The sequence below is a fragment of the Apium graveolens genome, unplaced genomic scaffold (genome assembly GCF_009905375.1).
Source record: "Apium graveolens cultivar Ventura unplaced genomic scaffold, ASM990537v1 ctg1394, whole genome shotgun sequence".
In the NCBI taxonomy this organism is placed as follows: domain Eukaryota; kingdom Viridiplantae; phylum Streptophyta; class Magnoliopsida; order Apiales; family Apiaceae; genus Apium; species Apium graveolens.
In genome coordinates, this window is record NW_027417217.1 from 1 (window position 1) to 59,346 (window position 59,346).

At 33.1% G+C, this 59,346-nt stretch overlaps 2 protein-coding genes and 1 pseudogene across 2 annotated transcripts; 2 read left to right on the forward strand and 1 right to left on the reverse strand.

The window, feature by feature from the left end:
* Positions 1 to 14,403: 14,403 nt before the first annotated feature.
* Positions 14,404 to 19,354, reverse strand: LOC141699828 (uncharacterized). Its single transcript, XM_074503648.1, has 6 exons — positions 19,142 to 19,354; positions 17,066 to 17,155; positions 15,789 to 15,893; positions 15,156 to 15,346; positions 14,874 to 14,946; positions 14,404 to 14,520 (listed from the first exon to the last, which is right to left on the reverse strand). The coding sequence occupies exons 1-6, from the start codon at positions 19,352 to 19,354 to the stop codon at positions 14,404 to 14,406; spliced, it is 789 nt and encodes a 262-aa protein (XP_074359749.1).
* Positions 19,355 to 19,438: 84 nt separating this feature from the next.
* Positions 19,439 to 31,036, forward strand: LOC141699829 (sorting nexin 2A-like). Its single transcript, XM_074503649.1, has 12 exons — positions 19,439 to 19,558; positions 25,679 to 26,006; positions 26,320 to 26,455; positions 28,167 to 28,233; positions 28,364 to 28,624; positions 29,493 to 29,588; positions 29,884 to 29,967; positions 30,073 to 30,144; positions 30,243 to 30,302; positions 30,398 to 30,442; positions 30,548 to 30,640; positions 30,923 to 31,036. The coding sequence occupies exons 1-12, from the start codon at positions 19,439 to 19,441 to the stop codon at positions 31,034 to 31,036; spliced, it is 1,476 nt and encodes a 491-aa protein (XP_074359750.1).
* A 13,141-nt stretch (positions 31,037 to 44,177) lies between these two features.
* LOC141699830 (sorting nexin 2A-like) lies at positions 44,178 to 52,074 on the forward strand (annotated as a pseudogene).
* The last annotated feature ends 7,272 nt before the right edge of the window (positions 52,075 to 59,346 follow it).

Here is a 59,346-nt window from a genome sequence, read left to right on the forward strand (position 1 = left end):
CATCATTGCCCTTTGCATAGAAGCAGTTGTGTGCACGAAGTTGAGAATTCTCTCAGAAGCCACATTGTCCTGTTCAGCTAGAACTTGATAAGCTGGAACATGGTGAGTAAATGCCTCAGCTTTAAAAGAAACAGAGTCTAAGACAGCTTGATAATCTTGCTGAAATAGCTATTTCTTTTCAGCCTATTGACATCCCTTAACTCACTAACAATGGGATCTTCCCATTCTTCGTACCGCTTTCTATCATAATCTCTCTTTTCTAATCAAGGCTCCCTTGGCTTCCCACCCTCACACCTTCACCTTCACCTACTAAGGTGGGACTCCACTCACTCACTTTTGCCAACTAGAAGAAATACCTTGCATATTTTCACTCTTTTCCTCTCCTTTTGCCTGAGAGCAATTCAGCCTCTCACTATGTTCACTCCCTTTCCTCAATCCTAAGAGTGATTGTACAACTACTAAATCATCTGCACTTGTGACAACAGTTGAGATTTCAATTTGTGCAGTGATTGTCAACGGATGAGAAACATCCGTCGAAGTAGTAGTTGAAAGTGTCAATGGATAATTGCTGTTAAGCACATCCGTCGAGATACAATCACTGGTCAACGGATGAACAATATTCATCGAGATAGTAAAATGAAGAGTTTGGAGTAGAAACTACTGTAGAATCTGTGGTGATTGGTGAGATTTTGCATAGTATTCTTAGTAGAATCAGAAAGAAATGGAACAAATCATCTAACAAATCTTTGACTTGTGTGTTATTCAATAATAAGTTCTTTTTATTTTAGTAATTGGCAGTTCGTAATCCACTTTTATTTTTATTTTTGCGATTTCAGTCTACATTATTTTCTCTCTCAACTTGCACCCCATAAAATTAATTTCTCTTCTATTTGCACCCCGTTAATGACTTTCCATCCAAGATAACCGTTAACTTTAACGGAAGTAGGGACATTTCAGTAATTACTAACGAAAATAGAAGAAAATAAAGTAAATGAAAAGTCTCTTGGTGTTGGAATTTAGTGGCTTGAAGAGCTGTCTGAGTTTGTTGAATGATGTGAAAGAGAGTTGATTTGAAATGGTGCTCATCACAGTCTTTGCTAAACATCCAAGATGGAGTGTTTGTACTTGAGCTATGGCCTGCTTCTCCCCCTGTGTGCATGAAATCTTCTTCATCATCATCTTCATCCCCAAACTCCTCAGAACCACCAGCTAGATAGTCAAATTCATCACCAGCTGTGAAGGGCATGGTAGTGATTGCATCCTTGGCCCTTTGCATAGAAGCAGTTGTGTGCACCAAGTTGAGAATTCTCTCAGAAGCCACATTGTCCTGTTCAGCTAGAACTTGATAAGCTGGAATATGGTGAGTAAATGCCTCAGCTTTAAAAGAAACAGAGTCTAAGACAGCTTGATAATCTTGCTGAAATAGCTATTTCTTTTCAGCCTCATTGACATCCCTTAATTGTGTTCTAGAACAATGTTGATAATTTTATTATTTGGCCATATTAGTTCTTGAAGTTTCAGTAACTATTTTTTCTTCAGGAATTCAATTTTACCTGGTTTATTAACAGGTATTTAAAGTGCTTGCATAACGGGGAAGGATCTGTCATCGATATTCCACTTCAGTGCCTTTTTTACTTTTTGAAAACCCGTTATAAACATTAATGAACGAGAGACTTAAAGTTGTAGTTCATGTGCAATTTTTGATATTATTCCACCAATTATCGTATCATAATCTTTAATTTTTTTGGATTGTTATCTCTTGTGTAAGGTGTGCTCTCATGGATCTACAACATTAATGAACGATGAGCTTTTTTGAGTTTCAAGTGGAGGTGAACATATCTCTCATGCCATCCATCTCAAGGATTAATGATTTTCTCCCTTTATTTCTTCCTATTACTTTTATATTTGTCGTATTTTTCTCCTTTCATCTTCTCTTTTCATGGAATTTAGATTTTAGCCTTTACAATATGTTCTCCTGAAGGCATGTACATAATTTTAACTAAGATGAGCTTTTCTGAGTCTTTTGCACGCTAGGAACCAGGTGATTGATTTATATCTTGGATCAGAGTTACAAAATATGTAAAGTACAAAGTGATTATTAAAGTAGGGTCTATTTATCAAGCTTCAGGTTGGATAGCGATCGCATTCTTAGCTAATCCTCCCATAGGTAAAAAAGTTTTAGGCATCATCATCTTATCGGTCATGAACATTCACTACGCCATAAGTGCACATAGGCAACGATTTTTATCCAGCGTTGCACAAAAAGCGTTGCATTATCTACAAAATTTTCAGTTTATTGCAACATAGTGGTGAAAGCGTTTCATTACATTGAAGCTACCATTGCTAATAACTGTTAGTGTTGTGCAGCATGCAACAGTAGAGGTCATAGCGTTGCATTAGATATTTTTTTTATTTAATAAATGCTGACGTGGAAAATAAATCTGAGGTGGCGTGCTGGGGACCCACGGGTGCTAACGTGGCATGTTAACGTGTCATGCCACGTCAGCATTTTGGGCCCCACATATGGGGCCCATTGGTGACGTGGAATGCTGACATGGGATTAGTGGGACCCACATGGGGGCCCAAAATGCTGACGTGGCATGCTGACGTGGCACACAGTGGGGCCCACTTGCTGATGTGGCACTTCAGGCGTTGTATTTGCTTTATGGTGTTGCAGTAGGTTATTTAGTGTTGCATTAGTTATTGTACTATTCTTAAAATTTATTTGTTTATATTTATGTTATAATTTTTTTTAAAATATTTTTAATTGATCCAACCGTACAAATTTTGTTTTCCTACTAGTTTTAGAGATGTGTAATTTTTTTTAAAAAAAATAAATATTATATCACATGCTGGTTTTTAATAGTCAAACCCCGTGCACACGGGTTCACATTAAGTAGTCTTGTTCCGGGTGGTGATTCTATTTTTTTAAAATTTTTGTTCAACGATCCAACCGTACGGATGATGACCTACTAATTTTAAAAATGTCTAAATATTTTTTAAAAAAATTAAATTTTATATCGTATGTTTTTATAATAGTCAAATTACGGTCAACACGGGTTCCTATAACCAAGACTTGTCCCGAGTGGTGATTCTATTTTCTTCAAATTCTTGTTCAATGATCCAACCGTACAGATGATTTTACCTTCTAATTTTAGATATGTTTAATTTTTTTTTTTAAAATTTAGATTTTATATCACGTGCTTTTTTAATAGTCAAATTACGGTCAACACGGGTTGCTGTTACCTAGTATTGTCCAGAGTTATTATTCTATTTCTTTAAAATTCTTGTTCAACGATCCAACCGTATGGATGATGATACCTACTTATTTTAAAAATGTGTAATTTTTTTTTTAAAATTTAGATTTTATAGCATGTGTTTTTATATAGTCAAATTACAGTAACACGAGTTCCTATAACCAAGTCTGTCCCGAGTGGTGATTCTATTTTTTTTAAAATTCTTGTTCAACGATCCAACCATACGGATGATATTACCTACTAATTTTTAAGTTGTGTAATTTTTTTAAAAAAAATTAAATTTTGTATTATGTGTTTTTATAATAGTCAAATTACGGTCAACACGGGTTCCATGTAGATTCTTGTCCCCGAATGATTTCTATTTTTTTTTTTAAATTCTTGTTCGACAATTCAATTATACAAATAATTGTTCCGATTAATTTATCATTGTCGTGTTATTTTGAACATATATTTTACATTAGTTATACAATTTCTTATAATATTTAAAATTGTAAATATTTAATAAAAAACTAAAAAAATAATTAAATGATGTTGAGACACAGATCTGCACACTTTCCCAGGCCAAAAAATTGGGTGGGTATTTCCCCCTTAACAAAAATTCACTCTTTCTCTCTAAATCTGAGCTGATACTCGAAAATTAAATAATATTAAAATAATTTACAGAAAAGCAACAAGATATTTATCAAAATAATTAAGAAATTATGATTGTAAAGACTTATTAAGTCAAGGCCCAGCCCGTTAACAGACAAGCCCTAAAAATTTATCATTTTATATAAAACCCTAACAAACATAAATCATTAGCAGTGGCCGCCTCGTCTTCAACCCCTCTCTTTCACTCAGATCTTCAGACACCCTTCTCACCTCCACCATCCTCTCCTCCGCTCACCTTCTTATTATATTCTCCTACACATCTCGATCCGAGATGTGTAGAAACAATCGAGAATCAACAACCTAATCCATACAATACGTTTCTCGAACCGCCTTCGTATGCTGAAAGCAATATTTCGATCATTCGATGGAGAAGATAGCAACGGAGGAAGGTGGAGTCAAACGGTCATGATTTGTTCACAACTTCGACTTCACATTCCGGAGCGAAGTAATGTGCGAATCACGGTTTCGGATCCTCAGGAAGGAGCAAGACGTGTTGAATGGGAAGTTGCCGTTGGTGAGGACCACGGATGTGGCGTCGAGAATGTTGAAATGGGGCGGTGAAGTTGCCTTGGCAGTTGTTTGGGAGGGAGAGTTTGCAAGGGAGTGCATTGGATGTGAATGAGGTTGCGTTGCCTGCGAAAGGAGGGAGGGATTTGTTGAGGATTTTTAGGAGTTGAAGCAGTCGGTTACGAATGATTGGGGTGCGGTTAAGCCACCGGTTGTGGAGGAAGATAAGGAATTTTCAAGAGGGAAGGGTAAGTTGCAGGATTTCGAGAATCAGATTGGTATTGCTTCTCAGCAGGTCTATTGAACTCTTTTGATGTAAATTATAAATTTTGAGTGCTATGTTTGTCGGTTTATATAATTAGTAATGTTTCTCGATTCAAATATGTATTGATATTTGTCTGATAATGCTGATCTAGCGAGACCATTTTGAGTTGCGACATCTCAGACTTGATTAAGCTTAAATGTATGTTAATCAATTTCCTAGCTCCATACAATAAAGGAAATATCGATATTTGCCTCGGTGTTATATGTAAATTTGTAATATTTATTACTGTCATGTAGTTGATTTAGGTACTAATAATATGTATAATGAAATGGGACGTATGCTATTGACATGAAATTAAAGCTCAGCAAGAAATTGGGGAGATGATGGGGCAACCGGGGTTGGCTTTTGTCAAGCTAACGAAGTTTGAGGCGGATGAGGCAATGTTCAACTCTCAAAGGGTGAGATCTGCAGACATGAAAAATGTGGCTACTGAAGGGTTTTTAGCACATAAACACAGCGAAAATGTAAATTTACTCTTAAAAAGAACCGAAACCCTCCGCAGGATCCATGCGAAAAAATAATATTTAATTCGTAGTTCAGTATGTTTACCTTAAGAAGCTTTACGTTAATGGAAAGATGGAGGTCTTTAATAGCGATCCAAGAACGATGAACGGAGATCCTTAGTAGATGCTCCTCAAGTGTGAAGCACTCCACCGGTATCCACCAAGAAAACGATGTAATGAAGGAGGAGGAGATGGAGAGAATTAGGGTTTTGTCAATCTTTTTGGTTAAGGCCAAAAATAGGGTTTATAATAGTATATTTATAGGCAAAATTTTCAGCTGAAATTTTTCCATAAAATATTATTATTATTAACCCTTTATTATTCTCACTAATAATTAAAACACCTTTTAATTATTAATCCTTTTTCTAAATTCTTTAGAAATAATTCTCTCACTTGATTTAATTTCCAAAAATTAAATTCTTAATTAATAATATTAAGAATCTTTTCTTAATTAATTTATAATCAATTAAATCTTATTTAATCAATTATTAAATTTGCCAATTAATTATTTATTTTATAAATAATAATTATCAGCCATTATTAATTAATTCCTCCACCATTAAATCATTATCTTTTATGGTGTGACCCTATAGGTTCAATATTAAGCGTAGTAGAAATAAATAATAATAAAATTATTTTATCATTATTAATATAGATTCTCTAATTCATTAAATATGATTAATAAATTAATCATATTTATTCTACATCGTGAGGGATACTTCTCAGCATATCGCGACTATCCGGATAATACGAATTCACTGCTTAGAATACCAAGAACCTATTCAGTGAGTAGTTACCGTACAATTAATTCCTTCTACCTGCAATATCACGATTAAATACAAGGCATAAAACTTGTGTCAAGCCTATCTTATTTAATCACTTGCTTTCCCATTCACTATGCTTAGTTCTATTTAATGTAAATTAGAAACTCCTTTCTAATTTCATTCACTCTGGCCAGAGATTCCTGGATTAACATAAGTGGATCAGCATTGAACATTCTCTTCCTACACTGGAAGGGGTAGATCCTTTATTGATCATACCCTATCTTCATGTACAAATTCCTATACCCAGTAGAGCCCTTATAATTGTCCCTTGAGACTAAGAACTAAACCAAAGCATAGTTCAGTGTACACAAGATGACTATGATGACCTCAAGTCTAAGGATACTTGTACAACTATCACTATGTGAACAACTGCTGACACGTGAGTGAACTCCATTAGTTGTTCAGCTGTGTGAGTCATGTTCAGTGAACTTATTCTATAATAAGCACCTACATACTAGCTATAGTGTCACCAATAAATGTCTATGAGAACAGACATCCTTCATAATGAAGCAAGCATAGTATGTACCGCATCTTGGCGGATTATTAATTACCAGTTATAATTCTACGACCAGGAACTATTTAAGTTTAGAGTTATCATCTTTTAGGTCTCATTATTATGATCTCATCACAATCCATAAAAAGCTTTACTCTAAACTGTGGTATATCTTATTTAAACATTTAAATAGATAGAGCTCGCAATAAAAACAAAACAAGCCTTTTATTAATATCAATGAAATCAAAACATATTACATAAAAGTTATTCCTAAATCCTCATACAAGATTGGACTTAGGACATATATCTTTCAGCTACTGCTGCTGTCAAAGCTAACAGACTCTATCGGGAGTTGAATGCACAAACTGTCAAGCATCTGGTAAGTTACTGGATTGTTGTACTTTCCCAGACTTGAATTGCTAACTTTAATCATGATCCTTTATCTTTTCAAGCATCTTGTTCCACTCGAAGTGCTAGATATTTACAGATGCTCTATTCTTATACTGCAGGATAAGCTTCATGACTATCTTGGGGTGATGTTGGCAATTAACAATGCATTTTCTGACCGCGCGAATGCTTTGTTGACGGTGCAAACTCTTTTATCCGAACTGGCCTCCTTGAATGTAAGGATTGAAAATCTTGAAGCTGCTTCATCAAAGAATTTTTGTGGTGACAGGTCTAGAATTCGCAAAATAGATGAGTTGAAAGAAACTGTAAGAGTAACAGAGGAAGCTAAAACCTGTGCAGTCAGAGAATATGAACGGATCAAGGTAACATGTTCTTTCTTCTAGTGCATGTATTACCCGAACACTTCAGAAATTTTAGTGACACCAGTTATTCATAAATTCTTTAACTAGTTTTTGAGCTGAGATAATATATTCTTTAAGTAGTTTTTTCTTCATCCAATAACAATCATTATGAAAAACTGAATACAATAGGAGGGTCTTGCACTAAGAAAAATAGTTAATTGTGTGTGTCCTTAAGTGGATATTAGAACTTTTTCTTCAATTGCTTTATAAAGTAAATTTGCATAAGCTTTGCCCTTGCTTGAGTTATGCTGACAAATTAAACATAGAATAATTATTCATTCTGTTGAATTGGATCTTGATATTCTTATAATTGAGGACTTAATTTTTTACCAAATAAAATATAGTTAGCAGTACATAGTCACTCAGACTTATTGCTTAGTATGTAGCATAATAAGCAACGAAGAGTTAAGCACCTCAGATTTTTAGAAGCAAGCAAGAAAACATAATAGGATGAAGTATTTAGCAAAAATATACAAAGTAATTAACACAGAAGGAGCATAAATGTGCAACACTGAGTATATAATAGAAGCGAAGTCGGTCATGAGCAATGGGGTCACCAAAATCAATCCCAGTAATCATTATTTAGAAACACTGAATATAAGTTCTAGGGTCTTTTATTTGATTGTGGCTACCAGACTGTGGTGGTATGTTATGGATGTTACTGCTAGCGACATGGGAACGTAGAGTATATCCGTGCTGTCCCCTTAACCACTTTTCATGGTTCTATTCAATTAGATAACAAGGCAACCTGGGTTACATGAAGCTTCCTATCTATACTATGACATTATTGTTAATTCTTATTCTAAACTGTATATTTGTGTTGTATTTGCAGTGCTTACCTATTACCATCGACGTCGGCACAAATAACCAAAAGTTGTTGGATGATGAGTTCATTATTGGTCTCAAACAAAAGAGGGCAACTGGGCAGGTACTTTTTATCTTCCTTTCTGTAATTCATAGATATAATTACTTGCGGTCTACAACTAAAAACTAATTTTGTATGCATTTACCTGCATCAAGGAATTTGCCGAGCTTCTGGCGGAGTTTATGTCTACTGTTAAGCAGAACTATGGAGAGAAAATCATCATACAGGCTTGTTTGCAGTTTCAAACATTTAAGTAGATAATGGATTTTTATATGTTATAAATTCTAATCATTTGACATTGATTCTCAGTTTGAAGATCAATCTTATGGTTGATTAATAGTGATTTATAACTTTTCAGGGTCAACCTCACAGTTATCACGAGTTGATCGGGAATCCGCACCATATTGAACGCCTAGCACCAGATGAAGTGGCCATGCAGATGAAGTGGCCATGCTTGTGGTAGGTTGAGTGTTTTTGTAAAGTATATGCACTAAAATGTGTAAACTTTATGTCCTCTTATTACTTCTGTAAAGGCTTACCTAATGTTGTTTTATAATTTAAAAGACAAGTTTGAAAGCCCTGTCTGGAGCAGTTTCTTACATAGATTCTGATCACCACAAAATGCTTCTTTCTTCTATAAGTAATAGTGCATTAATATTTTTGCTCATTTCTTTTTCCATTATTTTTTTCGGATTTTAGTTTTTTGGTTGTTAAAGAAAGTTTGTTACCTTCAGATAAGTGGCATGAGCTTGTGGAACTATGGTCCAGATGTGATGGATGTATTGGTTGAGTTGGTTGTTGCTTTGATATGTAATGCTACTCACTATACAATAATGATTATCATTGCTTGTTCTTATCAAGGATTAGTTTTGCTTTTACTACATTGTAGGCTGCAGTGAGCGGAAAATACCTCCATCTATGCTTAGATATGCTTGTAAGAAATTTTGTGCCGCCTTTATCTTTCCTTAGGCTATTACAGTAGCCACGTGGTCTTGCAAAAAAAGAGCAAATTCTTTGTCCTGTGCATGCTGCTTTAAAGGAAATTGCTGATTTAGTTCCCCTCGCACCACTGAGATTGGAAAAAGTAATCAAGGAGAGGATGCCCTACAGATCCTCAAAGCAACCTTGGATTGTAAGTTTACTTCATCTGCTTCTCGTCTTTTTGGGGACATGCTTCTCTGTAACCTTGGCTGGAAGTACATTTTTTATGCATGTCTATGTAGACTATATAGCACATTATCGATTTGTTAAATATAAATTTAGAATGAATTTTTTTTGGTCTAGTTGCAAGTTGTTTCAAGTAATTTCGTTAAAGGAAATGTCGGGGCCTATATTGACTCCAAAAAAAATTACCTTTTGAGTCCAGTTGCTTTTATGGTTGTATTTAGCTCTTTGTTTTAGTCTCTCTTGGCAGATAAATCATAAATCTTTTACGCTTTGTACACTATCTGTTTTGCGTTTTTTTTGGGGCAAATGCTCAATCTGTTCCTAGGCAGAAGTACATTTTTTTATGCATGTATTTACAGCCCATAGCTCGTAATAAATTCTAAAAATGAAATTATTGACTTTATTGGTTGGGTTTAATTGCGTTGTGTTAAATAAGTAGTAAATTAATAATGGAAAGTTTAAGGCCCAAATCAATACCATAATATTGAGTGATTGACCTCTTAAGTCCAACTGCTTTCATTACTTAAGTTTAAGGCCCAAATCTTGTTATTCTTATTCTATTAATTTTTATTTTCTAGGCTAAAGCTCCATTTAGCTTCCTTGCATCAACATCGCCTTAGGGTCTATTTTTAAAAGGTTTTTATTCGAAGATGTACCACGGTTTCCAGTGATCAAGAGGAAAACGGTACTACAGTCATTCAAGGCACTCAAGGCGCAACTTCTTAGTGACTTAGTTCTTTGGTATCTTTGTTCATTTTGGTATCTTTGTTCATTTGAAGAAAGATTTGATGTACTTTTGGTGTTTTAAATTTAGAATTGGGCGTATGTATTTTAGTATTTTTTGTATATTTAAAACTTGTTGAATTCCTGATATGGTTGTTTTTGTTCGATGCCACTTATGGCAGGTATCATGTAAAAACAGACAAATTATAGCCAAATTTTTATGTTTTCTAGTGTTGCATATTCCATAGTATGATGTTGCATATTGCTTTTCACTGTATTACATTTGATTATAATATTGTTGCAATTTAAAAATGGTGTTGCATAATGTGGTATATACTGTTGCAATTGAATGAAAATAGTGTTGCATATGCATCAAAATGGTGTTGCATAAATAATATGGGCCCCCACATATGATGTGGAAAAAGGGGCCCACTGGTGACGTGACATTGCGGGCCCCCACATGCTGACGTGGCAGGATGAGACCCAGCTGACGTGGCGTGCTGACGTGGCATGCTGATGTGACTCTGGGGACCCCCTGTTGCTGACATGGCATCTGATGTGTCAGTTGCCACGTAGGACCAAGTGTACTATCCTGTCAGGTCTAATGCAACACATTCTGTTGTTGCCAATAGGTGATTTACTGTTGCAAAATCCACCTGATGCATTACTTTCAAGTTTTGCACAAAATATTGCATTAGGTGTCTACGACCACTTCCACATTGGCAACCCCCCTCTGGTGTTGCCTATTACCTTATGCAACACCATTTGGGCCTTATGCAACTGTATAGTAGGGGTTGCCTATGTGAACTTATGGCGTAGTGATTACTCTAATGACTAAAATTCAGGTATGTACAAATAAGTTATAGAATAACGTGAAAATCTTTTATGTACGGTAGAAATACGAGTAATAACCTTTTAACATAATGAGTATAACTTTTGTTTGAATGTACTTGAATTGGCCAATACTTTCATTCTTGAATGCTATAAAATGCTAATGAATTTGTTTTCCTACCTGCTAATGGAGAGTTTGAACTTGTGTACATTGTATGTGACTTTCTCTTATTTACAAAGCCTTTTTTGCTAATCCGGTTTACTTTATGAGATTAAATTGTAACAAAAGTGTAGGGTTAAATTCACACTGTAATCATACGTTTTTACAAGTTAGCAACCATTTTCCTATGACCAAATCTTTAAAAAATAAAAAATTTACATAATTAATTATCTTTTACTTTGACATTAATTTGTTGCTTTGCAAAAGCTCCCATTATGAAACAAGGTTCGATTTTCAATTTGGATAACAGTGAGAATAAATGAGTTGTGTTACCCACTTCTCTTCTAGCAGATCTGCATAACATCCCAAATTATGTACATGTTGCAACAAAGAAGGCAATGTCTTATGTTCCCTAACCCCTTACAAATACGCCTATATTCTAATTATTTATGATTTATTGCAGGACTTTCATTTTGGGTTGGAGAAATTTAAACAGGTTTGCTATCCATTCGAGCATCTCAAGGATAATGAGACACCAGAATTTTGGAAAATAACGAGATCGCAAGTTGGTAGAGTTCTTTTCTAAAAAAAATGATGAAGTCAGAAAGTATGAGCTTTTAGGTCTGAAATGCTTCTTTGGCGTAGGTACTCATAATAATCCATCTAATAATCCATCTAGCCCTTAAGTGCATTGGTTTTTGAGTTGCTGATTGATATGGTTGTGTACATTGACCATGATAATTTTGACAAAGAAATGCGGTGTATATTTTTATGATGTTTATGAGTTTCTTTCAAGATTTAATTTGATAGTATATATAAAATTGTAGCCTGGGCATTAAAGAGGAGATGTAAGTCCCCATCTATAACTACTTTTTAATTTCACAAGTTATTGATGTACATGGTTGTTCCAATATATTCTAGATAATTGAATTACATGGATGACTTACATGGATGACTTACATGGATGACTGACTAAATTTCAAATTAATTGTTTTATGCTAAAAAAAACTGGGAAGTAATATTAGTCATCTCAATTTCAATATAAGATTTTTATATATTAAATAATTTTTTTTAGCAAAACACATGCTCAGATCCAGTCATTTTTTATTATTTTAATATTAAAGTATGATCAATTTTTTCTTTGTCTACAATCATGTTGGTATTGCTATTTGCAAAACAAAATTAATTCTAAAAATGTGCACATATGGATTATATATGGAGTTCTAGCTTCTCTTATTACACCTGGATGATGCAAAATGTTTATTGTAATTTAAGTACTAAATTTATTCAACATTTATTTAGATAGGTTAAATTATACGTGCTTGATAAATTATATTTAGAGTAATGAAAGAGTAAACATATATATGAAAATGATGTATGCATAATCTTATTATAAGTAGTATTTTTTTTGAAAGGATAAAGAAATGTTAGTTGGAAAAAAGATGTCACATTGGAACATCTGACAAAAAAAAGTATAAAATTAAAATATAAAGTACCATTGTACCACTTCTAATGTGTATAACTCCTTAAAATTTTAGGTACACTCATCAACTCTCCAATTATATGTTATATTTTTATAACATTATTTTTAGCGACTCTTTTAGTTTTAGGAATCTTAATTTTCAACAAAATTGCTGTAAATAATATTTTTTATTTTTATTTTTATTTTTAAATAGTTTCTGTGAACTGGGCGGGTATATTTACCTAGTTACATTATGAACAATTTGTACATTCTCGTCTTTTTTCTATATTCTTCCCTCTTACAATTACAAGTTACAACCTTTCTTTTGTATTGAAGTTTGTTAACAAATATATTGTTTGTATTCCCTTCAACCAAATAGAACAATAGTGTATGAACTGTGTGGTGTCTAGCAGTTATACAATAGCCGTTTCGGTTCAGGGAATGTTGAGTTATTTTCAAAGAGAATTCACGTTTAGGACTTTATTTCATAAGACAAGCAAGCTATATTCTAAGACAGTTGAGAGCTTCTCATTTTCATTCATGACAGAAATAGTGGCATTTTGCTTTTGCCTACAATGTCAAAGGGAAGATAGCTTTAACCTGTCCCGGCCAAAATAAACGAAATGTAGTGTTATATATTTAAACACACAGACCACACAGACATGGAGAGGGAGGGAGGGAGGGAGAATAGTTTGTACTTTGTGATAACTCAGATGCCTAAATTAGGTTATTTTTAAACTGTTGGCTAGACAGTTGTCTACCAGCTCTGTAAAAACTTCTTGCCCTATGTACTGTATGTTAACATAATGTAAAATATATTATACATATGTCATACATTAAATAACTTTATGCAGCAATTTTTAGCATTATAACAGTTTAATATGCAATTTTTTTGGTTGTTATATATGCCATTTTAACTTCAATTTTCAATGTTTTCAGTCTAGTACCAAGCACACAGATAGTTTCTTCGAGCATATAGACAATTGTACCGGTATGTATGATCAGTGTTAAAATTTTATGCAGAGCCTGCTGCATAATAAACAATCAACAGCTCAATGTCTTTCTTTTTAGCTTCCAGTTGTAGAAACTTGAAGTTCATATCAACAAATTGCACAATTTAAACTAGAGATTTTTCTTCCCATCTACTCGTTAGCCGCCAATTTTGTTTTTATAAGGTTGATGATGCGCACACAGCAATATGTGAATGAAGATTCTAGTGTATTTGCGCAAACTGGAAAAATAGAAGACAGAGATAGGTAGGAAAAGATGCACAGGTCTTGATGTCTCAAATGTAACTGCTATTTTACATGCTTGAGACCGAAAGTTTGATGCAAATAAACGAATTTTTGTTTCTTGACATCTCAAGTCCTCAATAGATGGTTTTAGTTTAGAAAATCTCAACATATTGTTTATAAATCATAAAGAAATTTAATAATGGTAATAATATTTTATGTACTATATCTAATCTTTTTAATCTTTGAACATAACAATATTTTTTCAAGATCTCAATCATCAGAGTTCACAGAGAGCGTTGATCAATAGTGACATTCAATGAGTTCATGCCTGTAATTCAAGAAGATGAGTAAAGAAAATAAAAAAATACGTAAAAGGAGAAAACTAAACACCAAAATATCATCAGCTAACCACATGAATCTGGATAGGGCATTTTATGATTGTTTATCATGTATTATTTTGCAACTTGGAGATATAATTGTTCTACAAAAAATATTGTTAACATCATAGCTAAAATTAAAAGGTTTCTGAGATCTATAAGAGAATTCTTAATTTCCCTTGTATAAAGAAAGGAAAGAGCTAGCAAATATCAGCTAACGATCAAGATGTGAGGAACCTGCAACATCACCAACGGCTTCTGCATTTGGCCCGCATCCCATCGATAGCTTTTGAAACAAATCTTGTAAATTTTTTAAGGTTATTGGGCGTGCCTGCATAATATGTATAGAAAATTAGATATTAGATAAGAACATTTAAGATACATTAGTGTGCGTACTTGTGACTCTGTCCTCGCGACAAAAACTCATGTAAAAAATTATGTAATATTCAAAACGAGGAGTCGTGTATCTAGAAGTATTGATGTCGGTTTTGTTGTGCAACTAGAGATGCCCATAGAAGTTGCTGAGGCATACAAAATTGCAAATACTGTGTGCCTCCAGTATTTATGCGTAATATAGATACTTTTTTTTATAAACTTGGATTTTGGTAGTGAAATTTGCTGTTTTGTGCCACAATAGAGTCCACATTTTTACATGTATATAAGAGATCATCTGGATGGACTTACACGAAGGGCTTCAATGTATGGGGCAGTCGTCAGTATTGGCGGAATGAAGCTTCTCAAGAGGAGACTACCCCTGCTGCATTCGAATCACATCAAATTATGTTTGTTAAGTACAACAACCAGACCGCCCCAAGGGACATAAAACCACTCTCAAGCTATCCGGTGCTTGGTCAGAGACATTTTTTACACAAGTTCTAAATCAATAATACAATAACTATAGGAACGATATAAGAATAGAAACACACAACAGCTTGGAAGATATGCTTACAAAGGTTGCTGGCTAACCTTGGATCATCGGACAGTATGACATAACATTGAATAATATTCTTCAAAACTGTAGTAGACGGTTCATCCTGCATCTTTTCAATTACGTCATTAAAAACCTTCATGATTGCACACAACCGGTTTGCAGGCTCACAGCAATACTGTAGTCCCTGCTCTTGCATCATTATTCTTGACATTATCCAAGATGCAGTCTGTATAGCCATATACAAGTGTTCAGAGTGAGTTTAAAGAGCCAATTAACTATGGGTGTCGATCTATTTATATTTTGATGGTGTACCGGAATTGTTTCAGAATTATTTGCTCAGGTTCTTACTAGGACGATCAAGTCTATGCCATGCAATATAAACCTTATGATTTATATATGGCTGGGTAAGAATGTTCATCTAACACCAAAATATTAGATGTTCATCAAGTCGACTTGATATGTATTAATACGAAACATGGAGTATTAACTAAAAATCCCTTTTTCAATAAACACCTAGCAGAAACACTAGAAAGGGATATTAATTTGAAATTTTTAGTAACCAGATTTTATACTCTGTACTGTCTTACATTACATGTAAGGTGATATATAGCAGTAAAAAATACTTGGAAGCCAAAGAATGTTGAGTTCAAATTTTAATGGACACTTACTGATTGTGAAAGTTCGTTTCCATATTCTATGGATTTTAGACACAAAGGGAAGAGTCCTGATTCAAGCAAACAGTGAACAGCAACCTTTGTCGAAGGGTCGCCTACCTGCATAGTAGAGAAGATTCAGATGATATTTGGAGTAGAACCTTATAGGCATATCAGATCATATTAAAGCAAATTGATATGCAATCTGGTAAGAAATAATGGACATTTTCTTCAACTATTGTTCTGATTAAGCTAATTCATCTCAACATTGCATTCAATTCAGAGCTGAAACTTGAAAGGGCGGGTAGCAACTAGCAATGAGAAAATACTTCCATGCAAGGTTACTGGTGCTTAGCTGTTTTAATAATTCAAATGGCTAAATGTATAAAAAATTGAAGGTATCATGTATTGATTTAGAGTGGAATTCTACCTCCTTCAGAAGACCACCAATGACCCCCAAGCTCATTAGCCTTAGGTACTGGAATGGCTTGCTCGTTTCTTCAGTCTCCAAGAAAGGGTACAAGTAACAATGTATCTGAACTGCAAGGACAGAAGTAAGTTAATACAAGTCTGTCTACGATTAACCTTATCTAGCTCCTTAATTATCCTATTAAAATCAGTTAATAACAATATTTGAATAAGTTATGCAAAATCCTCATCCCAGAATTTATGTAACAAACTTGTAACTTCAACTGAATCCTTGATTTCACCTCAGTGTCCTGTTTCTTTGGTGTTCACATAAACAAATCATACCAGCTTGAAATAAAAAGTGAATGCATTTATATATCAAAACACGTCAAGTTCGACAATATCTTGTGTGGTCTTTAAGTAGCAATATCAGACATCAAGAAATCAGCAAAAGTTATAGAATGAAATTAGCTTATATCATTTGGTGAGAAGAAGCTATAACTGTGGATACATCCAACTATGTTGAAGAAGACTAATGTAAATACTGAATACATTAGCAGAAACAAGTCACATAGCTTTCAGAAAGTTCAGAAAAATACCATTAAGGAATTGCATCTTGGTTTGAGGGTGAGTGGCCAAGCACTGCATTCAATAGAAAATACACTTTGATATTAGAGTTGCATACATAATTTTTAAGTACATAGAGGACCAGCTATGGCTCCTGCATAAGTAAAAATAAATTTGATGTATATAGATAATAAATTTGATAAATAAAAATAAATTTGATAAGAAAAAAGTTTGAAAATTAGGAAATCGAACATATAAAGCAAATACATTACAAAGTTAATACCACTAGAAAAGGAAATTAAAGGAGCGGAAATGACCTCAAACAAAACAAGTACATCACAAACTTTACTTGAATCTTTCATAGTAAGTTTCTCAGGTGTTAATGACTTGTATATAGATAATACTTCCTGCAATAAAGAAGATAATTCCATTAATCACCATCTGTAAAGCACAACATTCTTATTTGAATAGATAGAATAGCCAATACAAACCACAAGGCTGAGCTTGTCAAACAAAGTAGTAAATCATTTAAATGATTCCAATGACCATCATGTGCGGATTTCATAAATTTTATCAAGTTCTGATTCAGATGTGATGCAACTTGATCTTAAGGGTAGGACTTCTCTAAGACGTGTGACATAAAAGTTGCAGAACTTCCTTACAATGCCTATTTTCCAGATTTTTGGGTTTCAAAATTTCAAATTTCCAAAATATTTGAGATCTCCGCAAATCTTCTCATTAGTTCAATGAAAGATTTCTTCGGCAACTGACAAGCAAAGATACGGGTGCAGAAGTGCTGGGGTGCGTGGACAAAAATCTAATAAATAAATATAATAATATGGGAATTCGGGTGCGGGGGACACGACATATAGAAATATAGATTTTCTCTAGATTTGATGTTACATATATTCAATCTGGTTAAAAAACCACAAACTATAAGCAAATTTAATCAAATGCATAACTTATTGATCTAAAACACAAAATACAGGTAAAATATTTTGATTTATGCAAAAATGAACACTAGCATAATACGTTTGTATTTACTAACAAAAACTGATACTTAATTTTACGAAAATAGGCGGTTAACAGAAATTTTGATTACAAATTGTGGGGAAAGAATCAAAATTAGGATTCAGGATGAATCCCCTATCCGATGAGGGGACGTGCATGTCATAGTATCGGACACAAGGATCAAGGGATTCACAAACAAGTATAATCATTTCAAAAGACAAGAAAGAATAAGGATCATTAATCACGAAATATTGATTAAATACTATATAACTGGGGGACACTCGACTTGAGAAGATCAAATATAACAATGTAACCTAGATACTGCCATTTTGGTTTAGTAGTCCACTTCACTATTAAGATGTGAGGAAGAAACTCAAATCAAAACAGGGAACTTTTATTGTTAATGTTAACCAAAATTAGAAGTTAATAAAAGAATTCACGACATGATATAAATTTAAGCAAGCTATTAAAACAAATACATTTAGTTTGATCAATGCAAAGCATTTGGTAGACCCAAGTCATTGTGCATACCGATAGGAGTAAGAAAACCGTACTGATTGACCCCCAAATGTGGAGGGCCAAATCTTGAATTCTTCCCTGTTTCTGTATTGATAAATCACATGTTAGAAATGAAATATACTATATCACCCAATAGACATTAGAACATAGATTGTAAATAATTTGACTCTGCAGGCTGGACTGCACTTTAAACTTCTAACAAACAAACTTAAATGATACTATACAGTCATTTAGGCGAGTCAAGATCATCATTTCTCTGCACATACTTATTGTTCTAAATAAAATATAAAACTACAAAATATCGAAAGAATCCACGTAAAAGTGACATTTGGTGCATACAAAGATATATATTTGCACATTCCGATTGAAGAGATACTTTCATAAATCAGACTGATTACAAATAAATATCGATCTATGTTTGTGTATGAACCACATAAAGAATGAAATCAAACGAATGAGTATATCTGGTTTACATAATCCCTGGTCGATTAAACCACACTTTATGAAAATGAAATGACCAGCATAGACATCATAAAATCATGACAAGGCCACAATTTAACTTGTATTTCAACATATGAATGCATAATTTAAACTCTTTAAAAACTCAGATCTATTGTCAATTACTTCTAATCAAGACACACAAATATAAAAGTTAACTCTAATCATAATTAATCATCAATCATTTCTAACCAGCCACGTTAAACAAGCTTAAACACAAAAAATGCATCCAATCATGTATTAAAAACATCATTTATGAATTTACAATTACAGATCAATTTATTTCCACCTAACAACATACAAAAACAAACAAAAATGTACATAAAACAAACAAAAATCTTCATAAATGAAGAAAAATAATGGACCTTAATCTGAGTAAGAGATGAAATGGCCTTTTCGCGATGCTCAGGTTCTCGAAGCAACACAACCAAGTCCTCTACACTAGCAGAAGGCCAATCAATAGCTTTGCTAGCACCATCACAGGGACCATTGTTGTTAGCAGGTGCACCACCATTCGACATAACACTGTTGTCACCTTGTATCGGATCAGGATAAAGAGAGTCAGGGAGATTCAACATTGTTTCAGACAAAAACCCTAGATATGAACTGAACAAGATGGCTGCTGCTGTTATGTTGTGTAGGAAAAGAACACTGAACTAAAGATGCGGCAATATATTGGAGGCTGTAGGAATGAATATTTTTTCGGTATTTATAAGATTTTTCATTTTGCTGGAGTCACTGCTGTGTACCTAGGATTGGGTGCTGGACGTATCCTTTTTGCGGTTATTTGGAAAAACAATTTCTAGGGGACGTTAGAGGTTCATGGTTTTGGGCCTAAACCCACACTTTACATACCTCATCCTTACCTTTTACCTGTAAATTTGTGATTAAATATTTGTAAGATTTTTCATGTTTTGCATCAAATAATTTGGGATAGTTTGGGAAAAGAAAATTGTTATGGTATATAAATAAGGTTGCACAAAAATTTTAAAATCTAGGAGCAATCTTATACATGTATAAATTTATACCAATTATTGTTTGTACCATCACGGTAATTAATAAACAATAATTGGAAAATATGATTTTTTAAATAACTTATATTAGTTAAATCGTACATGATGGTAATAATGTAATTTCAACATACATATATTTCAAGATACGTAATGATATTTGATCGTATTCGTGACTTAAATAAACTACAGTATTTTGCAGTTAATTTAACGTTAAAATCAAATTTATTCCAACCAACTTGTAACAATCAATTAATAACTTTAGAAACGGCTATAAAGTTTATACATGGTATAAATATTTAAAAAATGAAGTTTTTTTAAAATTTGAAACCTAAATGATATGTTGTTTTAAAAATTTGCAGATTTTAATGAGAATTTCTAATTCAAGATCTCCAAGTAATACTAATATATGGAAAAAATTTGAAAATTGTAGTAATTATTATTTATTCAAACAAAGTAATTAATAAATTATAATGTTCTTAATCACCTATGGAAGTAAAGTCGTTAATGATAATATTTACGTTAATTTTTCAAAATACATAAAAGTGAGATTTCAATGACATTTTGATTGTATTTCATGACATAAATGGAATCTATTATTTTGCCTTAAAATTTATGTAAAAGATAAATTTATTTTCAGCTATCAATAGTTACAATAATTTTGGAAACAACTGTAAAAAATTTAGGTTTAACGGATATAAATTTTGAACTATACTAACATGTTTAATAAATTCGCAGATTCGAACCAGAGTTTCCAATCAAAATTTGATGAATCCAACACATTATGTGAGGATTCTATTCAAATATTTCAAAAATCAATTAGTGTAGTACTTTGTATAGGATTAATGGTGGATTGATGGGTCTAATCGAGAATTTTAGAATATTACTTTTTATCATTAATTTATAATTTTTTTAACCTTCGTACTCAAACCACATGTAAATAATTGGGTAGGACGGGGGTACTCGTCAATGTTATTTTTCAATTTTTTTTTGCTTTTGAAATGCACTTTTTTTAATTTGTTTGCTAATATAGATCTAGTGATAGATGGTTAAACCCAGACTAGAAAACCCATGTGGTCACAAGGCCTAAAATTAACGAGAACTCAACAGCCCAGTCTCACGAAAATTTTAACCGCTACCAATTCATTTAAAATCATGGATTATAATATTTTAAAGCAAGCTGTTAAAGTCAAATATATTGATATAAATGGATCGACATATTTAATTTGGATTTCAATTTTAAAAATCTTTGACTTGTGTGTTATTCAATAATAAGTTCTTTTTATTTTAGTAATTGGCAGTTCGTAATCCACTTTTATTTTTATTTTTGCGATTTCAATCTACATTATTTTCTCTGCCAACTTGCACCCCATAAAATTGATTTCTCTTCTATTTGCACCCCGTTAATGACTTTCCATCCAAGATAACCGTTAACTTTAACGGAAGTAGGGACATTTCAGTAAATTACTAACGAAAATAGAAGAAAATAAAGTAAATGAAAAAGTCTCTTGGTGTTGGAATTTGTAGTGGCTTGAAGAGCTGTCTGAGTTTGTTGAATGATGTGAAAGAGAGTTGATTTGAAATGGTGCACATCACAATCTTTGCTAAACATCCAAGATGGAGTGTTTGTACTTGAGCTATGGCCTGCTTCTCCCCCTGTGTGCATGAAATCTTCTTCATCATCATCTTCATCCCCAAACTCCTCCGAACCACCAGCTGGATAGTCAAATTCATCACCAGCTGTGAAGGACATGGTAGTGATTGCATCATTGGCCCTTTGCATAGAAGCAGTTGTGTGCACGAAGTTGAGAATTCTCTCAGAAGCCACATTGTCCTGTTCAGCTAGAACTTGATAAGCTGGAACATGGTGAGTAAATGCCTCAGCTTTAAAAGAAACAGAGTCTAAGACAGCTTGATAATCTTGCTGAAATAGCTATTTCTTTTCAGCCTCATTGACATCCCTTAACTCACTAACAATGGGATCTTCCCATTCTTCTGTACCTGCTTTTCTATCATAATCTCTCTTTTCTTACATCAAGGGCTCCCCTTGGCTTCCCACCCTCACACCTTCACCTTCACCTACTAAGGTGGGACTCCACTCACTCACTTTTGCCAACTAGAAGAAATACCTTGCATATTTTCACTCTTTTCCTCTCCTTTTGCCTGAGAGCAATTCAGCCTCTCACTATGTTCACTCCCTTTCCTCAATCCTAAGAGTGATTGTACAACTACTAAATCATCTGCACTTGTGACAACAGTTGAGATTTCAATTTGTGCAGTGATTGTCAACGGATGAGAAACATCCGTCGAAGTAGTAGTTGAAAGTGTCAATGGATAATTGTTGTTAAGCACATCCGTCGAGATACAATCACTGGTCAACGGATGAACAATATTCATCGAAATAGTGGAAATAACAGAGTTTGGAGTAGAAACTACTGTAGAATCTGTGGTGATTGGTGAGATTTTGCATAGTATTCTTAGTAGAATCAGAAAGAAATGGCAACAAATCATCTAACAAATCTTTGACTTGTGTGTTATTCAATAATAAGTTCTTTTTATTTTAGTAATTGGCAGTTCGTAATCCACTTTTATTTTTATTTTTGCGATTTCAGTCTACATTATTTTCTCTGTCAACTTGCACCCCATAAAATTAATTTCTCTTCTATTTGCACCCCGTTAATGACTTTCCATCCAAGATAACCGTTAACTTTAACGGAAGTAGGGACATTTCAGTAAATTACTAACGAAAATAGAAGAAAATAAAGTAAATGAAAAAGTCTCTTGGTGTTGGAATTTGTAGTGGCTTGAAGAGCTGTCTGAGTTTGTTGAATGATGTGAAAGAGAGTTGATTTGAAATGGTGCTCATCACAGTCTTTGCTAAACATCCAAGATGGAGTGTTTGTACTTGAGCTATGGCCTGCTTCTCCCCCTGTGTGCATGAAATCTTCTTCATCATCATCTTCATCCCCAAACTCCTCAGAACCACCAGCTAGATAGTCAAATTCATCACCAGCTGTGAAGGGCATGGTAGTGATTGCATCCTTGGCCCTTTGCATAGAAGCAGTTGTGTGCACCAAGTTGAGAATTCTCTCAGAAGCCACATTGTCCTGTTCAGCTAGAACTTGATAAGCTGGAATATGGTGAGTAAATGCCTCAGCTTTAAAAGAAACAGAGTCTAAGACAGCTTGATAAACGAGAGACTTAAAGTTGTAGTTCATGTGCAATTTTTGATATTATTCCACCAATTACCGTATCATAATCTTTAATTTTTTTGGATTATTATCTCTTGTGTAAGGTGTGCTCTCATGGATCTACAACATTAATGAACGATGAGCTTTTTTGAGTTTCAAGTGGAGGTGAACATATCTCTCATGCCATCCATCTCAAGGATTAATGATTTTCTCCCTTTATTTCTTCCTATTACTTTTATATTTGTCGTATTTTTTCTCCTTTCATGGAATTTAGATTTTAGCCTTCACAATATGTTCTCCTGAAGGCATGTACATAATTTTAACTAAGATGAGCTTTTCTGAGTCTTTTGCACGCTAGGAACCAGGTGATTGATTTATATCTTGGATCAGAGTTACAAAATATGTAAAGTACAAAGTGATTATTAAAGTAGGGTCTATTTATCAAGCTTCAGGTTGGATAGCGATCGCATTCTTAGCTAATCCTCCCATAGGTAAAAAAGTTTTAGGCATCATCATCTTATCGGTCATGAACATTTACTACGCCATAAGTGCACATAGGCAACGATTTTTATCCAGCGTTGCACAAAAAGCGTTGCATTATCTACAAAATTTTTAGTTTATTGCAACATAGTGGTGAAAGCGTTTCATTACATTGAAGCTACCATTGCTAATAACTGTTAGTGTTGTGCAGCATGCAACAGTAGAGGTCATAGCGTTGCATTAGATATTTTTTTTATTTAATAAATGCTGACGTGGAAAATAAATCTGAGGTGGCGTGCTGGGGACCCACGGGTGCTAACGTGGCATGTTAACGTGTCATGCCACGTCAGCATTTTGGGCCCCACATATGGGGCCCATTGGTGACGTGGAATGCTGACATGGGATTAGTGGGACCCACATGGGGGCCCAAAATGCTGACGTGGCATGCTGACGTGGCACACAGTGGGGCCCACTTGCTGATGTGGCACTTCAGGCGTTGTATTTGCTTTATGGTGTTGCAGTAGGTTATTTAGTGTTGCATTAGTTATTGTACTATTCTTAAAATTTATTTGTTATATTTATGTTATAATTTTTTTTAAAATATTTTTAATTGATCCAACCGTACAAATTTTGTTTCCTACTAGTTTTAGAGATGTGTAATTTTTTTTTTAAAAAAATAAATTTTATATCACATGCTTTTTTAATAGTCAAACCCCGGTTCACATGGGTTCACATTACGTAGTCTTGTTCCGGGTGGTGATTCTATTTTTTTAAAATTTTTGTTCAACGATCCAACCGTACGGATGATGATACCTACTAATTTTAAAAATGTCTAAATATTTTTTAAAAAAATTAAATTTTTATATCTTATGTTTTTATAATAGTCAAATTACGGTCAACACGGGTTCCTATAACCAAGACTTGTCCCGAGTGGTGATTCTATTTTCTTGAAATTCTTGTTCAATGATCCAACCGTATAGATGATGTTACCTTCTAATTTTAGAGATGTTTAATTTTTTTTTTTTTTAAATTTAGATTTTATATCACGTGCTTTTTTAATAGTCAAATTACGGTCAACACGGGTTGCTGTTACCTAGTATTGTCCCGAGTGATTATTCTATTTCTTTAAAATACTTGTTCAACGATCCAACCGTATGGATGATGATACCTACTTATTTTAAAAATGTGTAATTTTTTTTTTAAAATTTTGATTTTATAGCGTGTGTTTTTATAATAGTCCAAATTACGGTCAACACGAGTTCCTATAACCAAGTCTTGTCCCGAGTGGTGATTCTATTTTTTTAAAATTCTTGTTCAACGATCCAACCATACGGATGATATTACCTACTAATTTTTAAGTTGTGTAATTTTTTTAAAAAAATTAGATTTTGTATTATGTGTTTTTATAATAGTCAAATTACGGTCAACACGGGTTCCATGTAGATTCTTGTCCCGAATGATTTCTATTTTTTTTTTAAATTCTTGTTCGACAATTCAATTATACAAATAATTATTCCGATTAATTTTATCATTGTCGTGTTATTTTGACATATATTTTACATTAGTTATACAATTTTCTTGTAATATTTAAAATTGTAAATATTTAATAAAAAACTAAAAAAATAATTAAATGATGTTGAGACACAGATCTGCATACTTTCCCAGGCCAAAAAATTGGGTGGTTATTTTCCCCTTAACAAAAATTCACTCTTTCTCTCTAAATCTGAGCTGATACTCGAAAATTAAAATAATTTACAGAAAAGCAACAAGATATTTATCAAAATAATTAAGAAATTATGATTGTAAAGACTTAATTAAGTCAAGGCCCAGCCCGTTAACAGACAAGCCCTAAAAATTTATCATTTTTATATAAAACCCTAACAAACATAAATCATTAGCAGTGGCCGCCTCGTCTTTCAACCCCTCTCTTCACTCAGATCTTCAGACCCCTTCTCACCTCCACCATCCTCTCCTCCGCTCACCTTCTTATTATATTCTCCTACACATCTCGATCCGAGATGTGTAGAAACAATCGAGAAATCAACAACCTAATCCGTACAACACGTTTCTCGAACCGCCTTCGTATGCTGAAGCAATATTTCGATCATTCGATGGAGAAGATAGCAACGGAGGAAGTGGAGTCAACGGTCATGATTTGTTCGCAACTTCGACTTAACATTCCGGAGCGAAGTATGTGTGAATCACGGTTTCGGATCCTCAGAAGGAGCAAGACGTGTCGAATGGGAAGTTGCCGTTGGTGAGGACCACGGATGTGGCGTCGAGAATGTTGGATGGGGCGGTGAAGTTGCCTTGGCAGTTGTTTGGGAGGGAGAGTTTGCAAGGGAGTGCATTGGATGTGAATGAGGTTGCGTTGCCTGCGAAAGGAGGGAGGGATTTGTTGAGGATTTTTAAGGAGTTGAAGCAGTCGGTTACGAATGATTGGGCTGCGGTTAAGCCACCGGTTGTGGAGGAAGATAAGGAATTTTTCAAGAGGAAGGGTAAGTTGCAGGATTTCGAGAATCAGATTGGTATTGCTTCTCAGCAGGTCTATTGAACTCTTTTGATGTAAATTATAATTTTGAGTGCTATGTTTGTCGGTTTATATAATTAGTAATGTTTCTCGATTCAAATATGTATTGATATTTGTCTGATAATGCTGATCTAGCGAGACCATTTTGAGTTGCGACATCTCAGACTTGATTAAGCTTAAATGTATGTTAATCAATTTCCTAGCTCCATACAATAAAGGAAATATCGATATTTGCCTCGGTGTTATATGTAAATTTGTAATATTTATTACTGTCATGTAGTTGATTTAGGTACTAATAATATGTATAATGAAATGGGACGTATGCTATTGACATGAAATTAAAGCTCAGCAAGAAATTGGGGAGACGATGGGGCAACTGGGGTTGGCTTTTGTCAAGCTAACGAAGTTTGAGGCGGATGAGGCAATGTTCAACTCTCAAAGGGTGAGATCTGCAGACATGAAAAATGTGGCTACTGAAGGGTTTTTAGCACATAAATGCAGCGAAAACGTAAATTTACTCTTAAAAAGAACCGAAACCCTCCGCAGGATCCATGCGAAAAAATAATATTTAATTCGTAGTTCAGTATGTTTACCTTAAGAAGCTTTACGTTAATGGAAAGATGGAGGTCTTTAATAGCGATCCAAGAACGATGAACGGAGATCCTTAGCAGATGCTCCTCAAGTGTGAAGCACTCCACCGGTATCCACCAAGAAAACGATGTAATGAAGGAGGAGGAGATGGAGAGAATTAGGGTTTTGTCAATCTTTTTGGTTAAGGCAAAAATATGGTTTATAATAGTATATTTATAAGCAAAATTTTCAGCTGAAATTTTTTCCATAAAATATTATTATTATTAACCCTTTATTATTCTCACTAATAATTAAAACACCTTTTAATTATTAATCCTTTTTCTAAATTCTTTAGAAATAATTCTCTCACTTGATTTAATTTCCAAAAATTAAATTCTTAATTAATAATATTAAGAATCTTTTCTTAATTAATTTATAATCAATTAAATCTTATTTAATTAATTATTAAATTTGCCAATTAATTATTTATTTCATAAATAAATAATTATCAGCCATTATTAATTAATTCCTCCACCATTAAATCATTATCTTTTATGGTGTGACCCTATAGGTTCAATATTAAGCGGTAGTAGAAATAAATAATAATAAAATTATTTTATCATTATTTATATAGATTCTCTAATTCATTAAATATGATTAATAAATTAATCATATTTATTCTACATCGTGAGGGATACTTCTCAGCATATCGCGACTATCCGGATAATACGAATTCACTGCTTAGAATACCAAGAACCTTTTCAGTGAGTAGTTATCGTACAATTAATTCCTTCTACCCTGCAATATCACGATTAAATACAAGGCATAAAACTTGTGTCAAGCCTATCTTATTTAATCACTTGCTTTCCCATTCACTATACTTAGTTCTATTTAATGTAAATTAGAACCTCCTTTCTAATTTCATTCACTCTGGCCAGAGATTCCTGGATTAACATAAGTGGATCAGCATTGAACATTCTCTTCCTACACTAGAAGGGGTAGATCCTTTATTGATCATATCCTATCTTCGTGTACAAATTCCTATACCCAGTAGAGCCCTTATAATTGTCCCTTGAGACTAAGAACTAAACCAAAGCATAGTTCAGTGTACACAAGATGACTATGATGACCTCAAGTCTAAGGATACTTGTACAACTATCACTATGTGAACAACTGCTGACACGTGAGTGAACTCCATTAGTTGTTCAGCTGTGTGAGTCATGTTCAGTGAACTTTTTCTATAATAAGCACCTACTTACTAGCTATAGTGTCACCAACAAATGTCTATGAGAACAGACATCCTTCATAATGAAGCAAGCATAGTATGTACCGCATCTTTGCGGATTATTAATTATCAGTTATAATTCTATGACCAGGAACTATTTAAGTTTAGAGTTATCATCTTTTAGGTCTCATTATTATGATCTCATCACAATCCATAAAAAGCTTTACTCTAAACTGTGGTATATCTTATTTAAACATTTAAATAGATAGAGCCTGCAATAAAAACAAAACAAGCCTTTTATTAATATCAATGAAATCAAAACATATTACATAAAAGTTATTCCTAAATCCTCATAAATGATTGGACTTAGGACATATCTCTTTCAGCTACTGCTGCTGTCAAAGCTAACAGACTCTATCGGGAGTTGAATGCACAAACTGTCAAGCATCTGGTAAGTTACTGGATTGTTGTACTTTCCCAGACTTGAATTGCTAACTTTAATCATGATCCTTTATCTTTTCAAGCATCTTGTTCCACTCGAAGTGCTAGATATTTACAGATGCTCTATTCTTATACTGCAGGATAAGCTTCATGACTATCTTGGGGTGATGTTGGCAATTAACAATGCATTTTCTGACCGTGCGAATGCTTTGTTGACGGTGCAAACTCTTTTATCCGAACTGGCCTCCTTGAATGTAAGGATTGAAAATCTTGAAGCTGCTTCATCAAAGAATTTTTATGGTGACAAGTCTAGAATTCGCAAAATAGATGAGTTGAAAGAAACTGTAAGAGTAACGGAGGAAGCTAAAACCTGTGCAGTCAGAGAATATGAACGGATCAAGGTAACATGTTCTTCCTTCTAGTGCATGTATTACCCGAACACTTCAGAAATTTTAGTGACACCAGTTATTCATAAATTCTTTAACTAGTTTTTGAGCTGAGATAATATATTCTTTAAGTAGTTTTTTCTTCATCCAATAACAATCATTATGAAAAACTGAATACAATAGGTGGGTCTTGCACTAAGAAAAATAGTTAATTGTGTGTGTCCTTAAGTGGATATTAGAACCATTTCTTCAATTGCTTTATAAAGTAAATGTGCATAAGCTTTGCCCTTGCTTGAGTTATGCTGACAAATTAAACAGAATAATTATTCATTCTGTTGAATTGGATCTTGATATTCTTATAAATGAGGACTTAATTTTTTACCAAATAAAATATAGTTAGAAGTACATAGTCACTCAGACTTATTGCTTAGTATGTAGCATAATAAGCAACAAAGAGTTAAGCACCTCAGATTTTTAGAAGCAAGCAAGAAAACATAATAGGATGAAGTATTTAGCAAAAATATACAAAGTAATTAACACAGAAGGAGCATAAATGTGCAACACTGAGTATATAATAGAAGCGAAGTCGGTCATGACCAATGGGGTCACCAAAATCAATCCTAGTAATCATTATTTAGAAACACTGAATATAAGTTCTAGGGTCTTTTATTTGATTGTGGCTACCAGACTGTGGTGGTATGTTATGGATGTTACTGCTAGCGACATGGGAACGTAGAGTATATCCGTGTTGTCCCTTAACCACTTTTCATGGTTCTATTCAATTAGATAACAAGGCAACATGGGTTACATGAAGCTTCCTATCTATACTATGACATTATTGTTAATTCTTATTCTAAACTGTATATTTGTGTTGTATTTGCAGTGCTTACCTATTACCATCGACGTCGGCACAAATAACCACAAGTTGCTGGATGATGAGTTCATTATTGGGCTCAAACAAAAGAGGGCAACTGGGCAGGTACTTTTTATCTTCCTCTCTGTAATTCATAGATATAATTACTTGCGGTCTACATCTAAAAACTAATTTTGTATGCATTCACCTGCATCAAGGAATTTGCCGAGCTTCTGGCGGAGATTATGTCTACTGTTAAGCAGAACTATGGAGAGAAAATCATCATACAGGCTTGTTTGCAGTTTCAAACATTTAAGTAGATAATGGATTTTTATATGTTATAAATTCTAATCATTTGACATTGATTCTCAGTTTGAAGATCAATCTTATGGTTGATTAATAGTGATTTATAAGTTTTCAGGGTCAACCTGACAGTTATCACGAGTTGATCGGGAATCCGCACCATACTGAACGCCTAGCACCAGATGAAGTGGCCATGCTTGTGGTAGGTTGAGTGTTTTTGTAAAGTATATGCACTAAAATGTGTAAACTTTATGTCCTCTTATTACTTCTGTAAAGGCTTACCTAATGTTGTTTTATAATTTAAAAGACAAGTTTGAAAGCCCTGTCTGGAGCAGTTTCTTACATAGATTCTGATCACCACAAAATGCTTCTTTCTTCTGTAAGTAATAGTGCATTAATATTTTTGCTCATTTCTTTTTCCATTATTTTTTTCGGATTTTAGTTTTTTGGTTGTTAAAGAAAGTTTGTTACCTTCAGATAAGTGGCATGAGCTTGTGGAACTATGGTCCAGATGTGATGGATGTATTGGTTGAGTTGGTTGTTGCTTTGATATGTAATGCTACTCACTATACAATAATGATTATCATTGCTTGTTCTTATCAAGGATTAGTTTTGCTTTTACTACATTGTAGGCTGCAGTGAGCGGAAAATACCTCCATCTATGCTTGGATATGCTTGTAAGAAATTTTGTGCCGCCTTTATCTTTCCTTAGGCTATTACAGTAGCCACATGGTCTTGCAAAAAAAGAGCAAATTCTTTGTCCTGTGCATGCTGCTTTAAAGGAAATTGCTGATTTAGTTCCCCTCGCACCACTGAGATTGGAAAAAGTAATCAAGGAGAGGATGCCCTACAGATCCTCAAAGCAACCTTGGATTGTAAGTTTACTTCATCTGCTTCTCGTCTTTTTGGGGACATGCTTCTCTGTAACCTTGGCTGGAAGTACATTTTTTATGCATGTCTATGTAGACTATATAGCACATTATCGATTTGTTAAATATAAATTTAGAATGAATTTTTTTTGGTCTAGTTGCAAGTTGTTTCAAGTAATTTCGTTAAAGGAAATGTCGGGGCCTATATTGACTCCAAAAAAAATTACCTTTTGAGTCCAGTTGCTTTTATGGTTGTATTTAGCTCTTTGTTTTAGTCTCTCTTGGCAGATAAATCATAAATCTTTTGCGCTTTGTACACTATCTGTTTTTCGTCTTTTTGGGGCAAAACTTCTGTTCCTAGGCAGAAGTACATTTTTTGATGCATGTATTTACAGCCCATAGCTTGTAATAAATTCTAAAAATGAAATTATTGACTTTATTGGTTGGGTTTAATTGCGTTGTGTTAAATAAGTAGTAAATTAATAATGGAAAGTTTAAGGCCCAAATCAATACCATAATATTGAGTGATTGACCTGTTAAGTCCAACTGCTTTCATTACTTAAGTTTAAGGCCCAAATCTTGTTATTCTTATTCTATTCATTTTTATTTTCTAGGCTAAAGCTCCATTTAGCTTCCTTGCATCAACATCGCCTTAGGGTCTATTTTTAAAAGGTTTTTATTCGAAGATGTACCACGGTTTCCAGTGATCAAGAGGAAAACGGTACTACAGTCATTCAAGGCACTCAAGGCGCAACTTCTTAGTGACTTAGTTCTTTGGTATCTTTGTTCATTTGAAGAAAGATTTGATGTACTTTTGGTGTTTTAAATTTAGAATTGGGCGTATGTATTTTAGTATTTTTTGTATGTTTAAAACTTGTTGAATTCCTGATATGGTTGTTTTTGTTGGATGCCACTTATGGCAGGTATCATGTAAAAACAGACAAATTATGGCCAAATTTTTATGTTTTCTAGTGTTGCATATTCCATAGTATGATGTTGCATAATGCTTTTCACTGTATTACATTTGATTATAATACTGTTGTAATTTAAAAATGGTGTTGCATAATGTGGTATATACTGTTGCAATTGAATGAAAATAGTGTTGCATATGCATCAAAATGGTGTTGCATAAATAATATGGGCCCCCACATATGATGTGGAAAAAGGGCCCCACTGCTGACGTGACATTGCGGGCCCCCACATGCTGACGTGGCAGGATGAGACCCAACTGACGTGGCGTGCCGACGTGGCATGCTGATGTGACTCTGGGGACCCCCTGTTGCTGACATGGCATCTGATGTGTCAGTTGCCACGTAGGACCAAGTGTACTATCCTGTCAGGTCTAATGCAACACTTTCTGTTGTTGCCAATAGGTGATTTACTGTTGCAAAATCCACCTGATACATTACTTTCAAGTTTTGCACAAAATATTGCATTAGGTGTCTACGACCACTTCCACATTGGCAACCCCCCTCTGGTGTTGCCTATTACCTTATGCAACACCATTTGGGCCTTATGCAACTGTATAGTAGGGGTTGCCTATGTGCACTTATGGCGTAGTGATTACTCTAATGACTAAAATTTAGGTATGTACATATAGGTTATAGAATAATGTGAAAATCTTTTATGTACGGTAGAAATACGAGTAATAACCTTTTAACATAATGAGTATAACTTTTGTTTGAATGTACTTGAATTGGCCAATACTTTCATTCTTGAATGCTATAAAATGCTAATGAATTTGTTTTCCTACCTGCTAATGGAGAGTTTGAACTTGTGTACATTGTATGTGACTTTCTCTTATTTACAAAGCCTTTTTTGCTAATCCGGTTTACTTTATGAGATTAAATTGTAACAAAAGTGTAGGGTTAAATTCACACTGTAATCATAGGTTTTTACAAGTTAGCAACCATTTCCCTATGACCAAATCTTTAAAAAATCAAAAATTTACATAATTAATTATCTTTTACTTTGACATTAATTTGTTGCTTTGCAAAAGCTCCCACTATGAAACAAGGTTCGATTTTCAATTTGGATAACAGTGAGAATAAATGATTTGTGTTACCTACTTCTCTTCTAGCGGATCTGCATAACATCCCAAATTATGTACATGTTGCAACAAAGAAGGCAATGTCTTATGTTCCCTAACCCCTTACAAATACGCCTATATTCTAATTATTTATGATTTATTGCAGGACTTTCATTTTGGGTTAGAGAAATTTAAACAGGTTTGCTATCCATTCGAGCATCTCAAGGATAATGAGACACCAGAATTTTGGAAAATAACGAGATCGCAAGTTGGTAGAGTTCTTTTCTAAAAAAAATGATGAAGTCAGAAAGTATGAGCTTTTAGGTCTCAAATGCTGCTTTCGCGTAGGTACTCATAATAATCCATCTAATAATCCATTGAGCCCTTAAGTGCATTGGTTTTTGAGTTGCTGATTGATATGGTTGTGTACATTGACGATGATAATTTTGACAAAGAAATGCGGTGTATATTTTTATGATATTTATGAGTTTCTTTCAAGATTTAATGTGATAGTATATATAAAATTGTAGCCTGGGCATTAAAGAGGAGATCTAAGTCCCCATCTATAACTACATTTTAATTTCACAAGTTATTGACGTACATGCTTGTTCCAATATATTCTAGATAATTGAATTACATGGATGACTTACATGGATGACTTACATGGATGACTGACTAATTTTCAAATTAATTGTTTTATGCTAAAAAAAACTCTGAAGTAATATTAGTCATCTCAATTTCAATATAAGATTTTTATACATTAAATAATTTTTTTTAGCAAAACACATGCTCAGATCCAGTCATTTTTTATTATTTTAATATTAAAGTATGATCAATTTTTTCTTTGTCTACAATCATGTTGGTATCTGCTATTTGCAAAATAAAATTAATTCTAAAAATGTGCACATATGGATTATATATGGAGTTCTAGCTTCTCTTATTACACCTGGATGATGCAAAATGTCTATTGTAATTTAAGTACTAAATTTATTCAACATTTATTTAGATAGGTTAAATTATACGTGCTTGATAAATTATATTTAGAGCAATGAAAGAGTAAACATATATATGAAAATGATGTATGCATAATCTTATTATAAGTAGTATTTTTTTGAAAGGATAAAGAAATGTTAGTTGGAAAAAAGATGTCAGATTGGAACATCTGACAAAAAAAAGTATAAAATTAAAATATAAAGTACCATTGTACCACTTCTAATGTGTATAACTCCTTAAAATTTTAGGTACACTCATCAACTCTCCAATTATATGTTATATTTTTATAACATTATTTTTAGCCACTCTTTTAGTTTTAGGAATCTTAATTTTCAACAAAATTGCTGTAAATAATATTTTTATTTGTATTTTTATTTTTAAATAGTTTCTCTGAACTGGGCGGTATATTTACCTAGTTACATTATGAACAATTTGCACATCCTCGTCTTTTTTCTATATTCTTCCCTCTTACAATTACAAGTTACAACCTTTCTTTTGTATTGAAGTTTGTTAACAAATATATTGTTTGTATTCCCTTCAACCAAATAGAACAATAGTGTATGAACTGTGTGGTGTCCTAGCAGTTATACAATAGCCGTTTCTTTTTTTTTGCTAAGTTATACAATAGCCGTTTCGGTTCAGGGAATGTTGAGTTATTTTCAAAGAGAATTCACGTTTAGGACTTTATTTCATAAGACAAGCAAGCTATATTCTAAGACAGTTGAGAGCTTCTCATTTTCATTCATGACAGAAATAGTGGCATTTTGCTTTTGCCTACAATGTCAAAGGGAAGATAGCTTTAACCTGTCCCCGCCAAAATAAACGAAATGTAGTGTTATATATTTAAACACACAGACACACACAGACATGGAGAGGGAGGGAGGGAGGGAGAATAGTTTGTACTTTGTGATAACTACCGATGCCTAAACTACGTTATTTTTAAACTGATGGCTAGACAGTTGTCTACCCAGCTCTGTAAAAACTTCTTGCCCCTATGTACTGTATGTTTAACATATGTAAAATATATTATACATATGTCATACATTAAATAACTTATGCAGCAATTTTTAGCATTATAACAGTTTAATATGCAATTTTTTTGGTTGTTATATATGCCATTTTAACTTCAATTTTCAATGTTTTCAGTCTAGTACCTAAGCACACGATAGTTTCTTCGAGCATATAGACAATTGTACGGGTATGTATGATCAGAGTTAAAATTTTATGCAGAGCCTGCTCCATAATAAACAATCAACAGCTCAATGTCTTTCTTTTTAGCTTCCAGTTGTAGAACTTGAAGTTCATATCAACAAATTGCACAATTTAAACTAGAGATTTTTCTTCCCATCTACTCGTTAGCCGCCAATTTTGTTTTATAAGGTTGATGATGCGCCACACAGCAATATGTGAATGAAGAATTCTAGTGTATTTGCGCAAACTGGAAAAATAGAAGACAGAGATAGGTAGGAAAAGATGCACATGTCTTGATGTCTCAAATGTAACTGCTATTTTACATGCTTGAGACCGAAAGTTTGATGCAAATAAACGAATTTTTGTTTTTTGACATCTTTTTAGTTTAGAAAATCTCAACATATTGTTTATAAAATCATAAAGAAATTTATTAAGGTAATAATATTTTATGTACTATATCTAATCTTTTTAATCTTTGAACATAACAATATTTTTTCAAGATCTCAATCATCAGAGTTCACAGAGAGCGTTGATCAATAGTGACATCCAATGAGTTCATGCTGTAATTCAAGAACATGAGTAAAGAAAATAAAAAAAAATGCGTAAAGGAGAAAACTAAACACCAAAATATCATCAGCTAACCACATGAATCTGGATAGGGCATTTTATGATTGTTTATCATGTATTATTTTGCAACTTGGAGATATAATTGTTCTACAAAAAAATATTGTTAACATCATAGCTAAAATTAAAAGGTTTCTAAGAATCTATAAGAGAATTCTTAATTTCCCTTGTATAACGAAAGGAAAGAGCTAGCAAATATCAGCTAGCGATCAAGATGTGAGGAACCTGCAACATCACCAACGGCTTCTGCATTTTGGCCCGCATCCCATCGATAGCTTTTGAAACAAATCTTGTAAATTTTTTAATGTTATAGGGCGTGCCTGCATAATATGTATATAAAATTAGATATTAGATAAGAACATTTAAGATACATTAGTGTGTGTACTTGTGACTCTGTCCTCGGGACAAAAACTCATGTAAAAAAATTATGTAATATTCAAAACGAGGAGTCGTGTATCTAGAAGTATTGATGTCGGTTTTGTTGTGCAACTAGAGATGCCCATAGAAGTTGCTGAGGCATACAAAATTGCAAATACTGTGTGCCTCCAGTATTTATGCGTAATATAGATACTTTTTTTTATAACTTGGATTTTGGTAGTGAAATTTGCTGTTTTGTGCCACAATAGAGTCCACATTTTTACATGTACATAAGAGATCATCTGGATGGACTTACACGAAGGGCTTCAATAATGGGGCAGTCGTCAGTATTGGCGGAATGAAGCTTCTCAAGAGGAGACAACCCCTGCTGCAATTCGAATCACATCAAATTATGTTTGTTAAGTACAACAACCAGACCGCCCCAAGGGACATAAAACCACTCTCAAGCTATCCGGTGCTTGGTCAGAGACATTTTTTACACAAGTTCTAAATCAATAATACAATAACTATAGGAACGATATAAGAATAGAAACACACAACAGCTTGGAAGATATGCTTACAAAGGTTGCTGGCTACCTTGGATCATCGGACAGTATGACATAACATTGATAATATTCTTCAAAACTGTAGTAGACGGTTCATCCTGCATCTTTTCAATTACGTCATTAAAAACCTTCATGATTGCACACAACCGGTTTGCAGGCTCACAGCAATACTGTAGTCCCTGCTCTTGCATCATTATTCTTGACATTATCCAGATGCAGTCTGTATAGCCATATACAAGTGTTCAGAGTGAGTTTAAAGAGCCAATTAACTATGGGTGTCGATCTATTTATATTTTGATGGTGTACCGGAATTGTTTCAGAATTATTTGCTCAGGTTCTTACTAGGACGATCAAGTCTATGCCATGCAATATAAACCTTATGATTTATATATGGCTGGGTAATAATGTTCATCTAACACCAAAATATTAGATGTTCATCAAGTCGACTTGATATGTATTAATACGAAACATGGAGTGTTAACTAAAAATCCCTTTTTCAATAAACACCTAGCAGAAACACTAGAAAGGGATATTTATTTGAAATTTTTAGTAACCAGATTTTATACTCTGTACTGTCTTACATTACATGTAAGGTGATATATTGCAGTAAAAAATGCTTGGAAGCGAAAGAATGTTGAGTTCAAATTTTAATGGACACTTACTGATTGTGAAAGTTCGTTTCCATATTCTATGGATTTTAGACACAAAGGGAAGAGTCCTGATTCAAGCAAACAGTGAACAGCAACCTTTGTCGAAGGGTCGCCTACCTGCATAGTAGAGAAGATTCGGATGATATTTGGAGTAGAACCTTATAGGCATATCAGATCATATTAAAGCAAATTGATATGCAATCTGGTAAGAAATAATGGACATTTTCTTCAACTATTGTTCTGATTAAGCTAATTCATCTCAACATTGCATTCAATTCAGAGCTGAAACTTGAAAGGGCGGGTAGCAACTAGCAATGAGAAAATACTTCCATGCAAGGTTACTGGTGCTTAGCTGTTTTAATAATTCAAATGGCTAAAAGTATAAAAATTGAAGGTATCATGTATTGATTTAGAGTGGAATTGTACCTCCTTCAGAAGACCACCAATGACCCCCAAGCTCATTAGCCTTAGGTACTGGAATGGCTTGCTCGTTTCTTCAGTCTCCAAGAAAGGGTACAAGTAACAATGTATCTGAACTGCACGGACAGAAGTAAGTTAATACAAGTCTGTCTACGATTAACCTTATCTAGCTCCTTAATTATCCTATTAAAATCAGTTAATAACAATATTTGAATAAGTTATGCAAAATCCTCATCCCAGAATTTATGTAACAAACTTGTAACTTCAACTGAATCCTTGATTTCACCTCAGTGTCCTGTTTCTTTGGTGTTCACATAAACAAATCATACCAGCTTGAAATAAAAAGTGAATGCATTTATATATCAAAACACGTCAAGTTCGACAATATCTTGTGTGGTCTTTAAGTAGCAATATCAGACATCAAGAAATCAGCAAAAGTTATAGAATGAAATTAACTTATATCATTTGGTGAGAAGAAGCTATAACTGTGGATACATCCAACTATGTTGAAGAAGACTAATGTAAATACTGAATACATTAGCAGAAACAAGTCACATAGCTTTCAGAAAGTTCAGAAAAATACCATTAAGGAACTGCATCTTCGTTTGAGGGTGAGTGGCCAAGCACTGCATTCAATAGAAAATACACTTTGATATTAGAGTTGCATACATAATTTTTAAGTACATAGAGGACCAGCTATGGCTCCTGCATAAGTAAAAATAAATTTGATGTATATAGATAATAAATTTGATAAGTAAAAATAAATTTGATAAGAAAAAAGTTTGAAAATTAGGAAATCGAACATATAAAGCAAATACATTACAAAGTTAATACCACTAGAAAAGGAAATTAAAGGAGCGGAAATGACCTCAAACAAAACAAGTACATCACAAACTTTACTTGAATCTTTCATAGTAAGTTTCTCAGGTGTTAATGACTTGTATATAGATAATACTTCCTGCAATAAAGAAGATAATTCCATTAATCACCAACTGTAAAACACAACATTCTTATTTGAATAGATAGAATAGCCAATACAAACCACAAGGCTGAGCTTGTCAAACAAAGTAGTAAATCATTTAAATGATTCCAATGACCATCATGTGCGGATTTCATAAATTGTATCAAGTTCTGATTCAGATGTGATGCAACTTGATCTTAAGGGTAGGACTTCTCCAAGACGTGTTACATAAAAGTTGCAGAACTTCCTTACAATGCCTATTTTCCAGATTTTTGGGTTTCAAAATTTCAAATTTCCAAAATATTTGAGATCTCCGCAAATCTTCTCATTAGTTCAATGAAAGATTTCTTCGGCAACTGACAAGCAAAGATACGGGTGCAAAGTGCTGGGGTGCGTGGACAAAAATCTAATAAATAATATAATAATATGGGAATTCGGGTGCGGGGGACACGACATATAGAAATATAGATTTTCTCTAGATTTGATGTTACATATATTCAATCTGGTTAAAAAAACCACAAACTATAAGCAAATTTAATCAAATGCATAACTTATTGATCTAAAACACAAAATACAGGTAAAATATTTTAATTTATGCAAAAATGAACACTAGCATAATACGTTTGTATTTACCAACAAAAACTGATACTTAATTTTACGAAAATAGGCGGTTAACAGAAATTTTGATTACAAATTGTGGGGAAAGAATCAAAATTAGGATTCAGGATGAATCCCCTATCCGATGAGGGGACCTGCATGTCATAGTATCGGACACAAGGATCAAGGGATTCACAAACAAGTATAATCATTTCAAAAGACAAGAAAGAATAAGGATCATTAATCACGAAATATTGATTAAATACTATATATACTTGAGAAGATCAAATATAACAATGTAACCTAGATACTGCCATTTTGGTTTAGTAGTCCACTTCAGTATTAAGATGTGAGGAAGAAACTCAAATCAAAACAGGGAACTTTTATTGTTAATGTTAACCAAAATTAGAAGTTAATAAAAAGAATTCACGACATGATATAAATTTAAGCAAGCTATTAAAACAAATACATTTAGTTTGATCAATGCAAAGCATTTGGTAGACCCAAGTCATTGTGCATACCGATAGGAGTAAGAAAACCGTACTGATTGACCGCCAAATGTGGAGGGCCAAATCTTGAATTCTTCCCTGTTTCTGTATTGATAAATCACATGTTAGAAATGAAATATACTATATCACCCAATAGACATTAGAACATAGAGTGTAAATAATTTGACTCTGCAGGCTGGACTGCACTTTAAACTTCTAACAAGCAAACTTAAATGACTATACAGTCATTTAGGCGAGTCAAGATCATCATTTCTCTGCACATACTTATTGTTCTAAATAAAATATAAAACTACAAAATATCGAAAGAATCCACGTAAAAGTGACATTTGGTGCATCCAATCATGTATTAAAAACATCATTTATGAATTTACAATTACAGATCAATTTATTTCCACCTAACAACATACAAAAACAAACAAAAATGTACATAAAACAAACAAAAATCTTCATAAATGAAGAAAAATAATGGACCTTAATCTGAGTAAGAGATGAAATGGCCTTTTCGCCATGCTCAGGTTCTCGAAGCAACACAACCAAGTCCTCTACACTAGCAGAAGGCCAATCAATAGCTTTGCTAGCACCATCACAGGACCATTGTTGTTAGCAGGTGCACCACCATTCGACATAACACTGTTGTCACCTTGTATCGGATCAGGATAAAGAGAGTCAGGGAGATTCAACATTGTTTCAGACAAAAACCTTAGATATGAACTGAACAAGATGGCTGCTGCTGTTATGTTGTGTAGGAAAAGAACACTGAACTAAAGATGCGGCAATATATTGGAGGCTGTAGGAATGAATATTTTTTCGGTATTTATAAGATTTTTTATTTTGCTGGAGTCACTGCTGTGTACCTAGGATTGGGTGCTGGACGTATCCTTTTTGCTGTTATTTGGAAAAACAATTTCTAGGGGACGTTAGCGGTTCATGGTTTTGGGCCTAAACCCACACTTTACATACCTCATCCTTACCTTTTACCTGTAAATTTGTGATTAAATATTTGTAAGATTTTTCATGTTTTGCATCAAATAATTTGGGATAGTTTGGGAAAAGAAAATTGTTATGGTATATAAATAAGGTTGCACAAAAATTTTAAAATCTAGGAGCAATCTTATACATGTATAAATTTATACCAATTATTGTTTGTACCATCACGATAATTAATAAACAATAATTGGAAAATATGATTTTTTAAATAAGTTATATTAGTTAAATCGTACATGATGGTAATAATGTAATTTCAACATACATATATTTCAAGATAGGTAATGATATTTGATCGTATTCGTGACTTAAATAAACTACAGTATTTTGCTGTTAATTTAACGTTAAAATCAATTTATTCCAACCAACTTGTAACAATCAATTAATAACTTTAGAAACGGCTATAAAGTTTATACATGGTATAAATATTTAAAAAATGAAGTTTTTTTAAAATTTGAAACCTAAATGATATGTTGTTTTAAAAATTTGCAGATTTTAATTAGAATTTCTAATTCAAGATCTCCAAGTAATACTAATATATGGAAAAAATTTGAAAATTGTAGTAATTATTATTTATTCAAACAAAGTAATTAATAAATTATAATGTTCTTAATCACCTATGGAAGTAAAGTCGTTAATGATAATATTTACATTAATTTTTCAAAATACATAAAAGTGAGATTTCAATGACATTTTGATTGTATTTCATGACATAAATGGAATCTATTATTTTGCCTTAATATTTATGTAAAAGATAAATTTATTTTCAGCTATCAATAGTTACAATAATTTTGGAAACAACTGTAAAAAATTTTGGTTTAACGGATATAAATTTTGAACTATACTAACATGTTTAATAAATTCGCAGATTCGAACCAGAGTTTCCAATCAAAATTTGATGAATCCAACACATTATGTGAGGATTCTATTCAAATTTTCAAAAATCAATTAGTGTAGTACTTTGTATAGGAATAATGGTGGATTGATGGGTCTAATCGAGAATTTTAGAATATTACTTTTTATCATTAATTTATAATTTTTTTAACCTTCGTACTCAAACCAGATGTAAATAATTGGGTAGGACGGGGGTACTCGTCAATGTTATTTTTCAATTTTTTTTTGCTTTTGAAATGCACTTTTTTTAATTTGTTTGCTAATATAGGTCTAGTGATAGATGGTTAAACCCAGACTAGAAAACCCATGTGGTCACAAGGCCTAAAATTAACGAGAACTCAACAGCCCAGTCTCAAGAAAATTTTAACCGCTACCAATTCATTTTAAAATCATGGATTATAATATTTTAAAGCAAGCTGTTAAAGTCAAATATATTGATATAAATGGATCGACATATTTAATTTGGATTTCAATTTTAAAAATCTTTGACTTGTGTGTTATTCAATAATAAGTTCTTTTTATTTTAGTAATTGGGAGTTCGTAATCCACTTTTATTTTATTTTTGCGATTTCAGTCTACATTATTTTCTCTGCCAACTTGCACCCCATAAAATTTTTCTCTTCTATTTGCACCCCGTTAATGACTTTCCATCCAAGATAACCGTTAACTTTAACGGAAGTAGGGACATTTCAATAAATTACTAACAAAATAGAAGAAAATAAAGTAAATGAAAAAGTCTCTTGGTGTTGGAATTTGTAGTGGCTTGAAGAGCTGTCTGAGTTTGTTGAATGATGTGAAAGAGAGTTGATTTGAAATGGTGCTCATCACAATCTTTGCTAAACATCCAAGATGGAGTGTTTGTACTTGAGCTATGGCCTGCTTCTCCCCCTGTGTGCATGAAATCTTCTTCATCATCATCTTCATCCCCAAACTCCTCCGAACCACCAGCTGGATAGTCAAATTCATCACCAGCTGTGAAGGACATGGTAGTGATTGCATCATTGGCCCTTTGCATAGAAGCAGTTGTGTGCACGAAGTTGAGAATTCTCTCAGAAGCCACATTGTCCTGTTCAACTAGAACTTGATAAGCTGGAACATGATGAGTAAATGCCTCAGCTTTATAAGAAACAGAGTCTAAGACAGCTTGATAATCTTGCTGAAATAGCTATTTCTTTTCAGCCTCATTGACATCCCTTAACTCACTAACAATGGGATCTTCCCATTCTTCTGTACCTGCTTTTCTATCATAATCTCTCTTTTCTTACATCAAGGGCTCCCCTTGGCTTCCCACCCTCACACCTTCACCTTCACCTACTAAGGTGGGACTCCACTCACTCACTTTTGCCAACTAGAAGAAATACCTTGCATATTTTCACTCTTTTCCTCTCCTTTTGCCTGAGAGCAATTCAGCCTCTCACTATGTTCACTCCCTTTCCTCAATCCTAAGAGTGATTGTACAACTACTAAATCATCTGCACTTGTGACAACAGTTGAGATTTCAATTTGTGCAGTGATTGTCAACGGATGAGAAACATCCGTCGAAGTAGTAGTTGAAAGTGTCAATGGATAATTGCTGTTAAGCACATCCGTCGAGATACCATCACTGGTCAACGGATGAACAATATTCATCGAGATAGTGGAAATGACAGAGTTTGGAGTAGAAACTACTGTAGAATCTGTGATTGGTGAGATTTTGCATAGTATTCTTAGTAGAATCAGAAAGAAATGGCAACAAATCATCTAACAAATCTTTGACTTGTGTGTTATTCAATAATAAGTTCTTTTTATTTTAGTAATTGGCAGTTCGTAATCCACTTTTATTTTTATTTTTGCGATTTCGTCTACATTATTTTCTCTGTCAACTTGCACCCCATAAAATTAATTTCTCTTCTATTTGCACCCCGTTAATGACTTTCCATCCAAGATAACCGTTAACTTTAACGGAAGTAGGGACATTTCAGTAAATTACTAACGAAAATAAGAAAATAAAGTAAATGAAAAAGTCTCTTGGTGTTGGAATTTGTAGTGGCTTGAAGAGCTGTCTGAGTTTTTGAATGATGTGAAAAGAGTTGATTTGAAATGGTGCTCATCACAGTCTTTGCTAAACATCCAAGATGGAGTGTTTGTAGTTGAGCTATGGCCTGCTTCTCCTCCTGTGTGCATGAAATCTTCTTCATCATCATCTTCATCCCCAAACTCCTCAGAACCACCAGCTAGATAGTCAAATTCATCACCAGCTGTGAAGGGCATGGTAGTGATTGCATCCTTGGCCCTTTGCATAGAAGCAGTTGTGTGCACCAAGTTGAGAATTCTCTCAGAAGCCACATGGTGAGTAAATGTCTCAGCTTTAAAAGAAACAGAGTCTAAGACAGCTTGATAATCTTGCTGAAATAGCTATTTCTTTTCAGCCTCATTGACATCCCTTAATTGTGTTCTAGAACAATGTTGATAATTTTATTATTTGGCCATATTAGTTCTTGAAGTTTCAGTAACTATTTTTTCTTCAGGAATTCAATTTTACCTGGTTTATTAACAGGTATTTAAAGTGCTTGCATAACGGGGAAGGATCTGTCATCGATATTCCACTTCAGTGCCTTTTTACTTTTTGAAAACCCGTTATAAACATTAATGAACGAGAGACTTAAAGTTGTAGTTCATGTGCAATTTTTGATATTATTCCACCAATATCGTATCATAATCTTTAATTTTTTTGGATTGTTATCTCTTGTGTAAGGTGTGCTCTCATGGATCTACAACATTAATGAACGATGAGCTTTTTTGAGTTTCAAGTGGAGGTGAACATATCTCTCATGCCATCCATCTCAAGGATTAATGATTTTCTCCCTTTATTTCTTCCTATTACTTTTATATTTGTCGTATTTTTTCTCCTTTCATCTTCTCTTTTCATGGAATTTAGATTTTAGCCTTTACAATATGTTCTCCTGAAGGCATGTACATAATTTTAACTAAGATGAGCTTTTCTGAGTCTTTTGCACGCTAGGAACCAGGTGATTGATTTATATCTTGGATCAGAGTTACAAAATATGTAAAGTACAAAGTGATTATTAAAGTAGGGTCTATTTATCAAGCTTCAGGTTGGATAGCGATCGCATTCTTAGCTAATCCTCCCATAGGTAAAAAAGTTTTAGGCATCATCATCTTATCGGTCATGAACATTCACTACGCCATAAGTGCACATAGGCAACGATTTTTATCCAGCGTTGCACAAAAAGCGTTGCATTATCTACAAAATTTTCAGTTTATTGCAACATAGTGGTGAAAGCGTTTCATTACATTGAAGCTACCATTGCTAATAACTGTTAGTGTTGTGCAGCATGCAACAGTAGAGGTCATAGCGTTGCATTAGATATTTTTTTTATTTAATAAATGCTGACGTGGAAAATAAATCTGAGGTGGCGTGCTGGGGACCCACGGGTGCTAACGTGGCATGTTAACGTGTCATGCCACGTCAGCATTTTGGGCCCCACATATGGGGCCCATTGGTGACTGTGGAATGCTGACATGGGATTAGTGGGACCCACATGGGGGCCCAAAATGCTGACGTGGCATGCTGACGTGGCACACAGTGGGGCCCACTTGCTGATGTGGCACTTCAGGCGTTGTATTTGCTTTATGGTGTTGCAGTAGGTTATTTAGTGTTGCGTTAGTTATTGTACTATTCTTAAAATTTATTTGTTATATTTATGTTATAATTTTTTTAAAATATTTTTAATTGATCCAACCGTACAAATTTTGTTTCCTACTAGTTTTAGAGATGTGTAATTTTTTTTTAAAAAAATAAATTTTATATCACATGCTTTTTTAATAGTCAAACCCCGGTGCACACGGGTTCACATTACGTAGTCTTGTTCCGGGTGGTGATTCTATTTTTTAAAATTTTTGTTCAACGATCCAACCGTACGGATGATGATACCTACTAATTTTAAAAATGTCTAAATATTTTTTAAAAAAATTAAATTTTATATCGTATGTTTTTATAATAGTCAAATTACGGTCAACACGGGTTCCTATAACCAAGACTTGTCCCGAGTGGTGATTCTATTTTCTTGAAATTCTTGTTCAATGATCCAACCGTATAGATGATGTTACCTTCTAATTTTAGAGATGTTTAATTTTTTTTTTTAAAATTTAGATTTTATATCACGTGCTTTTTTAATAGTCAAATTACGGTCAACACGGGTTGCTGTTACCTAGTATTGTCCCGAGTGATTATTCTATTTCTTTAAAATACTTGTTCAACGATCCAACCGTATGGATGATGATACCTACTTATTTTAAAAATGTGTAATTTTTTTTTAAAATTTAGATTTTATAGCGTGTGTTTTTATAATAGTCAAATTACGGTCAACACGAGTTCCTATAACCAAGTCTTGTCCCGAGTGGTGATTCTATTTTTTTAAAATTCTTGTTCAACGATCCAACCATACGGATGATATTACCTACTAATTTTTAAGTTGTGTAATTTTTTTTAAAAAAATTAGATTTTATTATGTTTTTATAATAGTCAAATTACGGTCAACACGGGTTCCATGTAGATTCTTGTCCCGAATGATTTCTATTTTTTTTAAATTCTTGTTCGACAATTCAATTATACAAATAATTGTTCCGATTAATTTTATCATTGTCGTGTTATTTTGACATATATTTTACATTAGTTATACAATTTTCTTATATATAAAATTGTAAATATTTAATAAAAAACTAAAAAAATAATTAAATGATGTTGAGACACAGATCTGCACACTTTCCCAGGCCAAAAAATTGGGCGGTTATTTCCCCTTAACAAAAATTCACTCTTTCTCTCTAAATCTGAGCTGATACTCGAAATTAAAATAATATTAAAATAATTTACAGAAAAGCAACAAGATATTTATCAAAATAATTAAGAAATTATGATTGTAAAGACTTAATTAAGTCAAGGCCCAGCCCGTTAACAGACAAGCCCTAAAAATTTATCATTTTTATATAAAACCCTAACAAACATAAATCATTAGCAGTGGCCGCCTCGTCTTTCAACCCCTCTCTTCACTCAGATCTTCAGACCCCTTCTCACCTCCACCATCCTCTCCTCCGCTCACCTTCTTATTATATTCTCCTACACATCTCGATCCGAGATGTGTAGAAACAATCGAGAAATCAACAACCTAATCCGTACAACACGTTTCTCGAACCGCCTTCGTATGCTGAAGCAATATTTCGATCGTTCGATGGAGAAGATAGCAACGGAGGAAGTGGAGTCAACGGTCATGATTTGTTCGCAACTTCGACTTCACATTCCGGAGCGAAGTATGTGCGAATCACGGTTTCGGATCCTCAGAAGGAGCAAGACGTGTCGAATGGGAAGTTGCCGTTGGTGAGGACCACGGATGTGGCGTCGAGAATGTTGGATGGGGCGGTGAAGTTGCCTTGGCAGTTGTTTGGGAGGGAGAGTTTGCAAGGGAGTGCATTGGATGTGAATGAGGTTGCGTTGCCTGCGAAAGGAGGGAGGGATTTGTTGAGGATTTTTAAGGAGTTGAAGCAGTCGGTTACGAATGATTGGGGTGCGGTTAAGCCACCGGTTGTGGAGGAAGATAAGGAATTTTTCAAGAGGAAGGGTAAGTTGCAGGATTTCGAGAATCAGATTGGTATTGCTTCTCAGCAGGTCTATTGAACTCTTTTGATGTAAATTATAAATTTTGAGTGCTATGTTTGTCGGTTTATATAATTAGTAATGTTTCTCGATTCAAATATGTATTGATATTTGTCTGATAATGCTGATCTAGCGAGACCATTTTGAGTTGCGACATCTCAGACTTGATTAAGCTTAAATGTATGTTAATCAATTTCCTAGCTCCATACAATAAAGGAAATATCGATATTTGCCTCGGTGTTATATGTAAATTTGTAATATTTATTACTGTCATGTAGTTGATTTAGGTACTAATAATATGTATAATGAAATGGGACGTATGCTATTGACATGAAATTAAAGCTCAGCAAGAAATTGGGAGACGATGGGGCAACTGGGGTTGGCTTTTGTCAAGCTAACGAAGTTTGAGGCGGATGAGGCAATGTTCAACTCTCAAAGGGTGAGATCTGCAGACATGAAAAATGTGGCTACTGAAGGGTTTTTAGCACATAAACGCAGCGAAAACGTAAATTTACTCTTAAAAAGAACCGAAACCCTCCGCAGGATCCATGCGAAAAAATAATATTTAATTCGTAGTTCAGTATGTTTACCTTAAGAAGCTTTACGTTAATGGAAAGATGGAGGTCTTTAATAGCGATCCAAGAACGATGAACGGAGATCCTTAGCAGATGCTCCTCAAGTGTGAAGCACTCCACCGGTATCCATCAAGAAAACGATGTAATGAAGGAGGAGGAGATGGAGATAATTAGGGTTTTGTCAATCTTTTTGGTTAAGGCAAAAATAGGGTTTATAATAGTATATTTATAGGCAAAATTTTCAGCTAAATTTTTTTCCATAAAATATTATTATTATTAACCCTTTATTATTCTCACTAATAATTAAAACACCTTTTAATTATTAATCCTTTTTCTAAATTCTTTAGAAATAATTCTCTCACTTGATTTAATTTCTAAAAATTAAATTCTTAATTAATATATTAAGAATCTTTTCTTAATTAATAATATTAAGAATCTTTTCTTAATAATTTAAATCAATTAAATCTCATTTAATCAATTATAAATTTGCCAATTAATTATTTATTTCATAAATAAATAATTATCAGCCATTATTAATTAATTCCTCCACCATTAAATCATTATCTTTTATGGTGTGACCCTATAGGTTCAATATTAAGCGGTAGTAGAAATAAATAATAATAAAATTATTTTATCATTATTTATATAGATTCTCTAATTCATTAAATATGATTAATAAATTAATCATATTTATTCTACATCGTGAGGGATACTTCTCAGCATATCGCGACTATCCGGATAATACGAATTCACTGCTTAGAATACCAAGAACCTATTCAGTGAGTAGTTACCGTACAATTAATTCCTTCTACCTGCAATATCACGATTAAATACAAGGCATAAAACTTGTGTCAAGCCTATCTTATTTAATCACTTGCTTTCCCATTCACTATGCTTAGTTCTATTTAATGTAAATTAGAAACTCCTTTCTAATTTCATTCACTCTGGCCAGAGATTCCTGGATTAACATAAGTGGATCAGCATTGAACATTCTCTTCCTACACTGGAAGGGGTAGATCCTTTATTGATCATACCCTATCTTCGTGTACAAATTCCTATACCCAGTAGAGCCCTTATAATTGTCCCTTGAGACTAAGAACTAAACCAAAGCATAGTTCAGTGTACACAAGATGACTATGATGACCTCAAGTCTAAGGATACTTGTACAACTATCACTATGTGAACAACTGCTGACACGTGAGTGAACTCCATTAGTTGTTCAGCTGTGTGAGTCATGTTCAGTGAACTTATTCTATAATAAGCACCTACATACTAGCTATAGTGAGAACAGACATCCTTCATAATGAAGCAAGCATAGTATGTACCGCATCTTTGCGGATTATTAATTACCAGTTATAATTCTACGACCAGGAACTATTTAAGTTTAGAGTTATCATCTTTTAGGTCTCATTATTATGATCTCATCACAATCCATAAAAAGCTTTACTCTAAACTGTGGTATATCTTATTTAAATTTAAATAGATAGAGCCCGCAATAAAAACAAAAAAGCCTTTTATTAATATCAATGAAATCAAAACAGATTACATAAAAGTTATTCCTAAATCCTCATACATGATTGGACTTAGGACATATCACTTTCAGCTACTGCTGCTGTCAAACTAGCAGACTCTATCGGGAGTTGAATGCACAAACTGTCAAGCATCTGGTAAGTTACTGGATTGTTGTACTTTCCCAGACTTGAATTGCTAACTTTAATCATGATCCTTTATCTTTTCAAGCATCTTGTTCCACTCGAAGTGCTAGATATTTACAGATGCTCTATTCTTATACTGCAGGATAAGCTTCATGACTATCTTGGGGTGATGTTGGCAATTAACAATGCATTTTCTGACCGCGCGAATGCTTTGTTGACGGTGCAAACTCTTTTATCCGAACTGGCCTCCTTGAATGTAAGGATTGAAAATCTTGAAGCTGCTTCATCAAAGATTTTTTGTGGTGACAGGTCTAGAATTCGCAAAATAGATGAGTTGAAAGAAACTGTAAGAGTAACAGAGGAAGCTAAAACCTGTGCAGTCAGAGAATATGAACGGATCAAGGTAACATGTTCTTCCTTCTAGTGCATGTATTACCCGAACACTTCAGAAATTTTAGTGACACCAGTTATCCATAAATTCTTTAACTAGTTTTTGAGCTGAGATAATATATTCTTTAAGTAGTTTTTTCTTCATCCAATAACAATCATTATAAAAACTGAATACAATAGGAGGGTCTTGCACTAAGAAAAATAGTTAATTGTGTGTGTCCTTAAGTGGATATTAGAACCATTTCTTCAATTGCTTTATAAAGTAAATGTGCATAAGCTTTGCCCTTGCTTGAGTTATGCTGACAAATTAAACATAGAATAATTATTCATTCTGTTGAATTGGATCTTGATATTCTTATAAATGAGGACTTAATTTTTTACCAAATAAAATATAGTTAGCAGTACATAGTCACTCAGACTTATTGCTTAGTATGTAGCATAATAAGCAACGAAGAGTTAAGCACCTCAGATTTTTAGAAGCAAGCAAGAAAACATAATAGGATGAAGTATTTAGCAAAATATACAAAGTAATTAACACAGAAGGAGCATAAATGTGCAACACTGAGTATATAATAGAAGCGAAGTCGGTCATGAGCAATGGGGTCACCAAAATCAATCCCAGTAATCATTATTTAGAAACACTGAATATAAGTTCTAGGGTCTTTATTTGATTGTGGCTACCAGACTGTGGTGGTATGTTATGGATGTTACTGCTAGCGACATGGGAACGTAGAGTATATCCGTGCTGTCCCTTAACCACTTTTCATGGTTCTATTCAATTAGATAACAAGGCAACCTGGGTTACATGAAGCTTCCTATCTATACTATGACATTATTGTTAATTCTTATTCTAAACTGTATATTTGTGTTGTATTTGCAGTGCTTACCTATTACCATCGACGTCGGCACAAATAACCAAAAGTTGCTGGATGATGAGTTCATTATTGGGCTCAAACAAAAGAGGGCAACTGGGCAGGTACTTTTTATCTTCCTTTCTGTAATTCATAGATATAATTACTTGCGGTCTACAACTAAAAACTAATTTTGTATGCATTCACCTGCATCAAGGAATTTGCCGAGCTTCTGGCGGAGTTTATGTCTACTGTTAAGCAGAACTATGGAGAGAAAATCATCATACAGGCTTGTTTGCAGTTTCAAACATTTAAGTAGATAATGGATTTTTATATGTTATAAATTCTAATCATTTGACATTGATTCTCAGTTTGAAGATCAATCTTATGGTTGATTAATAGTGATTTATAAGTTTTCAGGGTCAACCTGACAGTTATCACGAGTTGATCGGGAATCCGCACCATACTGAACGCCTAGCACCAGATGAAGTGGCCATGCTTGTGGTAGGTTGAGTGTTTTTGTAAAGTATATGCACTAAAATGTGTAAACTTTATGTCCTCTTATTACTTCTGTAAAGGCTTACCTAATGTTGTTTTATAATTTAAAAGACAAGTTTGAAAGCCCTGTCTGGAGCAGTTTCTTACATAGATTCTGATCACCACAAAATGCTTCTTTCTTCTGTAAGTAATAGTGCATTAATATTTTTGCTCATTTCTTTTTCCATTATTTTTTTCGGATTTTAGTTTTTTGGTTGTTAAAGAAAGTTTGTTACCTTCAGATAAGTGGCATGAGCTTGTGGAACTATGGTCCAGATGTGATGGATGTATTGGTTGAGTTGGTTGTTGCTTTGATATGTAATGCTACTCACTATACAATAATGATTATCATTGCTTGTTCTTATCAAGGATTAGTTTTGCTTTTACTACATTGTAGGCTGCAGTGAGCGGAAAATACCTCCATCTATGCTTGGATATGCTTGTAAGAAATTTTGTGCCGCCTTTATCTTTCCTTAGGCTATTACAGTAGCCACTGGTCTTGCAAAAAAAGAGCAAATTCTCGTGTGCATGCTGCTTTAAAGGAAATTGCTGATTTAGTTCCCCTCGCACCACTGAGATTGGAAAAAGTAATCAAGGAGATGCCCTACAGATCCTCAAAGCAACCTTGGATTGTAAGTTTACTTCATCTGCTTCTCGTCTTTTGGGGACATGCTTCTCTGTAACCTTGGCTGGAAGTACATTTTTTATGCATGTCTATGTAGACTATATAGCACATTATCGATTTGTTAAATATAAATTTAGAATGAATTTTTTTTGGTCTAGTTGCAAGTTGTTTCAAGTAATTTCGTTAAAGGAAATGTCGGGGCCTATATTGACTCCAAAAAAAATTACCTTTTGAGTCCAGTTGCTTTTGGTTGTATTTAGCTCTTTGTTTTAGTCTCTCTTGGCAGATAAATCATAAATCTTTTACGCTTTGTACACTATCTGTTTTGCGTCTTTTTGGGGCAAATGCTCAATCTGTTCCTAGGCAGAAGTACATTTTTTGATGCATGTATTTACAGCCCATAGCTCGTAATAAATTCTAAAAATGAAATTATTGACTTTATTGGTTGGGTTTAATTGCGTTGTGTTAAATAAGTAGTAAATTAATAATGGAAAGTTTAAGGCCCAAATCAATACCATAATATTGAGTGATTGACCTGTTAAGTCAACTGCTTTCATTACTTAAGTTTAAGGCCCAAATCTTGTTATTCTTATTCTATTCATTTTTATTTTCTAGGCTAAAGCTCCATTTAGCTTCCTTGCATCAACATCGCCTTAGGGTCTATTTTTAAAAGGTTTTTATTCGAAGATGTACCACGGTTTCCAGTGATCAAGAGGAAAACGGTACTACAGTCATTCAAGGCACTCAAGGCGCAACTTCTTAGTGACTTAGTTCTTTGGTATCTTTGTTCATTTGAAGAAAGATTTGATGTACTTTTGGTGTTTTAAATTTAGAATTGGGCGTATGTATTTTAGTATTTTTTGTATGTTTAAAACTTGTTGATTCCTGATATGGTTGTTTTTGTTGGATGCCACTTATGGCAGGTATCATGTAAAAACAGACAAATTATGGCCAAATTTTTATGTTTTCTAGTGTTGCATATTCCATAGTATGATGTTGCATATTGCTTTTCACTGTATTACATTTGATTATAATACTGTTGCAATTTAAAAATGGTGTTGCATAATGTGGTATATACTGTTGCAATTGAATGAAAATAGTGTTGCATATGCATCAAAATGGTGTTGCATAAATAATATGGGCCCCCACATATGATGTGGAAAAAGGGCCCCACTGCTGACGTGACATTGCGGGCCCCCACATGCTGACGTGGCAGGATGAGACCCAGCTGACGTGCGTGCTGGTGGCATGCTGATGTGACTCTGGGGACCCCCTGTTGCTGACATGGCATCTGATGTGTCAGTTGCCACGTAGGACCAAGTGTACTATCCTGTCAGGTCTAATGCAACACTTTCTGTTGCCAATAGGTGATTTACTGTTGCAAAATCCACCTGATGCATTACTTTCAAGTTTTGCACAAAATATTCATTAGGTGTCTACGACCACTTCCACATTGGCAACCCCCCTCTGGTGTTGCCTATTACCTTATGCAACACCATTTGGGCCTTATGCAACTGTATAGTAGGGGTTGCCTATGTGCACTTATGGCGTAGTGATTACTCTAATGACTAAAATTTAGGTATGTACATATAGGTTATAGAATAATGTGAAAATCTTTTATGTACGGTAGAAATACGAGTAATAACCTTTTAACATAATGAGTATAACTTTTGTTTGAATGTACTTGAATTGGCCAATACTTTCATTCTTGAATGCTATAAAATGCTAATGAATTTGTTTTCCTACCTGCTAATGGAGAGTTTGAACTTGTGTACATTGCATGTGACTTTCTCTTATTTACAAAGCCTTTTTTGCTAATCCGGTTTACTTTATGAGATTAAATTGCAAAAAAGTGTAGGGTTAAATTCACACTCTAATCATAGGTTTTTACAAGTTAGCAACCATTTCCCTATGACCAAATCTTTAAAAATCAAGATTTACATAATTAATTATCTTTTACTTTGACATTAATTTGTTGCTTTGCAAAAGCTCCCACTATGAAACAAGGTTCGATTTTCAATTTGGATAACAGTGAGAACAAATGAGTTGTGTTACCCACTTCTCTTCTAGCGGATCTGCATAACATCCCAAATTATGTACATGTTGCAACAAAGAAGGCAATGTCTTATGTTCCCTAACCCCTTACAAATACGCCTATATTCTAATTATTTATGATTTATTGCAGGACTTTCATTTTGGGTTAGAGAAATTTAAACAGGTTTGCTATCCATTCGAGCATCTCAAGGATAATGAGACACCAGAATTTTGGAAAATAACGAGATCGCAAGTTGGTAGAGTTCTTTTCTAAAAAAAATGATGAAGTCAGAAAGTATGAGCTTTTAGGTCTCAAATGGTGCTTTCAGGTAGGTACTCATAATAATCCATCTAATATCCATCTAGCCCTTAAGTGCATTGGTTTTTGAGTTGCTGATTGATATGGTTGTGTACATTGACGATGATAATTTTGACAAAGAAATGCGGTGTATATTTTTATGATGTTTATGAGTTTCTTTCAAGATTTAATGTGATAGTATATATAAAATTGTAGCCTGGGCATTAAAGAGGAGATGTAAGTCCCCATCTATAACTACATTTTAATTTCACAAGTTATTGACGTACATGGTTGTTCCAATATATTCTAGATAATTGAATTACATGGATGACTTACATGGATGACTGACTAATTTTCAAATTAATTGTTTTATGCTAAAAAAACTGGGAAGTAATATTAGTCATCTCAATTTCAATATAAATTTTTATATATTAAATAATTTTTTTAGCAAAACACATGCTCAGATCCAGTCATTTTTTATTATTTTAATATTAAAGTATGATCAATTTTTTCTTTGTCTACAATCATGTTGGTATCTGCTATTTGCAAAACAAAATTAATTCTAAAAATGTGCACATATGGATTATATATGGAGTTCTAGCTTCTCTTATTACACCTGGATGATGCAAAATGTCTATTGTAATTTAAGTACTAAATTTATTCAACATTTATTTAGATAGGTTAAATTATACGTGCTTGATAAATTATATTAGAGCAATGAAAGAGTAAACATATATATGAAAATGATGTATGCATAATCTTATTATAAGTAGTATTTTTTTTGAAAGGATAAAGAAATGTTAGTTGGAAAAAAGATGTCAGATTGGAACATCTGACAAAAAAAGTATAAAATTAAAATATAAAGTACCATTGTACCACTTCTAATGTGTATAACTCCTTAAAATTTTAGGTACACTCATCAACTCTCCAATTATATGTTATATTTTTATAACATTATTTTTAGCGACTCTTTTAGTTTTAGGAATCTTAATTTTCAACAAAATTGCTGTAAATAATATTTTTTATTTTTTTTTTAAATAGTTTCTGTGAACTGGGCGGGTATATTTACCTAGTTACCACTACAAGAAAACAAGGTTAAATACAACTGATTTAAATTCGATCGGGATTAAATTCGATCGCATGCGGTCGAATTCTTTGGACAGGGCTAAATTCGACCGGCCTCGGTCGATTTTAAATGGTCGTATTTAAACAGTCGTATTTATAATCAGTTTTAACTGAAAACGGTTGAAATTAAAATGGTCGAAATTAAACCGGTCGAATTTTGCCCCTAAATTCGACCAAAAAGAATTTCGGTCGAATTTAGCCCCAATAAAAAAAAATGAAGGGAATTTCCCCCAAAACTATTTATTTGGCACTCCTAAATTCAACCGATTTTAGTCAAATTTTATATTAAAAATGGCAGGAAATTTACCCACACTTTTAAAATTTTCAAAAACAAAGTGAGGGAAATTTCCCGCCCTTTTCGAAGTTATATTTCAATGGAATTCAGTTGTATTTATGATTTTTAAAAAATTATATTTTTAATAAAAAATTTATTTAAATGTTAGTAACTATTTTGAAATTATGAATGGGAGAATAAAAGTTATCCAAATAAAAAAAATTAGTTAAATTTATTTGTTTAAAAATAAAATTGATGCTAGTTAGTTGTACTAGTCAAACAAATGCTTGACTTTTAAACTGATAAATCAAATAAAATTATTTTGATCCGAAACTTTGGTTATATCACCAATATATATATATATATATTTATTTATTTATTGACATCCATATGGTTGGATCCCTCAAAAATAATTTTTAATAAAATTGAAACACCAATTCAGACTAAAAACTCGTTGTACTACTCAAACTAATGTTTGACTGTTAAAATGACAAACCAAATAAAATTATTTGGATCTTAAATTTTGGTTATATCACTAATATATTTATATATATATATATATATATATATATATATATCCACTGACATCCATACGGTTGGATCGATGAAAATATTTTTGAAAAAATCGAAACACCAATTCATGACTACACACTAGTTAGTTGTATTAGTCAAACTGATATTAGAGTGTTAAAATGACAAACCAAATAAAATTATTTTGATCTGAAACTTTGGTTATATCACTAATATATATATATATATATTTATACGGTTGGATCCCTGAAAATATTTGTAAAAATCAAAACACCTATTCAGACTAAAACTAGTTAAGAGTACTAGTCAAACTATTTATTTTGATCTAAAATTTTGGTTATATCACTACTATATATCCATTGACATCCATATGGTTGTATTGATGAAAAATAATTTTGAAAAAATCGAAACACCAATTCATGACTAAACACTAGTTAGTTGTACTAGTCAAACTGATATTAGATTGTTAAAATGACAAACCAAATAAAATTATTTTGATCTGAAACTTTGGTTATATCACTTATATATATATATATATATATATATATAATATATATATATATATATATATATATATATATTGACATCCATACGGTTGGATCCCTGAAAATATTTGTAAAAATCGAAACACCTATTGGGACTAAAAACTAGTTAGGTGTACTAGTCAAACTAATGTTTGACTGTTATAATTGCAAACCAAACCAATTATTTTGATCTAAAATTTTGGTTATATCACTACTATATATATCTATTGACATCCATACGGCTGGATCGATGAAAAATATTTTTTAAAAAATTGAAACACCAATTAATGACTAAACACTAGTTAGTTGTACTAGTCAAACTCATGTTTGACTGTTAAAATGGTAAACCAAATATATTTTGATATGAAATTTTGCTTATATCACTAACATATATATCTATTCACATCCATACAGTTGGATCGATGACAAATATTTTTGAAAAAAATTGAAACACCAATTCATGACTAAACACTAGTTAATTGTACTAGTAAAACTGATACTTGATTGTTAAAATGACAAACCAAATAAAATTATTTTGATCTGAAACTTTGGTTATATCATTAATATATATTTACTAACATCCATACGGTTGGATCCCTGAAAATATTTTTAAAAAATCGAAACACCAATTCGGACTAAAAACTAGATAGGTGTACTAGTCAAACTAGTTTTTGATTGTTAAAATGGCAAACCAAATAAAATTATTTTAATCTAAAATTTTGGTTATATCACTACTATATATATCTATTGACATCCATATGGCTGGATCTATGAAAAATTATTTTGTGAAAAAATCGAACCCAATTCATACTAAACACTAATTAGTTTTAATAGTCAAACTGATGTTTTGACTATTAAAATGGCAAATCAAATAAAATTTATTTTGATCTGAAACTTTGGTTATATCACCAATATATATATATTTATTGACATCCACATAGTGAGATCCCTGAAAAATATTTTAAAAAAATCGAAACACCAATTGAGGACTAACACTAATTACTTTGCTGGTAACTAATGTCTGACTATTAAAATGGCAAATTAAATAAAATTATTTTGAGCTGAACGTTTGGTTATATTACTAATATATATATATATATAAATACATATAGCCTATAACCCATGCGATCACATACTGATTATAACATTTGTATTTTATATTTTAATAATTTATTAATATAAATTATAAAAAATAATAAATATAATATAGATTAACGAAGTTAAAATATTTACATATTATTTTGTAGGTCAGATCATAGGTAACTGATATTACTCTCGGTAACTAAGTACTAATTATGATAGGCCACACATTCATCACCTTTAATGGCACGTTTACACCTAAACTTTTTTAGTGGCTATGTATAGTTTTATCATGTACTTTTTTTATTTTTTTATTTTTAATGCGTGTTCTTTTTATTTTAAATATTTATATATTTCATAGGAGTGTTCTTTAAATTTTTTGTGCTAATATGGTGTTCTGTAAATATATATTTTAATGTTCTTTAACTATTTTTGTGTGTGATATATTCTTTACATGCTTTTTTCGGAAAACAAAAATTATTTACTAGTTTTCTACATAATTATTTTTACACACTAGATTATAATTATTTGTATTATGGTCAATATTTTTTGTATTATCTAGTTTCTACACCAAAAATTTATATATTTAGTATCTTTTATACATTCCAGTAAAAATTTTTACACGTTTCTGTAACTATATTTAGTATTCTGTATTTTCTATAAATTTTATTTAGTGTTCTTCAATTTTTAATTTAGTCAGCCCAATACTTTAAATGGTGATGTACTGAGGTCTGCTCACTTAACGGATTTGGGCTCACTTTACCCCAGTTTAGTCCAAGTCTCTAACAAACATCCACTTACAAACCCTAACCAACTCTACAAATATCATCCATACCTTTCCTCAGCCGCACAAGATCTCTTCTTAGTTTCAGTTTTTATATTTTCTCTTTTTTCTTTCAAATCTAAAAGTTAAAGCATCTCGTGCAAATTCCTCTGTTTTCGATACAATAAACAGAAGGATTATGCTTAAACATCATATAAAGATGCTAAATCAAACATACAGGCCCTATGGACTTGCATCTTCCTCTTTATCTCTCTGATTTTTGGCATTTCTCGTAGGTTCAACATTTTTCTATCTTGTTTTCAGTTCAATAGTAATATAAATTTTAATAATTTCTTGTTAATAATAGAGAGGCTTATGGTTATAGTATTGATATTTGAAGATGCTCTATGATGAATGATTTGCTTTAACCCCACTGAGAGATTTGTGAGATCTGTAAGGTTATGATCTTGTTAGAAATAAGGTTTCAAGAGATTAATATTTTCACTTGAGAATGTTAAGCTCTTCCTTCATTAAACTTGGTGGTTTGAGTTACGGTGAATGAGTAATTATAATTAGATCTGTTTTTGTCTGATGTGTGTAGCTGCGGGAGTACTAGCAGCGTCAAGGATGCAGATTCCCAGAATCGTCAGCGCACACAAGAAGTTTGATGCAATGCTTGGCTGAAAAATAGAATCGGTTTTAGTATATTGTAATAGTATTATCGGATTTTTTGAGCCATTTTTGTTTGTTGACCTGTTTTTAATTTGTATGTATTAGTTGCAGATAATATTATGGAGAATTCCGGTTGTTGAAATGATACGTTCCAAGATGTTCTAGTTTGGTTAGGTTGAAATTATAAAAATGGAATTGAGCAGCATTTTGCCGTTTTTTCAAAAATCTGTTGTTAGTTTAAAATTGATCGAATTCGGTTGAATTTACGTTTAATTATTTTCGATCATACCGTAAAATTTAATATTTGGCGGGTTTTTAATTTTTTCGAAAAATTAAAATTGTTTGGGCGGGAT

Bases quoted from the DNA above. Each gene is read 5' to 3' on its own strand.
- LOC141699828 (XM_074503648.1), bottom strand. From the start codon at position 19,354: ATGTTGAATCTCCCTGACTCTCTTTATCCTGATCCGATACAAGGTGAC. The intron at 15,894-17,065 runs GTCATTTCCGCT...TCTACTATGCAG, and splicing joins ATGTACTTGTTTTGTTTGAG to GTAGGCGACCCTTCGACAAA. The intron at 15,347-15,788 runs GTAAGTGTCCAT...ATGGCTATACAG, and splicing joins GAAACGAACTTTCACAATCA to ACTGCATCTTGGATAATGTC.
- LOC141699829 (XM_074503649.1), top strand. From the start codon at position 19,439: ATGCGGCAATATATTGGAGGCTGTAGGAATGAATATTTTTTCGGTATT. The intron at 26,456-28,166 runs GGCTACTGAAGG...CATATCTCTTTC, and splicing joins TCTGCAGACATGAAAAATGT to AGCTACTGCTGCTGTCAAAG. The intron at 28,234-28,363 runs GTAAGTTACTGG...CTTATACTGCAG, and splicing joins CACAAACTGTCAAGCATCTG to GATAAGCTTCATGACTATCT.